Consider the following 72,089-nt stretch of genomic DNA (forward strand, 5'->3'; position numbering starts at 1 on the left):
GGTCAAGAGAGATGCAATAGATGAAAATCCTTCCACAAAACGATGGTAGTAACCCGCCAAACCAAGAAAGTTCCTAATCTCCGTGGTTGAGGACGGTCTGGGACAACTCTGCACCGCCTCTATCTTCTTCGGATCTACCTGAATACCCTCACTGGACACCACGTGCCCCAAGAATGCTACTGAACTGAGCCAAAACTCACATTTAGAGAACTTTGCATAAAGCTTCTCCTCCTTCAATCTCTGCAATACAACCCTCAAATGCTGAGAGTGCTCTTCCTGGCTACGAGAGTACACCAGGATGTCGTCAATGAATACAACAATGAATGAGTCCAAATAGGGCTGGAATACACTGTTCATCAGATGCATGAACGTTGCTGGGGCATTGGTCAGCCCAAAAGACATCACCATAAACTCATAATGGCCATATCGGGTTCTGAAAGCTGTCTTGAGAATATCTGAATCCTGAATCTTCAGCTGGTGATAACCGAACCTCAAATCAATCTTGGAGAACACCCTCGCTCCCTGAAGCTGGTCGAATAAATCATCAATACGAGGCAAGGGATACTTGTTCTTGACTGTGACCTTGTTCAACTGCATGTAATCAATACACATTCTCATGGAACCATCCTTCTTTTTCACAAATAGAACCGGTGCACCCCAAGGTGACACACTAGGCCGAATAAACCCGTTATCAAGGAGTTCCTGAAGCTGTTCTTTCAATTCCTTCAATCCGCTGGTGCCATACGATACGGTGGAATAGAAATGGGCGGAGTGCCCGGCACCAAATCAATACCAAAGTCAATATCCCTGTCAGGCGGCATGCCCGGTAGGTCTGCAGGAAACACATCCGAAAAGTCACGTACCACCGGAACAGAATAAATGACAGGAGTCTCTACACTAACATCCCTCACAAAAGCCAAATAAGATAGGCAACCCTTCTCAACCATGCGCTGAGCCTTCAAATATGAAATCACCCTACTTGGTACATAATCTATAGAACCGCTCCACTCAACCCTCGGAATTCACGGCATAGCAAACGTCACCGTCTTAGCGTGACAATCTAGAACAGCATGACATGGAGATAACCAATATATACCCAATATCACATCAAAGTCAACCATACTGAGCAACAATAGATCTACTCGGGTCTCTAGACCCCTAATAATCACCATACATGACCGATATACGTGGTCCACAATAATAGTACCTTCCACAGGAGTAGATACATGTACAGATGAAACTAAGGACTCACGGGGCATATCCAGAAAATGGGCGAAATACGAGGAAACATATGAATACGTGGAACCAGGGTCAAATAAAACTGAGGTATCTCTGTGGCATACTGAGACAATACATGTAATCACAGCATCTGAAGCAATAGCATCTGGTCTGGCAGGGAGAGCATAGAAACGGGCCTGACAACCCCCTGATTTGCCTCCCCCTCTAGGGCGGCCCCTAGCTGACTGACCTCCACCCCGAGCTGTCTGGGCGGATGGTGAGGTAGCTGGGGCTATAGTCGGAGGCTGACTCCTCTGCTGAGATAGACCTCCATGACGACGAGGACACTGCCTCCACATATGCCCAAGCTCCCAACACTCAAAACAACTCCCTGGTGCTGGCGGAGGAAACTGAAGGGAACTCCTAGCACCGGGATGACTCGTAGAAGAACCTAGCATGGAAGAGCCCTGAACAGGTGGAGCACGAGACGAACTCTAAACTGGAAGGGCACTAAGTGATGAGTGGCCCTGATGAGTACTATGAGAACCATGGCCAGATGATGAACCCTGATGAAATGGCCGAGCTGACTGAGCCTGTTTGAAATGATGACCTCTACCGTGCTGGAATTGACCCCCAAAAGGAGCACCGCTGAATCCACCCTGACCACGAGGCCTCTTGGCCTCCCGCTCAACCCTCTCCTGACTACAAACCATCTCAATCTGCCGAGCAATGTCGACAGCCTCATCAAAGGTAGCACCCGAAACTCGCTCCCTGGTCATGAGCAACTATAGCTGATAAGTGAGGCCATCAATAAATCTCATGATCCTCTCTCTGTCCGTGGGAACCAACCAGATAGCATGACGGGCCAACTCGGAGAACCGCATCTCATACTGCATCACAGACATATCACCCTGGCGTAGCCGCTCAAACTATCTACGCAGCTTCTCTCTGCGGGATCGAGGCACAAACTTCTCCAAAAAGACCACGGAGAACTGCTGCCAAGTAAGGGGTGTTGCGCCGACAGGCCTATACCTCTCGTAAGTCTCCCACCATCTGAGTACAACCCCAGAAAACTGAAAGGTAGTGAACGAGACCCCACAAGTCTCCAAAATACCAACAGTACGGAGTATCCTCTGACACCTGTCCAAAAAGTCCTGAGCATCCTCTCTCTCTGTGCAACTGAAAGGTGGTGGCTGAAGTCTCTCAAACCTCTCCAACCTACACTGATCATCCTCAGGCATAGCAGGAACCATATAATCCTGAGCAACAGCAACCGGCTGGGTTGGTGGTGCCTCTAGTGTCTGAAGTCCCTGAATAACCTGCTCGGGTGTGCGAGCGACGGGAGTCTGAGTGCCTCCCCTGGCCTGAGAAGTGGTTGTGGCCGTCGAAATAGAGACCGCCTGAGCAAGGCCAGTACACGCTGTCAGAATCTGAGCTAGGGCCTCTTGAAGGCCTGGAATCACAATAGGTACATGTGGTGCCTGATCTGGTGCATCAACAACTGGAACTTGGTCCTGATCTGGGACAACCGGTGGATCTGTAGGTACTGCCCCAACTGTTGTACGGGCTACACCTCTGCCCCTACCACGGCCTCTACCGCGGCCTCGGCCTCTCGCGGCCCTGGCTGGACTGGTGGCTGGCCCTCCTGACCGGTAGCACGAGTCCTCACCATCTGTGAGAGAATGAAACAACAGATGTTCAGTTACTAGAATCAACAGATTCGCACGACAAGAATTCAAGAATGTGGAGTTTCCTAAAGGTTCTGTAGCCTCCTGAAGATAAGTACAGACGTCTCCGTACCGATCCACAAGACTCTACTAAACCCGCTCATGACTCGTGAGACCTATGTAACCTAGTCTTTGATACCAATCTGTCATGACCCAAAACTAACCCCCTGTCGTGATGGCGCCTATCGTGGAACTAGGCAAGCCGACTCATTTCCAAAACAAAATGATATTTTCATTTCAAAGATAATTTCAAGGTTATTTAACATAAAAACCTCCATTTAAAGAGTTCAAATCAAAGAAAAACAGAAGTGCAGAAAAGAAAAGCCTGACATCGGGGTGTCACTAGTCATGAGCATCTACTATAATCTGTCTAACAATATCAAGGCTAACTCGGCCTGGAAAAATAGCTAAATACTACTAAAGGAAGATAAGAGGGAGAAGAGCAGGGGATGCGATCGCCAAGCAGCTACCTTGCTATCTCCAAGCAAATCTGCAACCAGAACACTCAATAACCGCTACCGTGTCCAGCCACACCTGGATCTGCACACAAGGTGCAGGGAGTAACGTGAGTACAGTAAGTAACAACAATAAATAAATACTGAGCAATAGTGACGAGCAATAAAGCATATAACGTTCATATCAGGAAATCTCAGTAAAATACCACATGCTCTTAAAAATCAGGATTTGAATCAAACATCTCGTTTAAACCCAGTTCCAATAAAATTCATTTTTATTTTTCCAATAGTTTTTCAAATAAAGGCCCAATGCAAAGGTGAGCAAAGATGATGAAATCATTAACAACCACTCGGGCAGACCTCGCAGTCACTCGTGTCACTCGGGCATACCTTACAATCACTCTTGCCACTCGGGCATACCTTACAATCACTCTTACCTCCCAGTCACTCAGCACTCGGCACTCGGCACTCGGCACTCATACTCAGTAGGTACCTGCGCTCACTGGGGGTGTGTACAGACTCCGGAGGGGCTCCTTCAGCCCAAGCGCTATAATCTGCACGGACAACTCACGTGCGATAATAATAAAGTATGTTGCAGGCGGGCAGCCCCGATCCACACTCATCCTCACCAATCAGGCCCTCGGCCTCACTCAGTCACAACTATGCTACAGGCGGGCAGCCCCGATCCACACTCATCCTCACAAATCAAGCCCTCGGGAATTCCAGTAAAACAGGGCATTCGGCCCAAAATATTTATATGTATCAAAATAGAGTCATAAAACTGAGTTATGCGGTAAACAAATATAAACATGACTGAGTATATATTTTCCATCGAAAACAGTGAGAGGATGATAAGAAACAGCCCCTGAGGGTCCAAACAGCATTGGCGCAAGGCCCAAACATGGCATTCAGCCCAATTTACTGAAATTCTTTCTAAAACATATAAGTATCAAATGGTTTCAACAAAGTATGCAACTTTACAGTTGCTACGGGACGGACCAAGTCACAAATCCCCAATAGTGCATGCCCACACGCCCGTCACCTAACATGTGTGTCACCTCAAAATAATAGAATGATATGAAATCCGGGGTTTCATACCCTCAGGACTAGATTTACAATCGTTACTTACCTCAAACTGGTCAAATCTTTACCCCGCAATGCTCTTGCCTCTGGACTCGGCCTCCAAATTCTCCAAATCTATTCACAATCAGTATAATACCATCAATATACGCTAATGGAATGAATTCCACAAGAAAAGCTTCAAATTTTGCCCGTGGGGCCCATGTCTCAGAACCCGACAAAAGTTACAAAATCTGAAAACCCATCCAACAACGAGTCTACCCATACCAATTTTACCAAAATCCGACCTCAACTCAACCCTCAAATCTACAAATCTTATTTCCAAATTTCTAAGTTTCAATCTCTGATTTACACCTCAAAATCATGAAATCTAGTCGGATTACTCGATAATAATTCAATATTATGGAGTAGAAATGATCACAAGGGACTTATCTCAAATTTTTCTTTAAAATATATCAAAAATCGCCTCTCCCCAAGCTCCAATTTGTCAAAAATTGCAAATGGGACGAAGTCCCTATTTTTATAATTCTGCCCAGACATCCTCGGTTCTGCCTCGATCTTGGCCCTCGATATTGTCCTTCGATCGAGGTCCTCGATCCTGGTCCTTGATCCTGCCCCTCGATCCTGGTTCTCGATCCGGAGCTTGATCATGCCTTCGATCGTGGCCCTCGACTCTGTGCTCGATCTGGGCTTCGATCGTGGCCCTCGACCCTGAGCTCGATCTGGGTTTCGATCGTGGCCCTCGACTCTGAGCTCGATCGTGCCTTTGATCATGGCTCTCGACTCTGAGCTCGATCTGGGCTCGATTTCTGGGCAGAAGAATTTCCAACAGAAGGAAATTGTAGCAGCTGTTCTAGTTCAATTTTTGATCCATTAACCATCCGAAACTCATCAGAGGCTCTCGGGACCTCAACCAAATATACCAACAAGTCCTAAAACATCATACGAACTTAGTAGAATCCTCAAATCACCTCAAACAACGCTAAAACCATGAATTACACCCCAATTCAAGCCTAATAAACTTTGAAATTTCTAATTTCTACAAACAATTCTGGAACCTATCAAATCACGTCCGATTGACCTCAAATTTTGCACACAAGTCCTAAATGACATAACAGAGGTATTCTAATTTTTAGAATCATATTTCGACCCCGATATCAAAAAGTCAACCCCCCGGTCAAACTTCTCAAAAATAAAACTTTCGGCATTTCAAGCCTAATTCCTCTACGGACTTCCAAATAATATTCCGGACATGCTCCTAAGACGGAAATCACCATACGGAGCTATTGGAATCATCAAAATTCAAATCCGAGGTCGTTTACATATAGGTCCGTATCCGGTCCACTTTTCTAACTTAAAATTTTCAATTATGAGACTAAGTGTCTCATTTCACCCCGAGTTCCTTCCGGACTCGAACCAACTAACCCGATATAACATAATATAGCTGAATAACACAAAAAGAAGTAGGAATGGGGAAAACAGGGTTATAACTCTCGAAACGACAGGCCGGGTCGTTACAGAGCAGCTGCAACTGCCTGGGCTGGTAGTGTCCCCGGTATCTGAAGTCCATGTACTACCTGGTCTGGAGTACGAGCAACGGGGGTATGAGTACCTCTCTCAGCCTGAGAAGTGGCAGGTGCAGCCTAAGCCTAAACCACCTGAGCAAGACCAGTGCAGGCTGCCAATATCTGGGCCAAAGTCTCCTGAATGCATGCAATCTCAATGGGCACAGCTGGTGCCTGAGCTGATCCTGTCAGCTCAACTATATCTGTAATCTGCTCCTGAGCTGGAATAACTGGTTGTACTACAGGTGTTGTTCCAACTGTGGTTCTAGCTACACCTCGACCTCTTCCTCGACCCCGACCTCTACCACGGCCCCGGCCTCTCGTGGCCCTAACTGGTGGCACTGGTGGCTGACCGTCCGATCCGGTAGTACGTGTCCTCATCATCTATCAGAGAATAGAATAGCAGAAATTTAGTTTCCAAAATCAACAAATTCGCACGACAGAATACAAGAAAGTGAAATTTTCCTAAGTGTTCTGCAGCCTCTCGAAGATAAGTACAGACGTCTCTGTACCGATCCGCAAGACTCTACTAAACCTGCTCATGACTCGTGAGACCTATGTAACCTAGGCTCTGATACCAAGTTGTCACGACCCAAAATCCCAACCTGTCGTGACGGTGCCTCTCTCGATACTAGGCAAGCCGATAATCTCAATAAACCAAAACTTCTCTTTAAGGTTGAAAATATAATATTTAAATACAATACAAACACTCCCCAAAACTTGGTGTCACTAAGTACATAAGCATCTAATATGAATACAAGTCTCGAAAATATAGTCTATAATAGTCTGAGACCAAATACAGTAAACAAAGAGATAGAGAAGGAGAGACAAGGTCTGCGGAACACGACAGCTACCTCAAAATCTCCTGAAAATCAACTGCACGAAAGGATCAACACTCGCTATGTCCGGGAATACCTAGATCTGCACACGAAGTGCAGGGTGTAGTATGAGTACAACCAACTCAGCAAGTAACTATAATAAATAAGGAACTGAAGATAGAAACGAACTGCACAGTTATGGTTCATTTCCGGTAATTCTAGCAAAGAATAGACATGCTATCAAATATGGCAGTTTAATGTCAAATCAATTTTTATACAGTTCCTGTTCATGTAATCCGTAAATAAAAATCTTTCAAAGATTTCACAGCAATGACAGATAGCAACTAAGTGCAACAACAAATGGAAATCAAGTACAACTTCTGAGGACAACAATTACTCACTGGGCTCCCAGCAATCATCACTCACTCTCAATGGGTACTCGCGCTCACTGGGCGTGTACAGACTCCGGAGGTGCTCCTACAGCCTAAGCACTATAATCTGGATTTTATATATATATATATATATATATATATATATATATATATATATATATATATATGGATTCGTACAGCCAACTCACGTGCCATAATATATATATATATCTGGATCTGTACGGCCAACTCACGTGATGTACGGCCAACTCACGTGCTATAGTTTAATATAAGGATCCGCACGGCCAACTCATATGATGCACGGACAACTCACGTGCTATAGTATAATATAAGGATCTACACGGCCAACTCACGTGATGCACAGCCAACTCACATGATGCACGGCCAACTCACGTGCAATAGTATAATATAAGGATCTGCACGGCCAACTCACGTGTTGCACAGACAACTCACGTGCTATGATATCAATATCTCACAATCAGGCCCTCGGCCTCTCTCAGTCATAAATCTCTCCAGTCTCTCGGGCTCTCATTAATCATGAAATTAGCCCAAAGAATAATGATATGATGTATCAATAATAATAATAGAGACTGAGATAAAATGTGCAAGTAAAAGCTGAGACTGAGTACATATAGCATTTAGCAGGTAATTCAACAAGTACGCGACCTCTGTGGGTCCCAACAGTACTATCACATAGCCTAAACATGATTTGTAACATGATTTACAGTCAAATTTTATCAACACATAGAGAGCATATAGCTAACAACAAATTATTCAACTTTACGGTTTCCCGGGACGGACAAAGTCACAATCCCTTCGGTGCACGCCAGTCACCTAGCATGTGCGTCACCTCAAAAATAATCACATGATACCAAAATCCAGGGTTTCATACCCTCAGGACCAGATTTAAAACTATTACTTACCTCAGAGCGTGAAATTCTTTACTCTGATATACCTTTGCCTCACAAATCGGCCTCCGAATGCCTCGAATCTAATCACAAATAATTCGTTTCAGTCAATAAAATTTATTGGAATTAACTCCATAACAAAATGCTAATTTTCCATAAAAATCAAAATTTTAGCTCAAAAATTACCTGTGGGGCCCACGTCTCAGAACTCGACAAAAGTTACAAAATCCGAAAGCACATTCAACCATGAGTCTAACCATACCAATTTTATCAAATTCCGACCCCAACTCGACCCTCAAATCTGCAATTTATACTAAGAGGGTTTTCAAACTTTTCCAACTTAATTCACCAATTAAATGATAAAAACAATCATGGATTCGGGTAATTTAACCAATATTGAGTTAAGAACACTCACCCCGTTGTTTTCCTTGAAAAACTCCCGAAAATCGCTTCTTCCCGAGCTCAAATCCGTCAAAAACTGAAAATGGGACGCAGTCCCATTTCAGAACTTAAACTCTCTGCCCAGACATTTTCTCTACGCGATCGCGAACATTCCCACGCGATCGCGAAGAACAATTTTCCATCACCCAGATTTTACCCTACGCGATCCCGGACTTTTCCACGCGATCGTGATGCACAACATCAAACACATACATGATCGCGGACTAGTCCACGTGATCACGAAACACAAAATGCGTGACTTCTACTGCGCTCCACTTAGAGTCACAAAATTCCAGAGCTACGCGATCGCATCCTGCTTCACGCGATCACGAAGCACAAAATGCCACTACCTCACATTAACCCTACGCGATCGCAGATATCCCCACGCGATCGCGTAGAACAAAAAAACCCCACTGACCAAACAAGCCTACGTGATCGCAGACGCATTCACGCGATCGCGTAGAAGGAAAACATCATCAGATATCAGAAAATTCCAGCAACTATTCAAGTCCAAATTTTTGATCCGTTAACCATCCAAAACTCACCACGAGCCCCTCGGTACCTCAACCAAATATACCAACAAGTCCTAAAAGATCATACGGACTTAGTCGAACCCTCAAATCACCTCAAACAATGCTAAAACCATGAATTACACCCCAATTCAAGCCTAATGAACTTTGAAATTTCTAATTTCTACAAACGACTCTGGAACCTATCAAATCACATCCGATTTACCTCAAATTTTGCGCAAAAGTCATAAATACATAATGGAGGTACTCAAATTTTCAGAATCGGATTTCGGCTCCGATATCAAAAAGTCAATCCCCCGGTCAAACTTTCCAAAAAATCAACTTTCGGCATTTCAAGCCTAATTCCACTATGGACCTCCAAATAATATTCCGGACACGCTTCTAAGCCCAAAATCACCATATGGAGCTATTGAAATCATCATAATTCAAATCCGAGGTCATTTACATATAGGTCCATATCCGGTCCACTTTTCTAACTTAAATTTTAAATTATGAGACTAAGTGTCTCATTTCACTCCGAGTTCCTTTCGGACCCGAACCAACTAACCTGATAAGTCATAAATCAATTGCAAGACATAAATTGACCAGTAAATGGGAGAACAGGGTCATAATATTCAAAACGACCGGCCGGGTCATTACAATTAACTGTTGCACAAAACATTGAAACAACATGAATATTTGAAATTATAAACAGCTGAATAAACACTGTGGATGTAGTGAATAAAGTGAAAAAATGAGTTTTTCTTAACAGAACACCATCTTTACCAAAACAATATTCAAAAAACTATATTTACATAAAACTATCTTCCAAAACTATATTCACTGAAAACTATTCTAAAACTATCTTCACAGAAGTATCTGAATCCGTGATTTGCCTAACAATCTTTGAGGGTGCTTCGTTATCGCTTATGGCATCATCGTCTATCTTCCACATAGCATAGTCCCAAAGGAGGGCACCATATCTTTGACGGAGTAAATTGACATCAAATATTGTTTTTGGAACCAAACCAAAAGTGCTCAGATACTCTGCGTATGCCGCGACATGCAACCCACAATCCCTGAAAATGTAGATTGAAACAATTAAAAACAATTCATATTACTAGATTTATAAATGATACAAGCAAGAGGATTGAATGCATACATGCTCCCAAATTTTGCTTGCGGAAGATTTGAAATGAAAACAACATCAAAGGGATCAGTTTGTGCCTTGTCACTGTATGCTGAGTCATGAGACCAATCTATGCCTTGCTTATCTCTGTAAAAACCATTGATCGATAGATACAGAGGTACAAGCTTAGCAAGCTTATCTATCTCAGAACCCACATAGGCATCATGCCCTGATGATCTGTATGAGTCATATACTTTGATACATCTCTCCTTGAATGAGACAACTGCCAATATCCAATGAAGTTTGTCTTTCAAGTTGACTGCTATCAAGACATTGTCAACAGTATGCCATGGTACATTAGCTAGTAATCTATAGCCTCTTATGTACTCACATACCACATACTCTTCTTTGGCTACATTTGCATTACTATCTGTATCAGCATACCTGTCGAAGATTTCAGCAATTCTTGTCTTGAATATACAATCAACAGTTGTATACTTGAAGTTGGTGGTTTGGTTGTACTTGCCCTTCTTTCTCAGGTAGTAAAATATGACATCAATATGCTATATATAAAATTAAATACATAGCGTCAGTACATTGAATGAAATCAAAGAAAACAAACTTCATTGAAGAAACTTTATATATACATGTATTGTATGTTGAAGAAACTGAATATAGAAGCCAGTACTACTGAAAACAAATTGAATATAGTGTGTAAAGTTAGATACATACTGTTGAATACATTTGAGTATTTAATATTGCATACAGTTAAATACATATTGATAACTAAAATATTGCTCTATATCAGTCGTACAGTTAAGAAACTAATGAAGAATACATACTGCTTTTAACAAATTGCTAGAGAAAACAGTGAAACAAATATAAATTTGAATACAGTTAAATACACTGAATACACAAAACTCATTGAATTAAACCAGCAACAGATAAAACTGTCCCAGGAACGGTGAATACAATATTTAACTGTATTTCTGTTAATATAGAATATATATGTCTACATACCACATCAACAATGTACATAAAAATGAATACAAAATTTGTATGTCACTAGAAAAATTGTGAAATATATAATTAGACAAATCAAACAGAAAAAAATGAATTAAACTGAAGTTAGAAGGGTTATATCTTACATCGTCATTCCATAGTTTACCGTCAAATGAGAGAAGGTAAAACCAATTTTTTGAAGTGACTTGATCAACTCCAAAATCCAACGGTTTAGGCAGTGTTGACTTGTTTTTCTTGTAATGGTTTTCCATATCATTTCTACAAGGAATTGAAAAATATATTATATCCACTTTCTAATTGATAAATACATATTATACATATCGGAAAAAAACTTACTTTTGATCATGTTTAGCAAGAAGACCATCACGAACCCATTTCTCGTATTCCTGAATGACTAATGTACGGTGTGGTCCCGATATTAAATCATCTTCAAAGGGGTATTTTTTGTCAAATATGGGAGTCAACTTTACTGAGGTACCTATTGTTCATTGAAGTCATTAATAGAGACATTTAATTATAGATATCATGGGGAAATAGATCATAACTTTATACTACATAGTTTTTGTTTAATAATTTACTAACCAGCGGAGTCGAAGTTTGACTCATAAGGCGAAGAATACCATCGACTTGGATGCCGATTCCTATGAGAGGGTAAAGGGGTTGAACCAATATTTTTTGTTGCATGATGTATCACAATTCTAGTTTCTGGAATTTGACTTGGAACAAACTTATCCTGCTAACTCAAATTGTGATACATGTACTTCTCTGGATACACTCTCGTCGGATATAGGTGGTATGGTTCACGGCACCTCAGATGTAGTTTTCCCCTCTATTCTTACTTCACCACAAACAGGATTAACCTCTGTAGATACATTTAACGTGTCTTCGGTTGAAATAGCATGTGGGTGTTGATCGGCATGAATGTCGGTGTTCAGCTTCCTTTGCATTGCCTAATAATATAACCAATAGAATATATTAATATAGCACATGTTTTTTAGACGTGAATTCTGTTAATGTATTCATATGTATATGAGTGTATTATGAACCATGTATGTTGATGCATACATGGTTCAATTAAAAGAATAGTAAAGGCTGTTATAGAAAATGTATTTAGAAAACCCTAAAAACAAATGTAAAACTGAATTCACATGTATATAAGTGTATTTTGTAATATGTATGTTACAGTATACATGAGTAAACTGAAGAATAATAAAAGATGTTTTAAAATCTATATTTAGATAATCATGAATACATATGTATAACTGAAGTCACGTGTATATACTTGTATTCTGTAATGTGTATGTTGTTGTATAGATGATTAAACTGAATAATAGCATAAACTAAATTACAATATATATTCTGAATATAGTTATATAAACATATACTAAAGAGGTTAAAAAATGTTAACCTCTGAATTCTCGCCAACAGCTATATCACTCTGTGTTTGGCATTTGGGATTATCTTGCAAGTTGGCATCAGATGGCATTTGAATACCATCATCATGTCTCCCGATATATTTCTTTCTCTGGTATACCCTTTATGTATTCTGATTGGCTTTAACCTGGTTAGAAAGCTTTTTGAAATTTTCATTGATCAATGTTCGAAGAGAAGTGAACTCGCACATCACCTAATCAATATACAAATAATTAGAGAGGTGTTGAAAAACTATATGAAAGTTAATACATAAACTGTAAAGTTGAATATGTTTTAACAATACTCAGATAATCCTTGAATGAATTTAGATCCTTCCTCAAAGAAGACAAATCATCTGATTTAGAATATGCTGGCTTCTTAACATGCAATACAGTTTCTTTGATTTCAAATATGCCAGCAGGAGGAATCTTGGATTGAGGTATTGACGACACATGTGGAATTGGACTCTCTGCATTTGAGGGATCTATAATCTGCTATTTGCATTTTTTGTGAGGTGGTGATGAAGATGGACCAACACTTGCATCATGTTTCTTCTTAGGCTGAAGAGGATGTGTAGGACTAAAGTCATCCGAATCATCTTCATTGTTGTCTGAATGAGTAGGATTGTTCTCTACATCAACGCCTTCTGGAGGAATCTGAATAACAGCAAGCTCTATATCGCTTGGTTGAATGTTATTGTAAACAATCTGAAAATAGAAATACACTCAAAGTGAACGACCTTTGCTATATGATTACAAAATTATGCTCATTGAATTAAATATGTATCTGTAAACTGTTTTATGTATTCTAATGTATTCCAGTTAATTTGAAAAACAGGGAAATAAGATGTAGTTTGTATGCAACTGTATTTAATATTTAATTCTAACACTGTATTATGTATTGTACAGTATTTGACCTAATTTTGAAGCAGGGACATTGATGTATGATGCATTGAACTATATTTTAATGAGAATTTCAACAAATGATTTCACTAACAGAAATATATTCTTAAAAAAAAAATTAGCCACTTAACGAATAGTAAATTACCATGTTTCCCTGGTCATTGAATATGCCGTTTATCAGATAAGCATAAGTTGGCTGGTTGACAGTGGATTTCCAATTGAGTATTCTAGGTATCCGGTTATCAACTCGCAGTGTAATTTTTGGGTCAACCTTTGAACAGCACTCGTAAAACCATACTTGCATAGCGAGAGGCATCTCAGTTATCCTATAGTACTTCTTCTGAGAATCCATCTTCTTGCTAATAGATTTAATAAGGTATTGGAATGTATCCTTACCCCATGGATAATCAGAATATCTCTCACTCTCGACCAAGTCAAAATGTAGTCTTGGGATTGTTGTGTTGTTCTTCTCGGAGGAAAATATGAAAGTGTGTGAATTACAACACAACTATATTGATGGTATCCCCATCGTTGTCATGACCCCAATTCTTATCATCAAAGCATTTCAACAAATCTTTCTTCTTGACATTCTTTGCATCGCCAAAGTATGTATCAACAATCCTGTTAGGCACCTTTGTGTTAAACTGAAAATCTTCAGGGTCACCAACACAATTAAGACCAGTGACAAGCGCAAACTCCCTGATTGAAAAGGATAATGTTGTACCATTGACGTATATTGAAAATGAATCATCATGACTTCCTTCCAGCTGCAGAACCATGAAGCACCTGAACAATTGATGTTGGATCTCACAACGCTTCATATCAAGGAAACTTCCAAAACAAGTAGTACCAAGTATTTTGTACTGCTCTAGAGTAAGTTTTTCTTTGAGGTCGGAATTCCCAAGCAACACTGCCAGGAGGTTGGTCAGTATAGCTCTCACTATTGCTCATCCTTTCATTTATCATTTCCTGACCATAGAATACACAATAAATCCAATTTGGAATTCATTTTTTTGCTTTTATGTTTTTTTCCTAACTATTTCACAATTTAGAAATAAATGAAAAACGAAATCTTACGATTGACTTGGCAGAATCATCATCCAGTGATCTACCATCCTTATGTTTTTTATGAGTTAATATTAAAATTTGTGCTCGTGTAGGCTTTATCCCAGATATGCGTGAAAAAAGGATTTTAAAATATTTTAGTTAGTAATTTTTATAAGTTTACCTGCTCATCCATCAAGGTAGCAATACTTTTGGATCCTCCTGTGTGAGGCATCTTTTCATTGGCCCTATTATTTCTATTTGCTTGGGTACGCCTATATCATTAAAATATTAAAAGAATATCTTATAAATTATAAATAAAAATTGTGCATAACTAAAATCAGAACACTAAAAATAATCAACTAGGGGTGTTTTAAAGATTTGTTGATACCTTAGATTTATCCGAAAGCTAATAAGAGACAAGACCACTCCATTGATCCCTCGGTGTGCGACTTGGTCTATTTTTCAACAAAGCGTCTTTAGTCTTATATTTTCGCATATATTCATCTTTTCAATCGCACTTGTAATCTTTCCATTTCTTTTCTTGTGACTTTAAAACATAAGCTTCTCCCCATTTTGGGATAGAGAACTTCTGAAAAAATAAAGCCAACATTTAGAAGAAAACATCATGTATAAAAGATTGAGCTTGCTCATATAACAATAATAATATATATAAAAAAAAAAAGAACTACTCCATACCCTCACAAAATCCACCAATTTCTTCTTTTCCTTCTTGTCAAAATTTCTCCAATCATTTGCGTGTAGAGGTGTTAGTTCTGGAATTCTCGCAATAATTCCTAGAAAGCTAGCAAGCTTTTGACCTTTTTTCCCAATAGCTTGGTTACGATTATTAAATGGCACATCAACTACATTTCCTGGAGGAAGTTTCCAAATATCATTTAGTAAAGTAGGCCCAAAAACCTTTCTTTGCTCCGAATTACCTAGAATGGAAGACTCGAAGGTCATCAAATGACAAAAACTTATATGGTTAAGCACCTGAGAGATGCTCTGAAATATGTTAAATAACAATATCATGATAAAACCTCAGTTTATGCACAGTAACAACAGCAAGAAGAGGAAACAATGAAACATCTAAGACCAGAATATACTCAGAGAACACAGACGATCACTTATTTCAGAACCTACTTCATAATAGAAATCATGCAATTTTACAGCATTCTTTTACATCATTTACTAAATAAGAATTCCTCAGGGGCATTCCTCAAAATAATGAACTGTACAGAATATCACATCATTGAAGAAAAATTGCCTCTGTTTGGCACTACAATTTACCTTTCAGCGTTTCATTACTGCAGAGAAGTCTTGGTCACTTAGAACATGAGATTTTGCAACTTTACGAAGTTCCTTAGCTGCTGCAATAATGCAGTGCATTGTGAAACAAATTGAGTCAAAATCAGAGCTAGATATAGGTCCTGAAACCAGAGTTTCAATTATTGTGTCCCTTATTCCATTCAAGAGACTGACTGCTGGATAAATATACATTATATGCGGATTTCTAGTTATTGGCATTTACTCTTTCACCTCATTATTCGAACAAGCTATGAATCTAAAGTGTCTTTTCAGTCAACTAGTATAAAAAGTTGTTTTATTTTTATTTTTCCCTGTGAGATTAACTTACCATTAATAGCACATGACCGGTGCAAATGAGTGATCCGACTTCTGTATTACAGCATCCTTTTTGCTAAAAGTTATTGCTCTGTGGTAAACTAAGATTAGAACCTAGGTGACATAACCTACAAATTTGCTATCATCCACCAGCATCTCCATAGTGACACACTTCCTTTTTGGTGGTTCTTCCACTTCCAAGAGAATAATGTACTAGACGATGGAGGAAGCAATATGGCTAAACGAACAAAGATGTAGCTAAACATATTGAACAAAACACCTCAAGAGTTTGAAATTTCACAGTAGACAAGTGATATTCCCATCATGCCCCCGTAATAAAACAATATTTATCAACGATCATAGTCGCCTAAACTCACGGTTGATCTGTCAAGTTGGTTCAAACTATAAAAAGCTATTAGAATTCAATATTGTATGAGGACTTACATATACCATAGGCCTATCTTCCTGTCTTCTAAGATAATCCTGCTAAAATCAGGGAAGGAGAAATCAAGCAACTCAACCTTCACTTTATGGCAGGCCATGTTTGCAAACAATCCTAAGATCTGCAGTAACAAGCTAGGCTCATTGAATCTCTACAGATTGTCCTGCACTATATAATTCCTTTTGATCCTATAAAACATCAGGAGGAAGTACCACGGAATCTCTTATACCTCCCACTAGCTAGAACTGATTCAAATTAAGCTTACGGTTTACAAGATACTAGAGAAGAATTTCTCCCACTAAATAAATTTCAACTATTAAAGGCTACCCACAAGCTCTATTGGATCTGTGTGGTGGTAAGTTAAGGAAACTAAAAGCTGCAACTAACTTTATTTTAACAACCTTTACACGTTAAGAACTTCTTTATTTGGTGATCACTATGGAAGCCTAACTGTTTATTCCTAGTCAATCCAACACTAGGATCAACTTCTTTATTTGGTGATCACTATGGGAATGACCTTACATCATGTAATTTTTGCTAACTTTACATCATATAACTCCACATGCTACAAGTACAAAAATCAAAACCAAAACCAAGTAACCAAACATATGCTACAAGTGTAACATCCAGCTATTACCCAACTTGGATCTGTGTGGTGATAAGTTAAAGGAAACTAAAAGATGCAACTAACTTTATTTTAACAACCTTTACACGTTAAGAACTTCTTTCCTACTGAATATAGTTTCAGTTTGATGATATCTGACTTGAACAGAACAAACTAAATGCAGAGAAAATCGTATAGCTCACTTCAACTAATTGTATTTTGCAGCGTAGTAAATTGATAGTAACAGGGAAAAACTTTAAGTTATCCAGATTGTTGCTCTATGCGTAAGATCCTATTTACACTGAAAGTAACAAATAATGGCAAACATAAGATATCCCATCATTGTCATTAGATTACTACTAGTAGTTTATTTAGCAATGAGAAGAGCTGCAACTAGTAACTCAGGAACTACATTGTTACCTACTGCATATGGATCAGATTTGCAAGTATACACTATGGTACAAAAACCTATTGGATAAAGGCAGTTGGAACTGCAGCCGTAATAGAAGTTTTAGATACTCTAACAACAGTGATAGGGGATATGCAATTTACCACCAGAAGTGAGGAAATAAGGTTTTCTTGTATGCAGCATTGATATAGAAAGTACAGATTATGAAATCATCATATATCTTGCATGTGTGAAACGACTTCAATCACAATACCATATATAAACTTGTTATATTAACAAAGTTTTCACACAATTAAGATTTGAAATAATCCAAGAGAAAAGTGTTACCTGATTCATCATTATTATGTTGAACCTCAGTGCCACCAGTTGAACTATTCAACTCATTAGATTAATCATCATGTGCTTGATCTTCAGAGTAATTCCGATTATCCATCAACTAATCAATATAAGGTTGGGTTGCAGAGTGGTTTTGACCATCCATCAAATGGTCAATATAAGGTCGCACATCTTCATCATCATCTTGTTCAATTATCAGTCGGTCGCGATCTCTAGTTTGCATAGTTCCTTCTCCAAAATTAAGCAATTATCTAGTTGTATTAGGTTATACTAGGACCAATTAACTCCAACAAATCGGCAAATCATATGCAAAACAGGAGGAAGCATCATTCTAATCTCAAGGTGTGAAAAAAATTAACGATTCGTTCATACAAACAAAGCCTTGCGACAAAGATTATTCAAGAGATAGGAGTTATTGATGCACTAGGAAAAACAATTATCCACTGATAATACCACATTAGAATATCACAATTAAATGGATACAATAAGAAAAATATAAGTAAAAAAGCACAACAAATCACTCAAACATCCAATATTCAAATTTCTGAAGTAAAAAAATAACAAAACCTTAAATATTCTATAAGTTCCACCTATCATATTCAGAATCACATTCATTTTCAATGTCATTTCCTCCCTCAACATTAGTTTCACCATCATTTAGAGAAGCTTGAGAGTGTACATTTGTATCAATTACTATCCCATTGGCACCACTTCTTACCCAATCATTGTACTCATCTTATGGAACACGAGCATTTTCTAAGAGAGCCAAGTCAGTGGCATCACTCTGCATTGATGACTCAAACTGCGCACTATGTTCCTCTCCCATATTGAAAATATCTCGAGGTTTAATTAACCTAGGGACAAACCATTCATGATCTTGAGGATCTTGTGCAAATATTACTTGTTGAGCTTGTTCTACAAAAATAAAGGGTTCATGACGATCTCGATTGCCAGAGTCTGTTAGGCGTGAGAAATTCACAAGTGTGAACCCCAAGTCATCTTCTTTAACTCCTCTACCTTTGGTTACATCAACCCAATCACACTTAAATAAGACAATTTTAAATTTTTCGTAGTAGTTTAACTCCACAATATCATTCAATCTGCTATAATATGTGATATTTGCCGACTTTACAGCATTATCACTTGTACTTTCATAACTTTCAGTCTTTGAAACGACCATAACACCACTATTTTGTGTCACCTTGAATTCTTCACTTTGTTTTATTCGAAAGCATTACCCGTAATTTACATCAAACACACTGAATCTTTTTTCAATGTAACTCGGCCCTTGTGCAAGGACTTTAACACCCTTTAAGATGTTAGATGTGGCTTCCAATTCCTTTACCTAACCAAATAAAAGATACAACTATAAATGTGGATATTTTTACAAGGACAATAATTTAACGTAACCAATGACTTATTCCTACTATGTACTTGCTCCTTGAACCACTCATGAAATGTATCAAAATGCACATGGTCAAGTTGATGTTGTGTCAAACGATGTTTTCGATATGATCTCTTGATTTCAGCTATATGTTCCCAATTCATGTAACTCGGATATATCAATTTTGTTATCAAATAATAGATATACATAAATTAAATAATAGATATACCACTTACTTTTTATAATTCTCAATCACTTCTAATTCGTAATTGAAAAGCACATGCCGATGTGCTTGCAACCATGTTTTCTCATCCAACTCAAATACATCTACTCCATTGTACGACTCCCCGACAGTTGGAAAAAGACATTCTTCTTTACTAGCCTCATGCTCAATCTCATCACCGCATTTTCTTCAACAGTAAGACTTTGAATATCCACCCTCCAAATATCGTGAACAAAATGCCATACACTCATTTGCTATGTATGCTTCTACTATTGAACATTCTGGACATGCACGATTATGAACAGATGATTTTAAAGTACCCAATTACCTATGGAATAAAATAATAGTATTAGTTTGATGTTATAATATTTAACAACTAAAGATATATAATAAAGATTCAGTGATATTCTACAAACCTCTCAATTGGGTACATCCAGCGATAATATACTGGCCCCGCATGTTTAGCCTCTATTGCCAAGTGAATAACCAAGTGCATCATAACAGTAAAGAATCCTGGGAGAAAAAGTTTTTCCATAGTAGACAATGTTTCTGAAATGTTTTCTTCAAGTAACTTTAACTCTTCTAGTTTTAGTTCTTTGCTACATAAAACACGAACGAATGTGCATAGTTCAATTAAAATGGAACTAACTATTTTATATACTGATCTCCGCAAGGCAAGAGGAAGAAGTCCTTGCATTATAACATGACAATCATGAGCTTTTATCCCAGAAATATTTCGTTTGCGAATGCAACGTGAGATATTAGACGTATAGCCATCTGGAAACTTGGCATTTTGTAGTACTTCATAAAATAACTCATTTTCCTTCTGAGATATTGTAATGACCCGACCGGTTGTTTTGTATAATTGTGCCCCATTTCCCCTTTTGATGCTTCACACATGTGTAATTTAGGTTTTATGAATTGCGGGATTGATTGGTTTCGTTCAGCGAGGATTTTCGCTTGATTTAGACTCTTTGGTTCTTGACTTAGAAGCTTAAGTTAGAAATATTGATCACATTTTGAATTTTGTAAAATTGACCTAGGAATGGTGTTTTGATGGCTCTGATAGCTTCGTATCATGGTTTTGGACTTGGGCGTATGCCCGGAATCGAATTAAGAGGTTCGTAGGTTGATTTGCCAAAAGTTGGCAATTTGAAGTTTACGAGTTTGACCGCAGGTTAACTTTTGGCTATCGGGTTCGAAATTTGGTTTTGGGACATGAAATATGTCGGTTATGCTATTTAGAGTGTCTGCAAAATTTGGTATCATTTGGAGTTGATTTGATAATATTCAGACGCGTGATTGCAATTCTAGAAGTTCTTGAACTCTACTTTGAAATTAATGTGTCTGGGTGTGTGATCCGTGGTTCTAGATGTTATTTTTATATTTTGATCACGCGGGTGAATTGGTATGATATTTTTAGGCTTGCGTGGATATTTGGTTTGGAGCCCTGAGGGCTCGAATGAGTTTTGGACGTGTCGCGAAATGGTTTGAACTGAAAATGAAATTGTTGGTGTGCTGGTGCTCTGTTGCTGCAATTGTGAGCACCAGCCTCGCAATTGTGATGGAGACAGGGGTGGTCTGATGTCGAAATTGCGACTTACCCCTTCGCATTAGGTCAACAGGCTTGGGCTTGGGTCGCATTTGCGACCACTTGGTCGATTTTGCGAAGGTATCCAGCTTCGCAATTGCAAACAGACTAGAGATTTTAAAGTTGAAAACTTCCAATTTTAGAATTCTTATTTTGAGGAAGAATTTATGAATATTTAATATCTCTGAGAAATCCATGTCCTCTCGCGTCGCAAATACTTCCGCGAGCGAGGTAAACTTCTTTATTCTCATGGGAGCGGGTCGTACGCCTCGGCAGTGTAATAGATGCATCTATGGTTCGTGTCGTTCGACTCTCAGCAGCGCACACAATATATTTTTTTTTGGATCGAGCCGTACGACCTCGGCATAAATCGTGCGTAATAATACTCGAAGCCTGATTACACTTGATATTACTTTATGGCTCGAGAGGTTATAAATTTATTAAATGACAGAAATTGATTCGGGGTTAAAGATGTTGGTTCGAGATTTTGAAATTTATTATCAGTTAATGGGTCATTTACTTACTGCTTGACATTTGTGTTATTGTTATTGTTTCCATGGCTTATACCTGTTTAGAATTCCTGTATTTTATTGTTGACTCATAGTAAGTGTCGATGTCGACCCCTCATCACTACTTCTTCGAGGTTAGACCGGATACTTACTAGGTACATGTTGTTTATGTACTCACGCTACATTTCTGCACTAATCGTGCAAGATCTGAGGCAGGTGCATCTGGCAGTTGTCCTGGGGCGCACCCCTAATACTTCGAGACCGAGTGGTGAGCTGCTTTCTGAGTTCGTTCTGCAGCACCCAGAGGCTTTTCTTTTGCATTTATTTTCTGTCTACTCTATTTCAAACAATAGTATAGTATTTTGTATATTCTACTAGTAGCTCATACATTTGTGACACCAGGTCTTGGAAAATATGCTAATAGACATTCAATGGTTTTGAGTATTTATTTCACCACACTTGTTTTTATATTTGTTTATGCTTTATTTTATTAAATCTTTCACCTCTCACTTGCTTAATAAATAAAAATCAACTATTTCAAAATTGTTAAAAAGAATAAACACATGGCTAGTTCAGCGTTGGCTTGCCTAGCAGCGACGTTGGGCGCCATCATGACCTATAGTAGAAATTGGGTCGTGACAACATGGTATTAGAGCTCTAGGTTCACGTAGGTCTATAAATTTATGAGCAGGCCTAATAGAGTCTTTCGGATCGGTGCGGAGACGTCCGTACCTATTTTTGAGAGGCTATAGGGTGTTAGGAAACTACTCTTTCTTCATCTCCTATCGTGCAATTGATGTTGTGCTAAGTGTCTTTCTCTTATTCTCTCACAGATGGTGAGAACACGCACGGCAGATGTACCCGATCATGGAGGAGCTACTCCCCTTATTGCTAGAGGCCGAGGCAAAGGCCGAGAAAGGGCTCCCGCTCGTGGTAGAGGACGAGGAAGTCCTAGAGTTGCTCCAGTTGTGCCACCAGTGGATCCGCTAGGGGACCCTATTATTGAGGAGCAGGACAAGGTTCCTGCAGCAGTGGATTTCATGTCTGCACCGGGATTCCAAGAGGTCATGAGTCGTATGTTGCGGTTCATGGATTCTATGACTCAGGCTGGTTTATTTTAGGCGGACCCAGCCACATCTCAGGCGGGAGGGGGAGCACAGACCCCTACCACTCAGGCTCCAGGGCATGCAATTGTCATATATCAGACCCCGGGCGCACTACCCGTGGGCGGATCTCAGCCAGTTGCAGAAGCTATACTTGAGCCCAGACTAACTGCGGTCGGCGAGCCGCAGAAGCTATTGGACAGATGGACCAAGCTACATCCTCCCGTCTATGGAGGTGAGCGACATGAGGAACCCCAGGACTTTATTGATCGGTGCAGGGATAGACTGCACAACATGAGGATATTAGAGTCCCACGGGGTGGACTTTACCACTTTTCAGATGGAGGGCATGGCTCGTAGATGGTGGCAGTCCTATTTTCTTGGCAGACCGGTAGGTTTTCCTCCCTTGACTTGGGACCAGTTCACACGTATCTTTCTGGATAAGTATATTCCACCCTCTCATAGGGAAGAGTTGCGGTTTCAGTTTGAGCAGCTTCAGCAGGGTCAAATGTCCGTGACCGATTATGAGGCGAGATTCTCTGAGTTGTCTCGCCATGAACTTATGATACTTTCTACCGATGCAGAGAGGGTGCGGAGGTTTGTTGCAGGATTGCACTCTGGTATCCAGGCCACCATGGCCCGGGAGGTTGAGATGGGGACTTCTTACGAGCTAGTTGTGGAGATAGCTCGGAGGATCGAGGGTGTTCGTCAGTGGAGCCGAGAGTAGATACCGCGGGATAAGCGGTTCCGTCATTCCGTAGGGTTCAGTGGTGCTCCATCTGGGGGCAGAGGTCAGTTTGGGAGAGGTCAACCTAGCAGACCCACATATCCAACATTGTCGCCTTCTCGGGGTGCTATAGTGCGGCCCTATTTCAGCGCCATGCCAAAGAGCTCCTACCGCCCACCAACTATTCAGGGCTCCTCCAGTGGGTATTCAGGCTATCAGGGTCAGACTTCAAGTCAGCAGTCCGCCGTTCCGAGGGGTTGTTACGAGTGAGGGATCCTGGCCACATGAAGAGGTTTTGTCCCAGACTTTGGGGCAAGGCAATACATCAGGTTCATCAGCCTATGAATACAGCACCAGCTGCCGCACCAGCCGTCCGGCCGCCCAGAGGCGGAGGGAAGGTGGGTCGGGGTCATCCTAGAGGTAGAGGCCAGTCAGGTGGTGCTCCAGCTAGGTTCTATGCTTTTTTGGCCAGACCAGATGTAGTGGCCTCAGATGCCGTGATCACAGGTATTATTTTTGTATGCGGTAAGGATGCTTCAGTACTATTTGATCCGGGGTCTACATATTCATATGTTTCATCTATGTTTACTCATTTCCTGGGTGGTCCTCGCGAGTCCTTGGGTACTCCTGTATATGTGTCCACGCCAGTGGGCGATTCTGTTGTGGTGGATCGGATCTACCGGTCATGTATTGTGACTTTCTGTGGTTATGAGACTAGAGTGGATCTTTTGTTGCTTGATATGACTGTCACGCCCCAACCTCGGGGAGTGCGACCTGCGCTCAACCGAGATACCCCGGCCGAGCAAGTCTGTACAATACCCTCTACCCAACTCACCCATGAATAAAGAAAAGATACATTTTATTAATAAAACCTTGAGTGGATTCCATAAACCATGCCAATTCCATTACCATTAGTCATTTCATTTTATAGCCTCAGAATACATACACAATTATAGTTAAAGTGCAACAAGTGATTCAAGTACAACAAGGCAAGTTTGACTTTCCCAACACCCATATACAACACACATTATGTCTACGGAGCCTCTAACAGAAACAAAAGAGTACTACGACAGTGCCGGCAACAAGGCTCCGGCTATACCTCAAAACATAATACACAAGAAACAAAAGATGCGCAACCCCAGAATGAAGTGGGGCTCACCAAGTCAGCTGGAAAAGAATGTACCGCTATCACTGGCCAATGCCTTCCGTTGCGGAACCACCTGCATCCATTAAAAATGCAGCGCCCCCGACAAAAGGGACGTTAGTACATGTCGAATAGTACTAGTATGAAAACCAAAACATCTATTCAGGGACTTGGAAATACAACATGAATATGATGAATCATGGTAACAATCATAGGGCTTATATAGCCATAAAAGTCAAAACAAATTTATTAAGACTCCCAATAACACTTATAAATTTCCAGTCGGGAATGCTCTACAAATACCTTTTCACATAGCGGCCTTGCCGCCTCACCCCAATGTATGCGGGTGGAGGTGCAATCACAATACCAGAAACTTTACACAAAGCGGCTCCGCCGCCTCACCCAATGTATGCGGGTGGAGGTGTATTCACAATACCACAACTATACACAAAGCGGACATACCGCCTCACCCCAACGTGTGCGGGTGGAGGTGAAATCACAATACCACAGCTCTACACAAAGCGGCCCCACCGCCTCACCCCAACGTATGTGAGTGGAGGTGTAACCACAATGCCACAGCTCGAGTTCCCAAAATGATAATAATATGTACAAAAGAGTTCCCTTCTAGTCAACTGTTTGGCACCTTTGGCCTTAGCAAGTGTAAATTCATAAAGTTTCATCATATGAGAAATAGGTATTTAATCACATTGATTTCATACAAGGTCTTCTTCCCAAAGGGGTATAATATGATTAAGTCAAAAATAAAGAATCATTAATACACGAATGTTCTAACACGTTATGCCAATTGGGCATCAATTCTACTAGTTTGAATACCCCACATCAATAGCGTTTCAAGTTCGACTACACATGATAGAATTTTACAAGGATTAGGGAGTTCCGATACTAGAACAATAGTTTAGCCTTCATACCTCGAAAGAGCTTTTTGTAGTGCCACAATAATGTCCCAACACTCCTAACGATGCCAATCTATAGAGAAGGGGAGAATTACAAGCATGATTAGAGAAATTCGTATGGCAAGGGCTGTCACAACTATGACCCAACCTTTCCCTCAACTAATTCAACAACAAAACCACCCAAGATTGTTCAACAACTTCCCCACAATCCCTATTAGCTCATGCATGTGATAAATCTACCCTTATCACTTATAATCAATCCCAAACCCGAATTTGAAGAATTGGGGAAAGAAATTCTTACCTCTTTGAAGCCCTAGCAAGTTCCTTTTGATGAAATCTCAATGTTCGATCAAGGTAGAGTAGTGAAATCCTTAACCCTCCATTTCCTCTCTATAGAATAGTTCTCTCCTATCTAAAATGACCAGTGATCCCCCAAAAATGAACCCTTAGGCTAGATAAACGAAATGGGGGTCGGGTCAAAAATTAGAAAAAATGAAGTTCGGACGCAGATCTGCGGTCCGCAAAATGGTCTGCATAATGGCCCTCCAAAATTGGGCATTTCTGCTTCACTCTGCGATAGGTCTGCGGTCGCATAATGAACCGCAGAACCTCCTTCCAAAATTTCTCATGTTGATTCTGTGATGGGATCTGCGGCCCGCAAAATGATTCTGCAGCCGCATAAGGGTCCTCAAAATTTAGCTCAATTTTCTACTTCACTCTGCGGCCCGCAGAGTGATTCTGCGGTCACATAGTGGACCGCAGAAATGCTATAGTCTGGAACACGATTCCTTCAACTCCCTGACGTACTGAACAACCCAAAAAGTCCGAACTCGTCAACACATAAGTTTACTTCGGCACCACAGAACCCCGGGTTTTAGGTAAAATTTTACGGGGGCTTACAATGATCGACTTTGAGATCATCTTGGTCCATATCACGTCATCCTTGATTTCCATGCCAAGATTGTTACCTTGGCGATGCCAGTGCTTCCTAGATTGGAGTGGAAGGGTTCATCTGTCAGTGCATCTAGTCGGGTTATCTCTTTTCTGAGGGTTCGACACATGGTCGAGAAGGGTTGTTTGACTTATCTAGCGTATGTTCGGGATACTACCGTAGAGATTCCGGTGATTGATTCAGTGCCCGTAGTTTGGGAGTTCTCCGATGTATTTCCTTTTGATCTTCCGTGCATGCCACCAGATTGTGATATCGATTTTTGTATTGATTTGACTCCAGGTACCCAGCATATCTCTATTCATCTGTATTGCATGGCTCCGAAAGGGTTGAAGGATTTGAAAGAACAGCTTGAGGAGTTGCTAGCAAAGGGGTTCGTCAGACCGAGTGTGTCGCCTTGGGGTGCACCGGTGTTATTCGTGAAGAAAAAAGATGGGACTATGCGGATGTGCATTTACTACCGCAAGTTGAATAAAGTTACCATTAAGAACAAGTACCCGTTGTCGTGTATTGATGATTTGTTTGACCAGTTGCAGGGTGCTAGGGTGTTCTCTAATATTGACTTGAGATCGGGGTACCATCAGCTGAAGATCCAGGATTCGGATGTTACGAAGACGGCTTTCCGGACTAGATATGGCCATTATGAGTTTCTGGTGATGTCCTTCGGTTTGACTAACGCCCCGACGGCGTTTATGGATTTGATGAACCGGGTGTTCAGGCTGTATATTGATTCGTTTATTATCGTCTTTATTGATGACATTTTGATCTACTCGCGTAGCATGGAGGAGCACGAGCAACATTTGAGAGTGGTGCTTCAGACCTTGTGGAACAGAAGCTATATGCTAAGTTCTCCAAGTGTGAGTTTTGGTTAGATTCTGTGGCATTCTTATGGCATGTTGTGTCAGGCGAGGGTATTAAGGTAGATTCCAAGAAGATCGAGGCAGTTTAGAGTTGGCCTCGTCCTACCATGGCGACTGAGATCAGGAGCTTCTTGGGGTTAGCAGGTTATTATCGTCAGTTCGTGGAGGGTTTCTCATCTATTGCAACACCTCTGACCAGATTGACCAAGAAGGGTGCTCTATTCCGATGGTCCGATGATTGCGAGGCGAGCTTTCAGAAGCTCAAGACTGCATTGACTTCAGCATCGGTCTTAAAGTTGCCTTCCGGTTCAGGGATGTATAATGTGTATTGTGATGCTTCACGAGTTTCTGGTGATGTCCTTCGGTTTGACTAATGCCCCGACGGCGTTTATGGATTTGATGAACCGGGTGTTCAGACTGTATATTGATTCGTTTATTATCGTCTTTATTGATGACATTTTGATCTACTCGCGTAGCATGGAGGAGCACGAGCAGCATTTGAGAGTGGTGCTTCAGACCTTGTGGAACAGAAGCTATATGCTAAGTTCTCCAAGTGTGAGTTTTGGTTAGATTCAGTGGCATTCTTATGGCATGTTGTGTCAGGCGAGGTATTAAGGTAGATCCCAAGAAGATCGAGGCAGTTTAGAGTTGGCCTCGTCCTACCATGGCGACTGAGATCAGGAGCTTCTTGGGGTTAGCAGGTTATTATCGTCAGTTCATGGAGGGCTTCTCATCTATTGCAACACCTCTGACCAGATTGACCAAGAAGGGTGCTCTATTCCGATGGTCCGATGATTGCGAGGCGAGCTTTCAGAAGCTCAAAACCGCATTGACTTCAGCATCGGTCTTAAAGTTGCCTTCTGGTTCAGGGATGTATAATGTGTATTGTGACGCTTCACGCGTTGGCCTGGGTTGTGTATTGATGCATGGGGGGCGAGTTATTGCATATGCTTCACGTCAGCTGAAGCCCCACGAGAAGCATTACCCGGTGCATGATTTGGAGTTGGCCGCGATAGTTCATGCTTTTAAGATTTGGAGGCATTATCTTTATGGGGTGTCATATGAGGTGTACACCGATCATCGCAGCTTGCAGCATTTTTTCAAGCAGAGGGATGTCAATTTGAGGCAGCGCAGGTGGCTTGAGTTACTAAATGATTATAATATTACCATCATTTATCATTCGGGCAAGGCGAATGTGGTTGTGGATGCCTGTTATATTTGTTAGGTACATTAATTATCTTGAGTATGGCTGAGACTAGAGATTTTAAAGTTTGAAAACTTCCAATTTTAGAATTCTTATTTTGAGGAAGAATTTATGAATATTTAATATCTCTGAGAAATCCATGTCTTCTCGCGTCGCAAGTACTTCCGCGAGCGAGGTAAACTTCTCTATTCTCATGGGAGCGGGTCGTTCGCCTCGGCACTGTAATATATGCATCTATGGTTCGTGTCGTTCGACCCTCGGCAGCACACAAAGTATATATATTTTAGGATCGGGTCGTACGACCTCGGCATAAATCGTGCGTAATAATACTCGAAGCATGATTACACTTGATATTACTTTATGGCTCGAGAGGTTATAAATTTATTAAATGACAGAAATTGATTCGGGGTTAAAGATGTTGGTTCGAGATTTTGAAATTTATTATCAGTTAATGGGTCATTTAATTACTGTTTGACATTTGTGTTATTGTTATTGTTTCCATGGCTTATACCTGTTTAGAATTCCTGTATTTTATTGTTGACTCATAGTAAGTGTAGATGTCGACCCCTCATCACTACTTCTTCGAGGTTAGACCGGATACTTACTAGGTACATGTTGTTTATGTACTCACGCTACACTTCTGCACTAATCGTGCAAGATCTGAGGCAGGTGCATCTGGCAGTTGTCTCGGCGCGCGCCCCTGATACTTCGAGACCGAGTGGTGAGCTGCTTTTTGAGTTCGTTCTGCAGCACCCAGAGGCTTTTCTTTTGCATTTATTTTCTGTCTACTGTATTTCAAACAATAGCATAGTATTTTGTATATTCTACTAGTAGCTCATACATTTGTGACACCAGGTCTTGGAAAATATGCTAATAGACACTCAATGGTTTTGAGTATTTATTTCACCACACTTGTTCTTATATTTGTTTATGCTTTATTTTATTAAATCTTTCACCTCTCACTTGCTTAATAAATAAAAATCATCTATTTCGAAATTGTTAAAAAGAATAAACACATGGCTAGTTCACCGTTGGCTTGCCTAGCGGCGACGTTGGGCGCCATCACGGCCTATAGGAGAAATTGGGTCGTGACAAAATTAATCAAAAATACAGTTCAAATAAAATAACCATCCTATTAGTAGGTAATTCCATAGCTCAAAGATATAATTTTAACAATTAAAACTAACAAACAGAAACCTATTATACCTATCATTTTAACAGTTAAAACAATCAAACAGTTAAACTATCTCTAGTTTCTTTTGTGGTTTTCACATATTGGTTCATAAACTTTTTAAGAATAGAATAATTAAACTTATAATTTATACTACATTTTTACCAATTTGTTTATAATTCTTTTTTTCATTGAGCGTCAGGTTAACTAGTTCTAAAGCTAAATGGAATATAAGTTAGTTTATATATTAAAAGTATAAAATTATAATCAAGTGGTAATGTCTCTGGAATTGAGCATGCAAAATACGTTTTTCTTCTAAAACAATGAAGAAATGCATTAAAAAAAGAGAAGAGAAAAAGTAGAACCTACAGTGAAGATGTCCATATACATTGTGGATCCATTGAATATCATTCATGTAGATGATGAGAACCAAACATCTATTTTTTGGCATGACAAAGCCTCCAAAATGAAGCTTCCATAGAATGAAGCAGCTATGGTAAAAGGAGATTAAGGCTTCAATACAATGCGCTAAAATATTTTTGGTCAAGTTATTCATGGAAATGGGGTTCTGGAGTAACTGCTCCCAAAAAAGAATTTAGTTTCCTAGTGAAAATGAATAAAATGATTGTTGTCCATCAAGAGAGGCTTATTCATAGAGGACAAAGTCATATCCAAAGCAACGAGTAAGGAAGAAAGTGAATAACATTAGATTTTCCTTCTGTTTTACTCTAACTATTCTTTATCTTTCACTCTTTTATTTACTCACTAAGTTGTATCTTTCCTACATGATAAGTAGCATGGCCTTGCAAATGAGCATTATCAATAGTGGTTTTTACCATCTAATGAAACAAGTAAGCCTTGCTGATGTTCATTATCAATGGTGAACTTTTGCATCTAATGAAACAAATAACTTACTTGTTTGCCTCTATTGATAGATTTTTTGAACAACTATATCTATTTATATTCAAATTGTAAATCACATATTTGCCTTTATTGATAGTTTTTTGGAGTCTTGAGTGGATGGTTCAATGGAGAATAAGTTTAGATAATATTGTTTGCTCGGTGTTGTTTTTAGAGTACCATTGTGTACCTAACAAAGTTACTCAAACTTGCTTATGCATATATACTTAAAAATATTATCTATTCTATCTCAACTAAATTTAATTCTAAATATACATTGTTGTGATTAATAACCGCGCGAGCGACAAATGTTTTAGTTCATAAAATAATAGAGGAACAGAAGAGGAATCAATTCAATCAATCGACTATCAATCTAACAGCGGCAAGATATCACAAACGATTTAGCAAACACAAAACAGCTATACTTTCACAAGTCCCAAAACACCATAGTTGGATATCAACAATCACAAATTGGTACTTGGTAAGCAAAGTTTTTTTGCCGATAAAGACAAGAAAGTGAAGGAGAATAATGATTTCTACAGCAATCTTGAAGCCTACACGAAAAGAGAAGTTGAAGATAGACGAGAGGGAGAAGATTGACAGGGATAATTGAGCAGTAAAGTTCGCAAAATCAATTGCAAATTGATTGATTGCAACCTGTTGGGTAAGAAAGGAATTTACCTAGGGAAGAAGAGAAAGTTACCTGGGATTTGGGAAGAAGATCGCCGGAGCTTTGGCAGGCCGGAGAGTGTCGCAGGCTGCAGTTATTTTGTTAACCAACAACGTTGTTCGCAAGGGAATAGGTTTTTTTTTTCTCTTTTGGCAGAAGGCGTATTGGGTTCTAATTGGAGGGAATACTTAATTCCTGTCCAAAAAAAATGGAGGGGAAGATTTTATTTTATTGTGTACGGAGGGAAAATTAAAATAATAAAAAATTAATTTCAGTTAGTGATTTTTAGTGGTAATTTTTTTTTATTGCCACTAAAGAATATCTTTTACTGGTATTATGGTCATATGCCGCTAATATTTCATCTTAAAGAATCTATTAGCGATAATTACTTTATTATCGTTAAATAATTACCGCCAAAGACATTTTTTGTAGTAGTTTAAGTACAAGAATCACATTATCAACTTCAAATCATAAGTATAATAGTCCTCCTCATACACATTTTATCGCCTAGAAGCATACAACTTAGCTCAATCCATGAGTCAACCACCATCATGCAACAATCTCTCCGAGCATATAGGCAACATTGACTTTAAAACCATAGTCAAAACCATCTCAAGCTTTTAGAAACTCACCTACACAATAATCAAGCCATTGAAATTGAGTCTCTCCAATTCAATTAAGTTACACATACAGCCAAACCCAAAAGTCCTACCATAAAAGTACCTGTAATGCCTTATCATACCAAAAAAGATCATTTTTATTACCATGTTGGTCCAAGTCATTGCTATACTAACCATGTAATGCCCCGCCATACTAAAAAAGTCGATCATGGACTGCTGCATTGTGAATTCCAAAGAAGGCAGAATGGATTGCAAAAATGGCTATCACTTGGACGTGTAACTCAATTCTGGACGGGGGCAGATGTAGTATGTTACCAACGGATTCAGTTGAACCTATCATTTTTTATGCGGAGTAAAAATTTATATTTAAAAATTCATTAAAATTGCATAATAGTAGATATGAACCTATCACTTTAAAAATATAATAGGTTTAATACTAAAACCCTTAAAAGCTGAATCCATAAAATTTAAATCTTGGATCTGGCTCTGATTATAGATATTATATATGTCACTTTTCGGGATCATTGATGAAGCCTGATACTTGTTGGAAATACACTGCTATGGACAAGATACACAAAGGACTGTTTGGACGTTTTGTTTGATCATCGTGTTATTACATTAGACTTTATTAGAGGCAAATACTACAGACACAGTGGAAGACAAGTTTCAACATGGGCTACATTGGACATATATCACGTTTCTTTACTATACAATCAGACCATTTTGTACAACCAAGTTGATGCACTACATCAATTTGGTTCTAGACTTTTTACTTGTTGCAAGCTCTTATTTCTTTCATTTGTAAAAGTTTTATTTTATTTCATTATTATTAATAAAATTTAGCTACTAAGCAATCAGTTTAGCAGTCTTTATCGACAAAAACAAAGTAGCAAAATATGTGAATCCATACATTTTAATTTATTTGATACACTTTTCTATTAGTTCTTTGTGAAAAAAACATATTTCTATCTTTAGAGATAATTTATTTCAAACTTTTTATTTTACTCATTTGCCATTAATAAGAAACTTTTATAGTCATATAAATATTATAACCCTATCAAGCTTTTACCCTTTAATTTTTTAAAACCATATGTTTAAAAAAAGGGGAAAACTACCGGCTATGTCCATTTATAAGTAGCTTATTACAAAAATGGCCAATTCATAAAATATTAACCAATTAGCTATTTGTAGCAAAAAAAAGGTTAATTTTTTGCTTTTTTTTGTGGGTGTTATTAGAATAGATTGAGTACATCTTAAGGAGCTTGAATCTCAGTTTTGGGGTGATTTGGCATAGTTTTGAGGTGGTTTGAATTAAAAATTCGAAATAGAAGATGAAACATGAAAAAAATGATGTGTATCACACTATGTATTATTTGTGTATCATATTTGTATCACATGTATATCCATTTACAGGTGTGTGTGTGTGTGTGTGTGTGATACATGAGTGATACATGTTTGATACATGTATCGCAGAAGAATTTTTTTAACTCAATTTTAATTATGAATTTTAATACCAAATCAGTCCAAATCACCTCCAATCTTCCTCAAAATTTGTATACTGACCCGTCTATATGTTTTCGATGAATTTCAACCATACCCATTGAAAAAGGTCTTTTTTTGTTTATATTTGTATTTCATCACCTTGTTTGCTATCTCATCCGTGAAATTTCTTTCCATCTTGCATCTAATATGGCTGATCACACTTAAAAATATGGAAGGAGATTTTTGCGTGTGAAAGAGAAAGAACCTTATTTATTTGGATTTTTAATTTTTATATGTGCTTGACTAGTTTTGGTAAGTCTATAATTAATGACTAGAGTTTGGTAATTTGGAACTTATTTGAAATATTTTTGCAAGATTCTCAATTCTTCAATTTATATCGAGTCAAGTAAAATTGAAACACATGGGGCATATTTAAGGGTGTTTTAATATACGGAAAAAGGGCTAAAGCTGCCCCTAACCTATTCGCTTAGGTTTAAAATACCATTCGTTCACCTATTTTGTAAAAATTTCCCCTAACGTCAACTCTTCGGTCCACTCATACCTTGAAACCTAACAAACCAATTCTGATTAAGAATTTTTTTATTACATATTATGTGTCAATTTTCTATTGGTTTAAATTAAAACCTCATCCTACATCCACTTATTAGCCCTCTCCATGACCCAAAATATCCATACCCGAGCCATGACCCGCTTTTAAAAATGCCTTAACTTCACCTCTTAACTTCTCATCTTCCATTCCTGCCCTCCCACTCTACATTTTCTCTAATTATCCTCCTTCATGGCCAAGTACAATAACTCAACATTGCCGACAAAGGACCATTGTCGGATTCAACTTCCAGATTTTAACCCTTCAACACCCACGGATCTCGCTCTCTCGCTCAGATTTTTCGGTCTTAACCTAATTTATAAATTAATATTTTTCTGTTAAATCAATTTTCTGAATGAAATCCGGAATTCCGTGGAATTAAATTAATGGTTCATTTTAAGATTTTATGGTTTAATAAATTATCTTTCTGCCAAAGTTATATCTGTTATGCCACCGTGTAACTTTCTAGAGTTAATTGAAACCATGTGAGTTAATTAGCTTCACAGTTCGTTGGCGATGATTTGGTTGGAAAACTATTGGTTGTGATTAAGTTGGGGAAGATGAACAGGGAAAGTAGGGTACCAAATAATAAATTAATAAAAAGAAAAATATAATTTTTTGACAAATGAAACCTAAATAATGATTGGATCATGAGTCGGGTATGGAATTGGATGTTTGGGGGGTTAAAAAGGGTTTAACGGGTTGGAACGACTAAGATGGATCATGGGTAAATTATTTACGAATCAGATACGGGTTAGAATGGGATTTTAATTTTGATCAATGAGCAATTACCACGTCATATATAATAAAATATTTTTTTATTCAGCAAAGGTCCGTCAGAAATAAGGGCATGAATGGGCCATATTTTTAATGGCGAGGGCTGTTTTTATAAGATAGGTGGACGAAAGTAAGTGAATATGTTAGGGGCAATTTTGGGTAAAAATGGTGTGTGGTAACCACTAAATAAGGTGGTGTTTATTTTTTATCCACCAATTCTAATGTTGAGCAAAAATAACCACTACTCTATTAAAATTAATATGAAAAGATATTTTTACCCTTTCTTCTATTTCTTTTATTCTCAAACCCTTCCTTTATACGCTTCTCTCATTTAAGTTCAGAGCCAAAATTTTATAGGCAAAATTTCGCTCCCTCAATATCGTTTCTGCATGCAACTCCCTTCTCTCGATTGAAGTTCAAAGCCAAAATTTCATAAGCAAAATTTTGCTCCCTCAATATCGTTCATGCCCAACCCACAACAATTCTCTGTGTATACTTTGTCCAACTTAATCTATTCTCCTTTGTCATCTTCTCTGCAGCGAACCATCGTACTGGTATGTTTTCGATTTTGCTTTTATGCATTTTTCTTTTTGTATATCTCTAATCGTGATCAATGTTGTGTTTGTCATCAAGTATGTATGAAATGTCCAAAATAATGATTATAACTTGATTCGCTGAGGAATAAGGTGCAGATTTTTGTGAGAAAGTTATTGAGAACCTTTTGGTATTGAAATGTGTTTGTGGTTCAATCAATATATTGATTATGTAAGGACAATTCAGAAAAATAGTCCTAAGAATTTGTAAGCTAACTGTGTTTAGAAATTTGAGTTAACTGTGCTTCTATTAAAGATGCATCTAATTAGGTCCTGAATTTTAGTTTTTTAGTTTAAATATTAAGGATATTTTAGAAAAATAGTCCTAGGAATTTGTAAGCTAATTTTAGTTAATTGTACTACTATTAAAAATGCATCTAATTAGGGCCTGGATTTTAGTTTTTTAGTTTAAATATTAAGGACATTTCAGAAAAATAGTCCTAAGAATTTGTAAGCTAATTTTAGTTTATTGTTCTTCTATTAAAGATGCATCTACTTAGGTCCTGGATTTTAGTTTTGTAGTTTAATTATTAAGGACATTTCAGAAAAATAGTCCTAAGAATTTGTAAGCTAATTTTAGTTTATTGTTCTTTTATTAAAGATGCATCTACTTAGGTCCTGGATTTTAGTTTTGTAGTTTAAATATTAAGGACATTTCAGAAAAATAGTCATAATGTTTATGTTCTATTTCCTTGTAGTTTAAATATTAAGGGCATTTCGAGTTTGATGATTGGCGTAATTCGATGAGCTATTGGAAAGGAGATTTTCAGTATAAGAAAACAATAAAAAGTTTCTAGTCGAACACGCAATGGAAGAAGTTGAGGGATGGTGTTTTCGGAAACTTTTTTCGATTACAAGGTGTGAAGTTCTGTGGTAGACTTATTCATTGTGTGTTGCTTTCAGAAATTGTAAGCAATGACTCGCATTCAATGACATTCAAGGTTTTTGATCATGAAGTGAAGTTTACACGTGAATCATTCCAGATAATTACTGGGTTGAAATGTTCATCTTCAGTGGACTTCAAAGTTTTACGTGAAAGAGAGAATAGGATTTCGAAAGTCTACTTCTCTGGAAAAGATAGAATCGAGTTAGGCGATTTGTGGCATTTTATTACTAGTCACCGATATGGTACAACTGCATCATTTGTAGGCAGCCATGACGATGTGGTGAAGTTGGCAACAATTTATTTTGTTGAATCTGTGTTGATGGGGAAGCGCAAGAATCGGAATGTGTATGAGCGGGTAATGAAAATCGTAGATGACGATAAACTCTGCTCTTCTTTCAATTGGGGCTCTCTTTGTTATGAAAAGTTACTAAAATCATTGAAGAGCTGCTTGAAGCCCAAAAACTTCAGACAATGAGAATGAGAATGAGAAAGAGAAAGAGAAAGATAAAGAGAAGGACAATTATATTATACTTGGCTTCCCTTTCGCCTTCTGTGTTTGGATTATGGAAGTATTCCCAATTTTTCAGGAAAAACAATTTGTGAACTTCAGAGAATGTGGGTTCCCTCGGATGCTATGTTATTTAGATATGAAATCTCCACATTATGACACCCTATGTAAAAAGTACTTCCATAATGAAAAAGTAAGTTAACAGGATTACTAGCTATTTTTTTGTTTATGTGTTTTAGTTCTGAATACTTACGTTTTTTTTTCCTTATATAATAGTTGTATCAGTTGCTAGATATGGTACCATTTCTTTCTTCTGAAGTAGATGCGGAGCCCGCTAGTGTGCATGTGCCATTGTCTCAAGATCAAAGTTCAATGCCTTCAATACAATTTGATGAAGTCTTGCTTAAGGAAATTGTTAACGTAGGTTTTCTGTCTTTGAATACCATTAGTTTTTTATTTGCTTATTTTTGCTTAAGAGACTTTTTTATTTTTATGGTTTTTTATTCAGAAATTATCGGAAAAGTTCAAAAAGGATATGGAGGTAGAATGTACTAGAATACATCAAAAAATAGCTTTATCGAAAAAAAGGATTCAAAATGACATCAAGGTAATATTCTTAATTTTTGTGCTTGTAACTCTAAGTTAAGGACACCATGTCCTTAATTTTTGAGCTTGTAACTCTCAGTTTAGGACTTCCTATCCTTAACTTTTGAATTTGTAACTCTAAGTTCAGGACTACATGTCCTTAACTTTTTAACTTGTAACTCTAAGTTCAGGACTACATGTCCTTATTTTTTGAACTTGGAACTCTAAGTTAAGGACTACATGTCCTTAATTTCTGTGCTTGTAACTCTAAGTTAAGGACCAAGTGTCATTAATTTGCGAGATTGTAACTTGAAGTTTAGGACTACTTGTCCTTAACTTTTTAACTTGTAACTCTAAGTTCAGGACTACATGTCCTTAACTTTTTAACTTGTAACTCTAAGTTCAGGACTATATGTCCTTATTTTTTTAACTTGGAACTTTAAGTTCAGGACTACCTGTCCTTAATTTCTGTACTTGTAACTCTAAGTTAAAGACCAAGTGTTCTTAATTTGTGAGCTTGTAACTTGAAGTTTAGGACTACTTGTCCTTAACTTTTTAACTTGTAACTCTAAGTTCAGGACTACATGTCCTTAACTTTTTAACTTGTAACTCTAAGTTCAGGACTACATGTCCTTAATCTCTGTGCTTGTAACTCTAAGTTAAGGACCAGATGTCCTTAATTTGTGAGCTTGTAACTTGAAGTTTAGGACTACCTATCCTTAACTTTTTAACTTGTAACTCTAAGTTCAGGATTACATGTCCTTAACTTTTTAACTTGTAGCTCTAAGTTCAGGACTACATGTCCTTAACTTTTTAACTTGTAACTCTAAGTTCAGGACTACCTGTCCTTAACTTTTTAACTTGTAACTCTAAGTTCAGGACTACATGTCCTTAACTTTTTAACTTGTAACTCTAAGTTTAGGACTACATGTCCTTAACTTTATAACTTGTAACTCTAAGTTCAGGACTACATGCTCTTATTTTTTTAACTTGGAACTCTAAGTTCAGGACTACCTGTCCTTAATTTATGTGCTTGTAACTTGAAGTTTAGGACTAATTGTCCTTAACTTTTTAACTTGTAACTCTAAGTACATGACTACATGTCCTTAATTTTTTAACTTGTAACTCTAAGTTCGGGACTACATGTCCTTATTTTTTGAACTTGGAACTCTAAGTTGAGGACTACCTGTCCTTAATTTCTGTGCTTGTAACTCTAATTTAAAGACCAAGTGTCCTTAATTTGTGAGCTTGTAACTTGAAGTTTAGGACTACCTGTCCTTAACTTTTTAACTTGTAACTCTAAGTTCAAGACTACATGTCCTTAAGTTCCGTTCTTGTAACTCTAAGTTAAGGAACATTTGTCCTTAATTTGTGAGCTTGTACCTCTATGTTAAGGACCAATGTCCGTAACTTATAAGCAGCTAACATTCTGATTCTTATTTTAAATACTATCTCACATGCTTTAAAGAAAAACCTAGGATCAAAGTTTGATACTTTATTGAAGCTTCTTGACAAACCTCATGAAAGGACTATAGAGAGAGAACATAGTGTTCCAATTAGCAAAGATGCAGTTGATGATCAATGTGATGATATAGATGTGCATGTAGAAGATCATTATGAAAGCGATTATAGAGATGCACATCTAGAAGATGAAACTGATATTGGCATCGAAATTGGGAAATGTTAGATACAGTTTTTGAATTTGTTATCATTGAAATTTATATTCAATAGCGTAATACATATAAACTTTTTTGTGATTATAAATGTGTGTAGAATCTTTTTATGGAATGCAAGTTCAAGATGGAATGGAATGTCAAGACCAGGAAAATCCAAAAGAGATAAGCGTAACAGAAATAATTTATAAATCTAGAGTGCAATCTCAGGATTTAGAAAATCCATTGGGAACAAGTATAAGTGAGATTGTATGCAAATGTGTTGAAGAAATATATGATCTATCTACACCTATCTTACTTAAAGAGAAATTTGGAAATTAAAATGATGCCAATCAAGGTTAGATGGAATTTTCATGATATGTTGAATGTTAGTTTTAGTAAACTATTAGTAACAAGTTTTAATTGTAAATGTTACAGAATCTTTTGAAGCTGCAAGAAAAGAAGATGGAGTGGACTATCAAGATGGTGAAATTTCAAAAGAGAGAAGTGGAGGACAATCTCAAGACATAGAAAATACCCAAGAAACAAGCATAAGTGAGATTGTTTGCAAATGTATAGAAGGAACATATGATATCTCTACACCTCTCTCTCTTACAGACAATATTGGAAGCCAAACAAATGCTAGTCAAGATAATGATATAACTGGCATGATCTTGACAGTTGCAAAAGGTTAGACAGAGTTTTTTTTCATCTTATACATGTTTGTTTTAATCAAAGATTAGTAACAAGTACTAATTATGTTAGCTCTTGTAAATATTTTGCAGAATCTTGTGAACTTGCAATCGAAGAACATGGAGAACGGTTGCAAGATAAAGAAAATGCAATCAATATGCCAGCTCCATTGTCTGTTAAAGAGATACAAGAAGGCAGCGTGGACAACACAGGTATTGATTGTGTCCTTAATATTGTATTCATAATTCAAATTGTCAGGACATTTCAAAAATTATGTCCTTAGTTTTTGTCTCTTCATTTGACAATTTGTCATAGAATTGACGACTTGCAGCAAACTAATGTATATGTAGTGTCGCTTGCATAGCAAAACAAAAATGAAGCCGTTAACCAATATACTAGGAAAAGGAAGAAAGATAGTATTGGTTTTGATGGTCCATCATTTGTTATTCTTACTCCTACTCCTCCGACTACACACGATGGAGTGGACTATCAAGATGATGAAATTTCAAAAGAGAGAAGTGGAGGACAATCTCAAGACATAGAAAATACCCAAGGAACAAGCATAAATGAGATTGTTTGCAAATGTATAGAAGGAATGTATAATATCTCTACACCTCTCTCTCTTACAGACAATATTGGAAGACAAAAAAATACTAGTCAAGATAATGATTTAATTGGCATGATCTTGACAGTTGCAAAGGGTTAGACGGAGTTTTTTTTAATCTTATACATGTTTATTTTAATCAAAGATTAGTAACAAGTACTAATTGTGTTAGCTCCTGTAAATAGTTTGCAGAATCTTGTGAACTTGCAATCGAAGAACATGGAGAACAGTTACAAGATAAAGAAAATGCAAGCAATATGTCAGCACCATTGTCTGTTAAAGAAATACAAGAAGGCAGCGTGGCCAACACATGTATTGATTGTGTCCTTAATATTGTATTCATAATTCAAATTGTCAAGACATTTCAAAAATTATGTCCTTAGTTTTTGTCTCTTCATTTGACAATTCATAGAATTGACGACTTGAAGCAAACTAATGTATATGTATTGTTGCTTGCAGATAAAAAAAAAAATGAAGCCGTTAACCGATATACTAGAAAAAGGAAGAGAGATAGTATTGATTTTGATGGTCCACCATTTGCTATTCTTACTCCTACTCCTCCGACTACACAAATGAGCATTGATGAGGGTTTGTCTATGGAGGTTGAAGGAAATGTTGAAGAAGAGCTTGGTCGAGGGAAAAGGAATAAGAAGTTTAGTTGGTAATTGAAATCTCCTTTTGAACAGAAAAGAAAAAGAGGAACATCGATGGCGCACAATGAAAATACTCCCAAGTATACAGGCTGGATAAAATCAAAATATACTCGTACATGTATTTTTCATTATGCCAAAGACGATGAAAACTTATTGAAGAAATTCATTGGGTGGCTAGGCAAGGAGAAAAGGAAAGGTCGCAAAAAAGTGTAAGTCCCTAAATGTATTCATTATTTCTTAATTGCTTACATTTGTGTCTTGAACTTGTAATTTTAAATTCAAGACTAAGTGTATTGAGCTTCCAACTCTAACTTCATGACTAAATGTCCTAAATTTTTGAGCTTGTAACTCTAAGTTAAGGATTAAGTGTCCTTAACTTTTGAGATTGTAAGTCTAAGTTCAGGACTAAGTGTCCTTAACTTTTTAACTTGTAACTGTAAGTTAAGGACTACCTGTCCTTAATTTTTGAATTTGCAACTCTAACTTCAGGACCAAGTGTGCTTAATTTTTGAACTTCCACTCTAAGTTCAGGACCAATTGTCCTTAACTTATGAGCTTGTTACTCTAAGTTCATGACTTTAATTTATGAGCTTGTAAGTCTAAGTTCAGGACCAAGTGTCCTTAACTTTTGAACTTGTAACTGTAAGTTAAGGACTACCTGTCCTTAATTTTTGAAATTGCAACTCTAACTTCAGGACCAAGTGTCCTTAATTTTTGAACTTCCACTCTAAGTTTAGGACTAATTGTCCTTAACTTATGAGTTTGTTACTCTAAGTTCAGGACTAATTATCCCTTAATTTATGAGCTAGTAAGTCTAAGTTCAGGACCAAGTGTCCTTAACTTTTGAACTTGTAACTGTAAGTTAAGGACATCCTGTCCTTAATTTTTGAATTTGTAACTCTAACTTGAGGACCAAGTGTCCTTAATTTTTGCACTTCCACTCTAAGTTCAGGATCAATTGTCCTTAACTTATGAGCTTGTTACTCTAAGTTCAGGACTTTAATTTATGAGCTTGTAAGTCTAAGTTCAGGACCAAGTATCCTTAACTTTTGAACTTGTAACTGTAAGTTAAGGACTACCTGTCTTTAAATTTTGAATTTCCAACTCTAACTTCAGGACTAAGTGTCCTAAACTTATGACCTTGTTACTATAAGTTCAGGACCAAGTGTCCTTAATTAGGAATTGAGGACTAACTTATAAACTTTCTAACTTTGATATTTTCAAGATTTCCAGGGGACAAACTGATATATATGCTGAGGATAATGGTATGAGAAAGAATCCATATAAATTATACCATCAAAAAATCAGTAGCAAAATATTCTTCCTTGAGCTTGCAGATAGTAGCTTTGTACTTGATGATAAGGTTTGATAATTCACAAGGCATTTGTTTTCTTTCTTCTTAATTTATTGTTTTTTAATTATTTATGATTGATGGATTTTTTTTCTTTTTTTGCCTTTTTATGAAGCATATTGACATTGCCCTGTATTAGTTGAGAAAGAAAGAATGCTACCACTCTTGCGCCCATCCTTTTCATTGCACAACTACAGATATACTTTTTGATAACTATATGCTAATTGTGTATAAGGATTTTAATGAAGATGCTTCAGATTTATTTTGGTGTGATGATAATCAGTTGGTTCTCACATCATATATGTGGGATGACAATAGTAGATGTGGAATTGCTTGGACAGAAGTTGACAAAATCTTTTTCCATGTCGGCTTCCTTCAGAAGATAAAGATGTTGTGACATATTTTCTTTTGGGGGTATTGGACTTGAATGAGAGAAAGATTGATGTGTACGATTCCATATATAGTGAGCCATATGAGCAAGAAATGAAACACATTGAAATGTATGCACGCATTATCCCCCACTTGCTAAAGTTCTCACAGTTTGAGAAAAATCACAAGTCTTTTGGAAATGCATTCAACAAATTTGATATTCAGTGGCAAAGATCACCACACCAAACTGGATCGTATGTGTTGTCATTTGCTATATAATTTATATGTACTTTAGATTTATTTTATTAAAGATATTGTTTAATAGACTCCATATTTTTCTTAGGACTGATTGTGGTGTATTCTTAATCAAGTATGTGGAGTTGTTGATCATGGGAAATGATGTAGAGAAATTCCAACATGAGGACATATCAAACTTCAGAAAAGAACTTGCAGCAAATCTTTGGGCACATGGAGAGTGAAAAAGAAATTCTGGTTATGATACACCACCATAAAATGTCGGCGACGACTATGATAGTGAAAATAAAACTTCTTGCCCAAAGGAGCTGTAGTGTAGTTGTAAAGAAAGTCAGCTGTAGTGGAATTGGTATAAAATTATTGTAAAGAATCCATATGAATTCTGAAATATCCTGTAAATTGTCACAAGGCACTTTATTTTTTTTGCATAGCATAATGTTTTGGTCACAGCTATGCTAAATTACAGTTTCAGCAGTAATATGAAGGCATCGTGTTATTAATTTCTTTCTTTCTGTTAACTATTGATTTGTCCATTTTTTCACAGTTTTAAAGGGCCAATATTTGATTAAATTGTCTTGAAGTTTTTAGAAATTCAAAGCAACACACATTGATTGTTGTAGAACTTCAGAATTTGTTAACTACATCCTTATTTGTTGAAGGATGAAAATAATATTCAAGACATATTTTTTTAAATGTGCTAAACTTCTGGAACATAGACAATAAACTGAGATTTCCAAAAGTTAAGGATATTTTAGAAATTTATGTCCTATATATTAGATTCATACTTCAAATATTCAGGACGTTTCAAAAAATTATGTCATGAAGTCTACTTGTACCAATCTCATTTTAAAAATAAGATGTAGCAAGCTCTGTTTAGCAAGCTGCAGATGTCAAGTTTTATAACTACTCATTTGTCCATTTTAAATTGCCAGTTTTTTATTAAATATGTAGAGATATAGCAAAAGATACATTGATTATTGTAGAACTTCAGGACATTATGTTCATAAACGTCCTGATTTGTTGAAGGATGAAAAAAATATTCAAGACATATTTTTCTGAAATGTCCTGAACTTCTGGAAATCTAGATAATAATCTGAGATTTTCAGAAGTTAAGGACATTTTAGAAATTTATGTCCTTAATATTAGATTCATACTTGAAATTTCCAGGACTTGTAAAAGATTATGTCCTTAAATTTTACTTGTACCAATCTGATTTTAAAAATAAAGATGTAGCAAGCTGCAGGCGTCAAATTATATAAAGAAAAGGACTTTCTTATTTACTTACGGCAAGAATAAAATCCCATAAATAATAAATGGTCCGACAAAGGTAAATTGAACTCCCAGAAAAAGAAAAAGAAACAAAGAGCACGTAAGCGCAAAGAAACTTTGAAAATTCAGGACATTTTTTATATAACCATCTGCTAATGTTTACTTGCTCAAATAAAAACAATCTAAATGAATCCAATTTATAGCAAAAACTTAAAAGAGTAGATAAACATAAGTGGATATATCTATTATTCTTTATGCTTCCTTGAAAATGGATGGACTGTCGGAGAATATATATACAAGATGTTCTATTATGACCAATTCTTCTGCAACGACCACATTTGAATGTTATTTTTGATGATTCGGTAGCTGGAATATGCCTTTTCTTCTGCCTTCTACCTGGCGGGACTTTGAAATCTGGAGGTTTAATAATTTGTGACTTAACACTCTCTGGTACAATCCAAGAATCCGTATGTCTTACAGGATGTATTTGTCTTTCATATGTTTTCAGTTAAGATTCCTTTAAGTACCAGTCCGAGAAAAAATTAGACTTCTTGATGTTTCTCTTCTTGATAGATGCAATTGCATGTATACATGGTAATTCATCAAATTAAAACTGAAAACAATCACATGTTCTTTTGTTTAAGTCCACCAAGAAAGTAATTCCTTCTTCCTCAACTCTAGAATGCCATGAATAAACAGGGAAGACCTTCAAAGTTGAAAAACTATAAGTTAGTATATTATGTTAAATTATCATTAAAATAATAAGCTAAAGTAAGAACATAATACTTACATTTAAAGTAAAAGCTAAATCTATCTTTTTCTTCAATTCCTCTTCTACCCAACAAGAAACGTCATAAAAAGTTCCTTCTGCTTCATTTTTTCTTTCATAAAACCAACGTTGTAGCTTCACTTGGATGAAATCCATCATTCTTAATATAGGCAACTCCCTTGCTTCTAATAGCACAGAATTCATTTACTCAACTATGTTTGTTGTGAGCATGTCATATCTTCGTCGTGGACTACAAGAACGTTCCCACCTTTTTGGTGGTTCTTCCATCAAGTAGTCAAAAGTCTTCTTATCAACTTTTGTTATATCTAACATGTATAGATCAAATTCTTTGCGCTTGTATAATCTTGCAGCACTTTGAAAAAGTTTTATGACCCCACTTTTCACTTTCCTTCGCTTTAGGTTCTACTCCAAATGATAGATACAAATCCCATGGTGGCTTTCAGGATATACCTTTTCAATGCCATGTGCAATAGATTGATGCTTGTCCGATAAAAAAATTAAATTGTCACGGCTCCCAATTGCATTGCGAAGCTCACCAAAGTACCACTCATAGGAATTGTTATTTTCAGATTCTGCAATTCCAAAGGCTAGTGGGAATATTTGGTTATTTGCATCCTTTGAAACTGAAATCATTAAAGCACCACGATATTTTGACTTCAGAAAAGTTGCATCAACATCAATCACTGGTCTATAATGATTCCAACCAGCTATTGATGATCCATATGTATAAAACATATAAAGAAACCTGAAAATAGAGTTTAACAGAAGGTTAAAAATACAGGACACCAAATCCTTAACATTTACACTGCACACATCAAAGTTAAGGACATCTTGTCCTTAATATTTTCACTGCACACATCAAAGTTAAGGACAACTTGTCCTTAACTTTTACAATGCACACATCAAAGTTAAGGACACCATGTCCTTAACATTTTCACTGCACATATCAAAGTTAAGGACACAATATCCATAACATTTTCAGTGCACACATCAAAGTTAAGGACAACTTGTCCTTAACTTTTAGAATGCACACATCAAAGTTAAGAACACCATGTCCTTAACTTTTACAATACACACATCAAAGTTAAGGACACTATGTCCTTATCATTTTCACTGCACACATCAAAGTTAAGGACATTATGTCCTTAATATTTTTACTGCATATATCAAAGTTAAGGACATCGTGTCCTTAATATTTTTACTGGACACATCAAAGTTAAGGACACCATCTCGTTAACTTTTTCACTGCACACATCAAAGTTAAGGACACCATGTCCTTAACATTTTCACTGCACACATCAAAGTTAAGGACACAATGTCTTTAACTTTTTTACTGCACACATCAAAGTTAAGGACACCATGTCTTTAATTTTTACAATGCACACATCAAAGTTAAGGACACCATGTCCTTAAGTTTTTCACTACACACATCCAAGTTAAGGACACCATGTCCTTAACATTTTCACTGCACGCATCAAAGTTAAGGACAACTTGTCCTTAACCTTTACAATGCACACATCAAAGTTAAGGACACCATGTCCTTAACTTTTACAATGCACACATCCAAGTTAAGGACAACTTGTCCTTAACTTTTACAATGCACACATCAAAGTTAAGGACACCATGTTCTTAACCTTTTCACTGCACACATTAAAGTTAAGGACACCATGTCCTTAACTTTTACAATGTACACATCAAAGTTAAGGACACCATGTCCTTAACTTTTATAATACACACATCAAAGTTAAGGACACCATGTCCTTAACTTTTTCATTGCACACATCCAAGTTAAGGACACCATGTCCTTAACATTTTCACTACACACATCAAAGTTAAGGATATCATGTCCTTAACATTTGCAGTGCACACATCAAAGTTAAAGGACACCATGTCCTTAACTTTTTCAGTGCACACATCCAAGTTAAGGACACCATGTCCTTAACATTTTCATTGCACATATCCAAGTTAAGGACAACATGTCCTAAAGTTTATAAAACAGACTAATAAACTCTTTTTGATTATTTACATGTTGTTGTCATCTATCTTTATGTTAGTGTATGTTCCCGGATTTTTACTTTTCATCATATACAAGTATGAAGACAATAATTCATAATTCTCTTCAGGACTTCCTCTTATTAAAGCTGAAGCACGTTGAATAGCACACCACGCCTTGTGATAACCAATGTCTAGTCCATGCAGTTTTTGCATTTCTGCCATGACAAAGGCTGGTGTAACTTCAAACCTTGGGTCTCGAAGATTGTCGATAATGTAACCACTAATCAACTTTGAAGTTGCATGCCTTTGATCATCTTTCATAGTGTTAACTAAGCAGTCATGATTTTTCTCAATCTTTACTATCTTGAATAGTGTTGAATCTTTAATTCTGAAAGCACGCACACACCACCCACACCTATCATCATTGCATTTCAACGAATATCTTGTTGAGCTTGATCTAACAACCTTGAATTCAAAATGTCCTTTAATTTCTATATTGGAAAAACAGTTAATTATACTCTTTTTTTTTGTCAAATATTGATCCCACTTTTATTTCATCCAACGAAGCATTTTCTTTTAATATCGTAGTTGGGGATTCTTTTTGTTTCGAATTTGAGCTTCGTCTAGTTAGTTGAGTAAAGGTTTTTTTAGCAACTTCTTCTATTGCCGGTGCACTCTCTAAGACTTGAATACCCCAAGATTGTTCGTTGTCAATCTCTATAATGCTTTGTCCTTCCACTTGAATAGAATCAAATATTTGAAGCACCTCTTCAGTTATTGGTTGAGCTTCAACCACATCTATTTCCATTATCCGTTGGCATTTGTCTTGATTGTCTTGTTGAGTTTCTGTATTGACATGTTCAAAGGTGCTTGTAGAACCAAAAACTCTTTCTGAAATATCAACAATGAAACGACAGCCCTTGAAGAGTGAATGACTTTTTAGTAACTCTATACATGTGTGAAGATCTAAATCTTTGGATACAAGCATTCCCTTGCTTGTTCCCAGATTGATATCAAACCATATCATTGCTTCAAAGTTGTCTCTATCCAATTCAATAACTTCAAAGACCTAGTTAATTAAATTTTCAAATCGAATTGCCTCAAGTACTAGAACAAGCTTTGTTTGATGATCAAGATACTTATAGTTTGCAGTCCATCTATCATTAAAATCAACTATAATACATATTGTATCCATCCTGCAAGTCAAGAAAATGGGAAATTCAGGACATATTTATACAACAATAGTGAAGTTAAGGACAAGATGTCCTAAACTTTATCAATACAGGTTGCAAAACACAGGACACTATGTCCTTAATATTTAGAACAACAGTCATGAAGTTAAGGATATCATGTCCTAAACTTTATCAATACAAGTTGCAAATACATGACACTATGTCCTTAATATTTACACAGTAGTCATGAAGTTAATGACATCAAGTCCTAAACTTTATTAGTACAAGTTGCAAAAACAAGACACTATGTCCTTAATTTTTACACAGTAGTCATGAAGTTAAGGGCATCGTGTCCTAAACATTATCAGTACAAGTTGCAAAAACAGGACACTATGTCCTTAACTTTGATGTGTGCAGTCAAAATATTAAGGACATGGTGTCCTTAACTTGGATGTGTGCATTGTAAAAGTTAAGGACAAGCTGTCCTTAACTTTGATGTGTGCAGTGAAATTTTTAAGGACAAGTTGTCCTTCACTTTGATGTGTACAGTGAAAATGTTAAGGACATGGTGTCCTTAACATTTAGAACAACAGTCATGAAGTTAAGGACACCGTGTTCTTAACTTTATTAATACAATTTGCAAATACAAGACACTATATCCTTAATATTTAGAACAACAGTCATGAAGTTAAGGACATCGTGTCCTTAACTTTATTAATACAAGTTGCAAAATAGATGACACCTTGTCCTTAATATTTTTTAGAACAACAGTCATGTTAAGGACACAAATCCTTAACATTATGTCCTCAATATTTACAGAACAATCACAGAGTTAAGGACGCGATGTCCTTAACGTTATCAATACATAAAAGAAAAAAATCAAATTCCTAGCATCTTATTCTTCATTAACGAAATAAAAATTCACACAAACACACAAACGCATATAGAGGTATCTGAAACTTTAGAACTTACTGTAATTTTATGGTGAATTTTGGACGAGAAAGTTGAATTATGAACTTAGACTGGAAGTTTGAAATCGGAAGAGAAGTTTGTGCAATTTTGGACGATCACAATAATTCTCTGCACGTAAGTTTGCACGTAAGTTTAAGCTGCTGCTGATCATAAATAAGGAGCGTATGTATCAACAAAATCCTATATAGCATAAGGCTATTTTAGTTCGAGCAGGTAAAAGCTTAAGACAGTAGTTAAAGACTAAATATATTTAAAAACAATGATTTAAAAGTAAATACATGTGTTATTAGTGGCTATCTATACACATAACTTTTCGTTTTAGTATATTTTCCTTTTAAGTAAAAGCTCTCCCGCAGTCTCTCCTGTTCACGGGTTACCTTCCCTCCCTAATTTCTCTGTTACTTTTTGTATCAATTGAGCCTTAATGGCTTCTCTCAGAATTCAATTTTCTCAATTGGGTTTTCTACAAAAACTACACTTTTCAAGAACCCAACTCAATCTTTCAATGAGGAAGCAGAAAACTTCGTGTAGTTTGAGAAATGGACCGAGAAAACCTATGTGGAGGTCAAGGGTGTTGTCCACAGAGGCAATACAAGCTGTCCAGTCTCTGAAATTAGCCAAATCACCTGAAAAAATGGAGGAGGTTTTGAAAATCAAGCTTAGTAGGCTATTGAAGGCTGACGTGTTGGACACCTTAACTGAGCTGCAAAGGCAAAATGAGGTTCACTTGGCTCTGCAGGTATTTTCAACATAACTTCTTTCATCTCTTTCTGATATAGGAGCCCTAGCTGATATGAAGCTACTTTTTTCTCTTCGTTGAAAGTAGAGTGACTCTTTTTTGCTCCCTGTTGTCTTACAAGTATGTTCTTAGGTTTGAGACATATTAGAGGGACGTATTTAGCCAAAAACTCAATTGCATTCGCTGAATTACAAGTTTTGGTTAATGATTACAGTTTTTGACTGTTAGAAAGCAAAAAGGAAAGGTGGAGTAAATAGTTTTGATGTAGACAAAAAGTTTTTGATATAGCTAGTTAAGCTATGCCTTGATGCAAATGGATGCTTTTTCTCTTTTCTTTTTGAGCAAGTCCTATACTCTATACTCTATACCTTCGAAGATCATTTGAGATCTATAGGAGACCGGTGGCACTGAGGATCATGATCATTATTTAAAAAGGTATAGAGTATAGGTTAAGAATCAAACTGTATTAGTAGGAAGCATGAGGAATATTTGAAAGCAGTTAAGATAGTAATTATGTCCATAGACAAAATTGAACATGTAAAAAGATTTTCAAGGAAGCTTATTAGTTGTATTAGCTTTGCTTTGGCTTCAATCTTTTTGAATTGGGTCTTTTAAGGTGATTAGTGTGACCTTGTTTTACGAATTTGGATTCTTTTTGGAAAAGGATTAGTGCTTGTGCTGCGGTATGCTATGCACATTCTGCAATGAGCCTGAAATTGCATGTCTGCTCTTGCTCTTCTTCAGCTTGTAATGTTTTAGAGAAGTTTGGTAGCTTCCAATGTGTATCTTATTTTAATCTATGGGGTTCAAACTTTGGAAGACCAAAATAAATTCCATAGAAACATGTCCAAAGCCGATCTTTTTCTGAAACTTTCTTTAACCACCCATTGATTCTGTTGTTAGGGATGAATACTACCAATTTTTATTTGTATATGATGTCGATTCATTAGTTTACTTTGTATTCAGCTCATCCCTTCTAGTACTATAATTCAAAAGGTTATACGGCTTTGGAATTCCTTTTTATCTTTTCTTTTGTTTGAAACACATACTGTCTGAGACTACAGTTCTATGTGATGGCTTAAAATGCAATTTGATTGCATAAATTAATAACCTCAGGCAGGTCAGTTTCCTATAAATGATCAAATAGAGGATTTGAGCTTTGGGTGGGTGGCTTTTTTTTTGGGTGGGGTGGGGGTGGGGGGAGAAGAAATGCAATGCTCTACAAAAATAGAAGACTTTTAACCTACACTTTCAGGGAAAATGACAAAAATGGTCTGTTAAGATTGAGGGTAGGTTCAAAGTAGACCATTAAGTATGCACTGCACAGATTTGGTCCTTTAAGTTTACCAAAAGTTAAAATTTTTAGTTTCCGTCAAATATTTAGCGAACTCTATCTGTTAGATTGACGGGAACTACGAAAAGGGGAAATTAGCAGGAACTCACATTTAGAGGTACGATTTTTGTAGTTTCTGCTATTTTCGATTTAGTTTAGAGTCTGGTGCAGCTTTTTAGTGTGTAATTTTGGCTAATTTTTTTTATCTTTTTGGTCTCTAGTGCAGTTTTTGTGTTGCAATTTTTAGGATTTGATGGGACTTTCCTGGTATTTAAGGTTTATTTTTTTCCCCCACAGTTTCCATCAAATCTAACTAACATAAATTTTTAAATAGATTTAGTTTAGAGTCTGGTGCAGCTTTTTAGTGTGTAATTTTGGCTAATTTTTTATATCTTTTTGGTCTCTAGTGCAGTTTTTGTGTTGCAATTTTTAGGATTTGATGGGACTTTCCTGGTATTTAAGGTTTATTTTTTTTCCCCACAGTTTCCATCAAATCTAACTAACATAAATTTTTAAATATTTGATGGAGACTAGAAGTGTTAACTTTCGACAAACTTAAAGGACCAAAACTGCGTAGTGCATATTTAAGGGACTATTTTGAACCTACCCTCAAACATAAGGGACCATTTTTGTCATTTTCTCTACAATTTGACGATGAAATGTTATTTTTCCATTTAATTTAATAGGCAGAGGAATATCTTTCATGACATGGTTACGAAGATGTTGACTATATGTCTCTTGTAATGCAAGACTAGTTAGTTTTTTATAAATGAGAAACACGTATTCTTGTTATAGAACCATTCAGTGTTACTTATCTGTGTTTCTATTAACCTTTCTTTTGGGGGTTGGGGGGTTGGTGGGGCTGCCTGGGAGGGTGCTGGACGTAATGTCTGAACTTAGCTCTTCTACATTTTGACGTTTGCTTCTCATTTGACGTTTTTGACTGTTTGAGCACGGTCATGCATAGATGTGGCAGCTTAAGATTTGCTTCTCACTTTGTTGCGTCTTAGCATTCAGACTTTAACACCCCCCAACTTAAAATGTGATCATGATCAACTTGATCTAGTAAAACCTTTGATTCTGATTTTGAAGATGCAGGCTAGACTGATTAAAATCCCATACTTTGTGGAGGAAAGCATATTAGATATGGATAAAAAGACCAATATATAGCTCTTTCTTTCTACTTCTGTTTTCTCTTCTTGCCTATCATGAAAATATCTGCTCATGGCTTCCTCCCATCTTAATACTTCTCCTTATTTTTCTTAAATGTGCATTTATCTGAAAACTATCAGGGTTCAGGTGTTCAACTTTGTCAGGAATGAGGAGTGGTATGTACCAGATTTATCTGTGTTCAATAGTATGATAATGATGCTGGGCAAAAACAAATTGATTGGAATGGCTGAACAACTCTTTGTGGACATGACGAAGGAGGGCTTACAACTAGACAGCAGAACCTATACAGAGTTTATCGGGGCATACTTTAGAGTAGATCTCGTAGAGAAGGCAATGGAAATGTATGAACTGATGAAGAAATCAGGATTCCTCCCAGATAAATTGACTATGAGTATTTTGATAAGGAGCCTTCAAAAGGCCCAAGAGAAAGAGCTTGTGGCTAGAGTAAAGAAAGAATGCGCCGACTATATTGACTATCCAGAGAAATTTCTAAAAGAAATTGAAAGTACCAATGTAAGTAGATCAACTCCCTCTAACGAATATCAATTTTTCATACATGGAGTTATAGTTTACTGCTATATGTGTTCTCTCCAATACCCTGTCATTCTGGTATGCTCTTCGACCTCTGCACTGTGGCTTAAAGTTTTTCTTCATTCCTCTTCATAAAATCTTTTTATTTATTCCTATGTCATGCTAAAGTCCACGTTCATTTGTAGCCATGCCATCACCACTTGAAGGAGGTAGCATTAAGTGGCCAATGCTATTTTTATACATGATTTTTCTGGTAGACGAAGCTTAGGATAAGGTCCAAACTAAAATTGGGTTAGTGCCCATGCTTGTCCTAAAACTTTGGGTTTTTGGGATAATCCAAATAGGAATTGGGTGGGAATCATTGTAAAACCATAACTTAAGGATAAAGTTGTAGAACTAAAATGAATTGGTGATAACATTTCTTGTTAAGACTAGCGTGGGGAAAGGTAACAATCAACATAGTTAGTGCCTTACTAAGTAAAGATTAGATGAGGAATCTAAAACAAAATTTGGAAAAGATGTGGATATTTTGATCTAGGGTTCAAGTGGCTAGCAAATCTTAGTCGAGAGAGATTTGAATGGAAATTTGGAAAAGATGTGGATATTTTGATCTAGGGGTCAAGTGGCTAGCAAATCTTAGTCGAGAGAGATTTGAATGGATGTGTGGATAGAAATAGTGACAGATTTGGCCGAGACGTTACCAGGACTAAAAGGTAGGATAATTTAAAGTTTGCTCTAAGTTATGATTTTTAGCCAACACCTAAATGGAGAGAACACAACTTGATAACACTTAACTATTTACGATGTCTCCCGCGGGGACGGAAATCAAAATCGGGCAGGATTCGCTCAATCAAAGACAGTTCTAGAGATAACCATAGTCAAATAGACTTCTTCCTTATTGAAAGAAGTGACATGATCACATGTACGAACTGTAAGGTTATACCAAGAAAAGCTCTAGAACAATTGGAGGAGATTCAGTTACCTAGAACTATAGGCTTACATCGGAAATCTGTGTTGAGCTAATTCTTCTTTACACAAGTCAGAAGTGGACTAGCAAATAGTGATAAGATGAGGTCCTAATCCTATGATGTATGTTATTGTGCTAATTGACGCAAATTAGCAAGGATTCAACAAAAACTAGAACTATGGAGAATCACCCTAGAAAGTAAAGGTTTTAAGATGAGTAGAAGTAAGAATATATGCACTACAAGTTCATCCTTCACAAGATTAATGAAGTTGAGTTGGGATTAAATCAATTGTTGTGCCTACATGCAGTAAATTGAAGCATCTAGGCTCAAATGGCAGGATAAGTTAAGATGTAACCTCGATCTGGATTCCTATGGCGCCCACGAAGGTGTGCTTTTTTGCATGGCTAGCGGCAAGGGGAGTGATTTTGACTGCTGAAAATCTCCGAAAGAGGGGAATTACACTTGTTAGTTGGTGCTACATGTGTAAAAGCTCAGGAGAAGAAGTTGATCACCTTATGTTGCATTGCCCTGTGTCCTCAGCTTTGTGGAGGGCAATCCTGAATCTCTTTGGTGTTCAATGGGTGATGCCAAGCACTGTAAAGGAAATGTTATATAGCTGGGGCGGTTTCCGTAGAAGAAGAAAGCAAAAGGCGTGGAAATTCGCTCCGTTAGCTCTCATGTGGGTAGTATGGGGGGAGAGAAATCGGAAAGCTTTTGAGGAGATTGAGTCTCCTTTTTCACATCTTAAGAATAGCCTTTTATCTTTGATCGCTTTTTGGTGCACTCACTTAGCTCCTACTTGTATAGAAGATTGGGCGTCTTTTGTAGAGAATCATGTTCTGATGTAAATTCTCTACGTCTTTGGTATACTTTGTGTACACGGGAGTTCTCTCCCTTTTGATTAATACAATTTACCTTATCAAAAAAAAGGTTAAGATGTAATACATAATTAAAATAGGATGGTTGACGAAGGAATGTTACGAGAGTGCTACGTCATAGGAAAATATCTACCAAAGTGAAAGACAAGTTCTTTTTTTTAATGTAGTTATCTACAACAACAACAAACCCAGTATAATCCCACGAGTGGGATATGAGGAGGGTAGTGTGTACGCAGACCTTACCCCTACCTTAAGGGTAGATAGGTTGTTTCCGATAGACCCCCAGCTCAAGGAAAGAAAAAGCAATCAATATAGCAAGACAATAAGAAAATAAGCAGTAACCATAACGGGATAATAAGAGAACAAGCGTTATCGACAACAATATAATAAGAAAACATGTAGTAGTCAAGGCTGTCAATAACCGAAATACAAGGCAACGATTAGTTAAGGTGAGACTAGATGGGATTGCGGTGCCAAGATGCAAAAACTTTAGATATCTAGGTTCATTGTTTCAATAGAATGGAATGATAGATGAAGATGTTACCTATAGGATTATAATCGGATGGTTGAAGTGGAGAAATGCTGATACGAATTTAAAATGCGGAAGACAAGAAATTAAAGACAAGGGATAGAATTTGAGAATAGACCCAACAAAGTAATAATTGAAAAACAATTGATATAATCAATCACCCAATAATTACATAACAAAGTGAACCTAAACTATAGGAATATCTTCAAGTGGAAGTGTGATTCCACTTGAAGAACACACCTTGAATAAAGTTGTCATCAACAATGGCAAATTAACATTACATCTCTCAAAAGAGTATTCATCATTCATCAAAATAGTCTACCCTAAAATGAAAGTCGTAAGGCTATTTATACTAGAGTGGGTATTTGGCTACAAATGACCCAAATACCCCTAAGCTAATTATAAGGAGCTAAGTGTAGTCACTTATTACAAGTATAGCCTCCAATTGCGTGTAGTCTTCAATTGATGGTAAATGACACTCATAACCACCCAATTGTGGAAGTAGCCATCAATTGACATTCAAAGCGCGTGTTGGCTATCTTGGGCCGTATCATACTCCATTCTTGAAAAGAATTCGTCCTCGAATTCAAACCTTGCAAAACATGAAAAGGAATAAGTACAAGTATAAACTCATCAAGAAGCATATATATGCATGGTAAAGATAAGTCAAGAAAGTGCCCATGCATTGTTTTGACCCAATTCTTCCTAATAGGTACAAAGACTCCTCTAAAAACGATATACAAAACATCATCACATGGAATCATAAAATTTTCCAAGTAAGCACAAAGTATGACTCCTATGAACTTAACAAACAAGGGAAATGAATTAGGTAGTCCAAACATAGAAGCATACCACATGTACAAAGCAAATCTACCAACTCTCTTATCATTCAAAGTCACTTCATGACAACAGTCAAAATAATCACGCTCAAATTTCCATAAAGACTTCTTAGCACCAAGAAACAAAACATCAAGCATTTCATGCTTACAAAGAATTGTGCATGCTAAAGACACTTCACAATAAGACTCATGCACCATTTTAATCCAAAGATCTCTACCACATGCATCAAAGGGAACACTCTTGAAGTATAATTAAGCATCCTTAAGATCAACAAAGAACACTTTTCCCAACAAAACAATAGGCACTTGGCTCAAATGCAAACCACAATCATAGAGTGAATTACCAAGATCAAAAACAAATATTATTCCCAAATTCTTTTCTAAGTTGGCCACTTGGCAACTCACGACATGAATATAATAGCAACATCAACAAGTCATAGTCTAGAAATACAAAGTTGCTACTATGAAAGTCAAGGGTATAGCCAATTCCCTCTATGGCTTTAGAAAGCCAAAAATAAGCACTAACCAATCAAACATACCATTCTTGCCTTGGATAAGCATTGAAGTGGATTGACTGCAATTGACTTCTAATTCCAGGAGCATTGGATCTAGGTCTTTTAAAATAGCTGCTGACTCTTGGGCTCTGTTTAAAATCAAAGGATCTATTGGCCCATTGCAGTTAATGTGCCTATAACCCAAATCCTTATATATAACAACTATTGGGACCAAGGCAGCCTGTTTGTCCCTAGCACGTGCCTCCTCAGGTGGCAACAGATTTGAATTGATTACTCCTTTCGATGTACCATCGTGCTCAAGCGTATTCTGCGGAAGAAAAGTCCCATGACCTTCCTCACAGGACCTATTCTCCTCGGTTAGGTCAAAAGAAACACTGCCAGAAAGATTTACGGCCTCCACCCTCGCCGGAATTTCACACCATATAGGGAATGGTGTAAATAAAACCATCACTTTCAACTTCCGCTTCTTTCGGTATATTAGTACCATTTCCCTTCACTTTAATTCTGGCCCAGCGCAAGTGATTCTTCAGACTAGTTTCTTCTCCTGATTCAATCCACCCCCGCAAAAATTACCGATTTCGCTAAAGACCTTTTGGGACCATAAATTCAGAGGAAGCCCTAAATGTTGGATCCAAACCCAGTTCCTTTCTGCATTTTTTGGCCAGCAGCCAACCGTGGGAGACCACCAATCAAGTATCAGCTTTACCTTTTTCCATCTCCATTCCCCTGTAAGCACATGTTCAGCAGCTTTTCTTATCGGCAGTTCAAACAAGAAGAATGAGTCATTCATCTCATAAACATTTACTCCATGAGATTTCCAAACTGAAGTGACCCATCTCCGGACATCATTGAGTGTTGGTACTTCCTGCAAAGAATCGGGAAATTTTCCAACAATACATCTTCCTAGAAGATCATTATCTGAAGCTTTATGGCTACCAGACAATAATTCTGGAATTTTGAGTCTTGATCGGCGAAGTTTTGGTCTCTGTTGTCGTCCATTTATTGTCCCTGAGTTGTTCAACATAAGAGGAGTCGATGACTGGGTTGAGGGCTTTTTCTTCCGCTATGATTGCAGCATTAATGAATCTATCCATCTTTAATGCTATCTTCCCCATCCTTCTTTAAATGTACCTTCTGGAATTATTGCAACTGATCTGCTATCCCCTTGTATAGCAATAATGCTGATATATCTGCCGTATTTATTATACTTCAATGTGCCATAAAACTGAGAGAAGAACTCAACTGTTTTCCAACGTTTGACGGACATAGTCTGAACCTTTGATGCCATTTTAGACAATCCATTTCATGATTTTATGACTGAAAGTCAATCTCCGAAACATGTTCCTGCTGTATTCCCCCAGTCATACCAGATTTCAGATCTTGAATAAGTTCTTGTGATTTCATAAGATTTGAAACCTGAGTTAACATAAATCTTTTCTTCCCCCCATGTTGAATTTACACCGTGTTTCTGAGCAATCACCGCTGAATGATTAAGGAGAAACTAAGTATCAACCCCAGAACTCTGGACTAGACCTTAACAAGATTAAACCACATCCATTTGATTTCGAGCTAAAATTTACAAATTGAAATTCAACCAGCTTCTTCAAGAGTTAAAAATTGTAGGTTTCAGTGGTGACATTCGAAGTTCACCCAAATTAATCCAATGAATTTCAAGTGATATCAAACGAAATTCAGCAGATACAAGATTTTCGGAATAAAAAATCGATAGAGAGAGAATGAACACTTCGATTTCTATTTTCTATTTTTGGAAACAAACAGTGAGGAACAATAGAACAAACGCAAAAATCTTCTATTTTTGAAACGATCTTTTGACCTTTTTTTTTGTGATTTTCTGATAAAATCAAATACCTAGATAGTTTTTGTAGAAACGAACACTAATCCGGGCTCTGATACCAAATGATACGAATCTAAAATGCGGAAGACAAGAAATTAAAGACAAGGGATATAATTTGAGAGTAGACGAAACAAAGTAGTAATTGAAAAACAGTTGATATAATTAATCACCCAATAATTACATTACAAAGTGTCCTTCCAGGGTAGGGGTAAGGCGACGTACATATTACCCTCCCCAGACTCCACTTGTGGGAAATTACTGGGCTTCTTGTTGTTGTTGTTGTTGTTAATTACATAACAAAGTGAACCTAAACTATATGGATGCCTTCAAGTGGAAGTGTGATTCCACTTGAAGAATACACCTTGAATAAAATTATCAACAAAGGCAAACCACCATTACACCTCTCAAAAGAGTATTCATCATTTATCGAAAAAGTCTACCCTAAAATGAAAGCGTTAGGGGCTATTTATACTAGAGTAGGTATTTGGCTATAAATGACCCAAATACCCCTAAGTTTATTCTAAGGAGCAAAGTGCATTCACTTATTACAAGTATAGCCTCCAACTACGTGTAGTCTTTAATTGATGGCAAATTACACCTATAGCCTCCCAATTGCGAAAGTAGCCATCAATTGACATCCAAAGCGCATGGTTGCTATCTTGGGCCGTATCAAGTGCAATTGGGGTGTTATCAAGTGAAGAGTAAGTTCTATAGAATAACTATAAAACCAACAATATTATATGGTAGTGAATGTTGGACTGTTAAAGTTCAACATATCCACAAGAATAGTCTTGCAGAAATGCGGATGCTAAAATGGGTATGTGGTCATAAAAGATTAGATAAGATTAAAAATGACCACATTCACCAGAAGGTGCAAGTAGCACGCATTAAGGATAAAATGAAAGGTCGCTTGAGATAGTTTGGTCATGTCTTGCGTTGCCCTACAAAGACACTGGTTCGTAGGTGTGAAACTATAATGTGTTAAGGTGTTAAAAGGGACGACGTAGACCTAAAATCACATCGAAATTGTCTTGAAAGACCTACAAATCCTTGGAATCAATGAAGATTTAGCTAAAGATAGGGGACAATGGAAGAAAAAGATTTATATAAGTGATACTGACCAGTGTTTTAAAAGGCGCGGGCGTAAGGCGAGGCGTTTAACATATGCCTCAGCGAGGCGTAAGCCCCATAGGTATTTAATTTTTAATATTTTATAAAATAATATAATTACAGTAAATATTTATAAACAGGTAAAATTGCATAAAAATTGAAGAAAACTATAAATATGTAAAATATATATGTATATATACATATATATATATATATATATATATATATATATATATATATATATATATATATATATATGCTCCATCCCCACAAAAAACTATTCAAAACAATCTATTATACGCTACTTACAAGCATAGGTAACTTGAGTCTAAAAGAATAATATTTTCTACATCGAGGAACAAAATGGATGACTAACCTGCAATTTGAACTTTGAACTTGTTGCTATGAAGGAGAATAGAATTCTCTTTGTATTTGTAAAAAAAAAGTGAATATTCATTGCTTTTGGGAGATATTAACAGACTAGCGGGCAAGATAAAGAATTGGGAAAGACCATGAATTAGGGCTTCAATCAATAATAAAGGTCTTGACTTCTAAATTTAATACATTTCAGTTCCTTTTTAAAACTTTTGAGTAATTACCAAGCCGACTTTTGAGAATTTGGGTATTATATGGACTTATTCAACAAATTTTATTTCAATTTGAAAAGTCTATGGGGCTTACGCCTCACTAAAAAAACGCGCCTCAAATGCCCGTCCGTATGCCTCTTGAGACTTTCGCCCCACGCCATCGCCTCGGGGCGTTTTTGGTGCACCTCGCCCTGAAAACGCCATTTAAAACACTGATACTGACTAGCTAGGAATATGCTTTAAATTTGTTAGAGAACTTTTATTGTTATTATTATTATTATTATTTTAGTTATTATTATTATTATATATTTAACTTATTTTCATTACTATTTTTTTTATTTTGGCATGATGATGATATGAGTTGAGCTTAAAGAAAGATGTGAGGATTCATTTCGTCGATCCCAACCTTGTTTGGGACGCGGCGTAGTTATTGTTAGTTAGTTGTTATGTAAATAAGCGTAGTTCTACATGGAATAGGAGTAGTGTAGGTATTGTATATTGTTATAAATAGGGGTACTTGTATTATAGTTAATGTACATCAATAATATTCTTTCTCGTGTTATTTTCCACATGGTATCAGAGCACTAGTGGAATAATAATCGTTGTGCAATTTACCAGCAATATTCAGAAAAAAAAAAAAAAGTTCACTGTGCAACTTTTCCGGTGGCTGTTGCGTCAAAGTCACTATTTATCCGTGTTGTGCACAAACTAACACCACCACAAGGTTCGCCGTAGTCCCGCGACCAAACCCCATCAAACCTTATCGGAATGCCCCACGCGCCCTCACGCGCCGGACAGACCGAAACTTTTCCGGCGAGATCTGTGCACACGCCATGCGCGCGAGCCCTCTTCTAGCCAGATTTTGACTGAGCTTCTTCAAGACAGCTTACTCGCACAGTAATTCCGAGCCTACCCATCCAATTTAAACCAAATTTCGACCATTTTTCTATTTTTTCGGCGATTGTTTTTCCAAATTCCGGTGATTTTCAGATTCTGGCATTTTCTCTTCACTTCTCTAGTGAGATTATTGCTGTTCATACTTGTCTTTGCTATTTGGTACAACCATGTCTCTTGGATTTGATGTATTTGGTTCTAAAAACACGGGTTCTGGAAATTTAAGCTTCATGATTACTTTAGAGCCCTTAATCGGAAGTTCAAACTATTTATCTTGGGCTTCCGCTGTTGAATTGTGGTGCAAGGGTCAAGGTGTTCAAGATCACTTAACCAAAAAGGCTAGTGATGGAGATGAAAAGACCAAAGCAATTTGAGAAAAGATCGATGTTCAATTGTGTAGTATCTTGTGGCGATCTATTGATTCCAAGTTGATGCCCTTGTTTCGTCCATTCCAGACATGCCAATTAGCTTGGGAAAAGGCTCGCACTTTATACACTACTGACATATCTCGATTCTATGATGTGATATCGCGAATGACAAACTTGAAGAAACAGGAATTGAATATGTCTACTTATTTGGGACAAGTACCGACAGTTATGGAGGAATTTGAGAAGTTAATGCCAGTTTCTGCTAGTATTGAAAAGACATAAGAGCAACGACATAAGATGTTTCTAGTTCTTACAGTCGCTGGACTTCCTAATGACCTTGATTCAGTACGTGACCCGATTTTGGCTAGTCTGACTGTCCCTACAGTTGGTGAATTATTCTTTCGATTACTTCGCCTTGCTACAACACCAAGTCACCCAGTGATCTCATCATAGACACTTGACTCCTCTATTCTCGCATCTCAGACAATAGAAAATCGGGCATCTCAAACTATGGAGAATAGACGAGGAGGAGGTCGTTTTGGAAGATCTAGATCCAAGTGTTCTTATTATAATAAACTTGGACACACTCGTGAAGTGTGCTATTCTTTACATGGTCCACCACCCAAAAACGCTTATGTTGCTCAGATCGAGACTACTAGTAATCAGGGATTTTCTTTATGTGAAGAGGAATATAATGAGTTCCTTTAGTATCGAGCAAGTAAGCAGATATCTCCACAAGTAGCCTCGGTTAATCAGACTAATACTTCTATTGCTGGTAATTCTTTTGCTTGTGTTTCCCAATCTAGTACTCTTGCACCATGGGTCATGGACTCGGGTGCTTCTGATCATATCTCTGGTAATAAATCACTTTTGTCGAATATTATGTATTCACAGTCTCTTCCCACTGTTACTTTAGCCAATGAGTTTCAAACTAAAGCAAAAAGAGTTGGACAAGTTAATCCCCTATCTTCTGTTTCTCTAGATTCCGTTCTTTATGTTCCTGTCTGTCCTTTTAGTTTTGCATATGCTAGTCGTTTGACTCGTGCCCTCCATTGTGGTATATATTTATTGATGATTCTTTTATTATGCAGGACCGCTGTACGGGACTGAAGATTGGCACCGGGCGTGAATCAGAAAGTCTTTACTACCTTAACTCACTCAATCCCTCCACATCATGTCTAGTTACCGATCATGCAGACCTAATTCACAGACGTTTAGGACATCTTAGTTTATCCAAGCTTCAAAAGATGGTGCCTAGTTTGTCTACATTAGAATGTGAGTCGTGTCAGCTTGGGAAACATATCCGAGCCTCCTTTCCGTGTAGTGTTGAGAATAATGTAGAGTATGTTTTTTCTTTAGTTCATTTTGATATATGGGGTCCTAGTAAAGTCAGTTCAACCTTGAGATTTTGTTATTTTGTTAGTTTCATTGATGATTATTCAAGATGTACTTGGCTTTTCTTAATTAAAGATCGTTTGGAGTTGTTTTTTATATTCCAGAATTTTTGTGCTAAAATCAAAAATCAATTTGGTGTTTCTCTATCCGCACTTTTCGCAATGATAATGCCTTAGAATATTTATCCTCTTAGTTTCAGCAGTTTACGACTTCTCAAGAAATTATTTATCAGAAAAATAAAGTTGAGAGAGAAAGAATAAGCACCACATGGCTGGCTTTTGCCTTGTAAAGCCTGCTTAATTCCTGGCTTTTGCCTTGCAAAGCCAGCCTAAAGCCAGCTCATGCCTGGCTTTTGCCTTGTAAAGCCTGGCTAAAGCCAGCTCATGCCTGACTTTTGCCTTGTAAAGCCTGCCTAAAGCCAGTTCTAGCCTGGCTTTTGCCCTGCAAAGCCTGCCTAAAGCCAGCTCAAGCCTGGCTTTTGCCTTGCAAAGCCTGCCTAAAGCCAGCTCATGCCTGGCCTTTGCCTTGCAAAGCCTGCCTAAAGCCAGCTCAAGCCTGGCTTTTGCCTTGCAAAGCCTGCCTAAAGCCAGGCTCCTCTTCTACACATTAATTTTGATGAGTGAGCACATGATTAATACTTGAACAAAATCAGTCCACTGCATATGGAGATCATATAGTAGCTACACTTGGAAGACTATGCTGGCTTTAACTCTGTGGTGGAGATGTATGGAATTCATTTTAGCCTATGGACAATATATCCTGGCGCCTGGTGAGAGCTTGATAGGTGCTGCTTAGTATTTGCCAATGACAATTGGATTCACATACACTAATAGGAGAAGGAAGCATTCAACTTATCATGTTGTAATAGCTAGTTCATTAGATTTTAGCTTTTCTATCTTTTTAATAGCTAGTAGCTTCATGCAACTTCTATTTTGCTTTTGGGCATCTTGTAAGCTTTGGACCCATTTTGGGATTTTATTTATATATTAGCCACTAGGCAAGTGCTGCCGAGTGGTATAGTTGCTTAAATAAAAAGCACCACATTGAGACTGCTCGCACACTTCTCATTGAGTCTCGTGTTCCGTTGCGTGTTTGGGGCGATGCAGTTCTCACATCTTGTTATTTGATTAATCAGATGCCTTCATCTCCCATCCAAAATTAGATTCCTTACTCAGTATTGTTTCCCAGTGACCCTTTTACTCTCTTTCCCCTCGTGTTTTTGGGAGCACATGTTTCGTTCATTACTTAGCCCTTGGGAAAGATAAGTTAGCTCCTCGTGTTGTCAAGTGTGTCTTCCTTGGTTATTCTCGTGTTCAGAAGGGATATCGTTGTTACTCACTTGATCTTCGTAGGTACCTTATGTCAGCTGACGTCACATTTTTGAGTCTAAACCTTTCTTTACCTCTTTTGACCACCTTGATATATTTGAGGTGTTACCTATACCGACCTTTGAGGAGTTTACTATAGCTCCTCCTCTACCTTCGGCCACAAAAGTCTTACCCATACCAACCGTTGAGGAGTCTAGTATTGCTCCTCCTAGATCCCCAGCCACAGGAACACCACTCTTGACTTATCATCGTCGTCCGCGCCCAGCATCAGGCCCAGCTGATTCACGTCCTGCACCTGACCATGTTCCTACTGCAGACTTGTCTCTTCTTAGTACACCAATTGCACTTCGGAAAGGTATACGGACCACACTTAATCCTAATCCCCATTATGTCAGTTTAAGTTATCGTCTGTCATCACCCCATTATGCTCTTATATCTTCTTTGTCCTCTGTTTCCATCCCTAAGTCTACAGGTGAAGCATTGTCTCATCCAGGATGGCGACATGCTATGAATGACGAGATGTCTGCTTTACATACGAGTGGTATTTGGGAGCTTGTTCCTCTTCCTTCAGGTAAATCTACTGTTGATTGTCGTTGGATTTATGCAGTCAAAGTTCGTCCGGATGGCCAAATTGATCGACTTAAGGCTCGTCTTGTTGCCAAAGGATATACTCAGATATTTGGGCTCGATTACAGTGATACTTTATCTCCCGTGGCTAAAATAACATCGGTCCGCCTTTTTCTATCGATGGCTGCTGTTCGCCATTGGCCTCTCTATCAGCTGGACATTAAGAATGCTTTTCTTCACGGTGACCTTGAGGATGAAGTTTATATGGAGCAACCACATGGTTTTGTTGCTCAGGGGGAGTCTCGTGACCTTGTATGTTGCTTGCGCCGGTCACTTTATGGTCTAAAGTAGTCTCCTCGAGCCTGGTTTGGTAAATTCAACACAGTTATTCAGGTGTTTGGCATGACTCGTAGTGAAGCTGATCACTCTGTGTTTTATCGGCATTCTCCTTCAAGTCTCTGTGTTTATCTGGTGGTCTATGTTGAAAATATTGTTATTACCGGCAATGATCAGGATGGTTTTATTAAATTGAAGCAACATTTCTTTCAACACTTTCAGACTAAGGATCTGGGCAGATTAAAAATATTTTTTTGGGTATTGAGGTCACTCAGTCTTGCTCAGGTATTGTGATCTCACAACGGAAATATGCTTTAGACATTCTTGAGGACATGTATGACAGACTGTAGACCTGTTGACACTCCGATGGATCCGAATCCTAAACTTCTGCCAGGACAAAGGGAGCCGTTTAGCGATCTTGCAAGATATATGCAGCTGATTGGTAAATTAAATTATCTCACAGTGACTAGACCTGACATTTCCTTTCCTGTGAGTGTTGTAAGTCAGTTTATGGATTCTTTCCTGTGATAGTCATTGGGATGCAGTTGTCCTCATTCTTATGTATATAAAATCGGCTCCAGGCAAATGGTTATTGTTTGAGGATCGAGGCCATAAGTAGATTGTTGGATACTCAGATGATGATTGGACAGGATCACCTTCTGATAGACGTTCTACGTCTGGATATTGTATTTTAGTAGGAGGCAATTTGGTGTCTTCGAAGTGCAAGAAACAGAATGTAGTTGCTCGGTCTAGTGCAAAAGCAGAATATTGAGCAATGGCTATGACAACATGTGAGCTAGTTTGTATCAAACAATTGCTCAAGGAGTTGAAATTTGGTGAAATCAGTCAAATGGAACTTGTGCGCTCTAATCAAGCTGCCCTTCATATTGCATCAAATCCGGTGTTCCATGAAAGAACTAAACACATTGATATTGACTGTCACTTCGTCAGAAAAAAGATACTCTCGCTCTAATCAAGCTGCCCTTCATATTGCATCAAATCCGATGTTCCATGAAAGAACTAAACACATTGATTGATTGTCACTTCGTCAGAAAAAAGATACTCTCAGGAGATATTGCTACAAAGTTTGTGATGTCGAATGATCAGTTTGTAGATATTTTCACCAAATCCCTCACTGGTCCCCGTATTAGTTATATATGTAACAAGCTCGGTACATATGATTTGTATGCACCAGCTTGAGGGGCAGTGTTAGTTAGTTATGTAAATAATCGTTGTTCTACATGAAATAGGAGTAGTGTAGGTATTGTATATTATTATAAATAGGGGTACTTGTATTATAGTTAATGTACATCAATAATATTCTTTCTCATGTTATTTTCCAGTTATTATTATCTATAGAACGATTATCAGACTAACAATATTATATGGGATGAATGCGATGCACAATTGGCACCAGTTGGTGAGTGAACCAGTTCATTTGGCTATTCATGGTTGTGGAGGTTTCAAAGTCAATTTTATCTGGACAAATTTAAAATGCAATGTTAAGGCACTTCTCTAGTAGAAATTGAAATTGCCTTGGGAAATCTGCACCATTTCCGGCAACAGTAGAAACATGAAGAATTTGAATATCTGATGGTCAGCATGAAGAATCTGAATATCTAATGGTCATACTTAGAAACAGCATTGTTGTTGATGGTGATTTCTCAAAGAATCCACCTGTTTGAATTGAGGATAACTTTTAATGTGTCTTCAAGGTCATTTTTGGCAGAATTACTACGGCCTCAGTTCTAGTTTAACAACAATGAGTCTTTTTATTTGAAAAATATTGGAGCTTCTTAGTTCAGTAGGTCTTTAGAGGGACCTCCCGTGCAATTCCTTTTTCTAGTACAGTTAAATCACATTATGTCAACGAAGTGCCTGTTTATTTCCACTTTATCCCTCACTTTATGTCTCTTGAGAAGTAATTTTGTAGCTTGAGCCCAAAACAACGTCCCTGTCTGCTTCCATGGCCGCATGTTGCCTACTCTGCTCGCCCCTGTTGGATTGAATAATCAGAAAGAGAGGAGTTATGAAAATGATAAGAGAGGAGGTCTGGGAATTTCAGAAACTAAAAGAGAGTTGTTTTGTTAAACTAGATTGAAGTTGCTTATTTTCTCGTGTCATTTGCCTTTACCTGCAGTTTTGAGTAGTCTGAAATAATGGTCAGCGAAATGTAAATAAGAAAAGATGAGAACTTGCCCTACAAATGTGAAATTGTTACATTTCTGTACTTTGTTTGACTCAAGCTGACGTTACTTTCTTTTTCCTGTTCCCAGTCCAAGCGAAGGTCGCTAGATCTCATCTGAATTGTTGAAATTTATCTACGACAACCTACGAGTTGTGCGTGGAGCTCTTGTAACTATTGGAAAGCAAAAACATACTAGTAGAATATTGTTGTTTATCCACATGTATTAACTATTACTTGTTTTCTTGGTACATGGAGGCGTTTATTATCTCAATGAGGAGTGTTTTGTGAGTAAGGTGGAGATGTTCACCCACTGGGTGCTTATTGGGTGCTCATCTTTGTAGGTGATAGATAGTAGCATTTCCGACTTCTATACATAAAGGATCTTTCGCAAGTTGCTTGGTATGGTGATGAGCAAATGCTTTGCTACAATACGTAGAATTAATAATATATAGCTTTTGATGATTATAACTTGGAGTGTTTGATTGCTCCTACTAAAATTATGAGTTATATGGCTGCTACACGATAATGTTTCAGTTTGCAACTCTTTTATCTTCTTTTCAACTCTTTTATATCTTTTATATTTGTACCTTTTTTAACAATTTCCATATTAACAATCACTCAACCACTATTGAATAATACATAATATGATGGTACTATTAGTTCTAGTTTTCTTATTTAGATCTTTGGATATCAATCACCCTTACATAATTACCAAACAACCCCTTAGAGGCAAACACTAGGAGCAAAACCACTGCAACATCGGGCTTCATCTGATCAACATTTTACTACTAGCTTTTTTCGTAATTTTTTAAAGGGAAAATAGCAATTTTAGTTCCTCTGTTATTGAAAAGTGTGGTTTTGATCCTTAAAGTTGATGGAACTTGAATATTTATCGGAATTATTATTTGAAAATTTCAAAAATAAAGTTTAGGGGATTCGAAACCATTGATAGACCTACGGAGGTTGTCTACCATCTACTTATCACTTCCAAATGTGAATGTATTTGACCTTAATAAGTTGATAATTAGTAATCACTGGAAAAGAGAGGGAGAAGCCAATGAGCCAAGATCAGAGTAAACGGAGGAGCAAATGGGCTCAATTTATATTGAGATTTTTACGTTCCTGTACACTATTTGAAACCTTATTATCCTCCATACTCAAGTTTCAATTTAATTACATGGTCATATACAATTTACCAATTATATACAAGGAAATTTTACCTCCTATAGCAAAGTTAACACCTTATTTATTTTAAATAAATACCCTTTAAAAAAATTATATTCTATAGCTACCTTTTAATTTTTATTGCAAAATATCTATTTATGGTTACCTCCTACCCTTAAGCCATTAAATACGCAATGTATTATTTTTTTCTCTCCTTTCAGATTTTTCTCTCACATAATTACCGTATTTGATGTAAATTTCTCTCTCCACGTTCTCTCTCTCCAATTTCATACACACATCGCCATTCTCTTCCCCATTCTCAGAAATCACGATTCTTCACTTCCAATTTCTCTCACTCACATTGCCATTCTCTTCCCCATTCTCAGTCACCACAATTCTTCACTTCTTCATCTGCATTGTCTCTCTCAATTTTCTATATTTTTTGCTCCAAATAGTTGTGGTAAGTATTTAAGTTGTTAGATTTTCGCTTGTATTGTGTTTCTTCTGTTTATCTCTACTAATTTTTTATAAATAATAACCATTGTTATGCTTTTAATAGAAAACTTGAGATTTTCCTCTCCAATGGCTGATTCAACATCCCAGAAGAGGGTTACCAGAGGTATACCCACCAAAGTACTCAATTTCGATGGGCCCTCTTTCTCTTTGCAAATCACTCAAGCGGAATTGGAATTTGCAGATTCATCAGCAAATACAGTTGCAGAGAGGAGAACAAAAATGCGCAATGACACATTGAAAGAAGCCTAAGTTAAGAAATCTTCGAAAGAATCAACACTTCCCGATGCGGAAAAGAGAAGAAAACCTATGGATGATGCTTCAGGTGTTAAGGGAAAGGAGGTCGATGCAAGAACTATCTCAGATACACGGGACGAAAAGGTAATTGTTGATGTATCTATATGTATTTGAGTCCTCATACATTGAGTGTTACCTTCTCCAATGGGTTTTCTTATTGTATGTTATTGTATTTATATGTGTGCAATAGTGGATACACCGCTTTCTCTTCTTATATGTTGATTTGATTTATATGTATGTTGATGTATTCATAAGTATTCAAAAGTGCCTTCACTGTATTTGTACTTATTACAGTGACTTTTGCATATTGTATGTAGATGTATTCATAAGTATTCAAAAGTGCCTTCACTGTTTTGTACTTATTACAATGACTTTTGCATGTTGTATGTAGATGTATTTATATGTATTCAAAATTTTCATCACTGATTTGTGCTTATTCCAGTGTCTTTTGCATATTGTATTTAGATGTGTTTAGATGTATTCAAAAGTTCATTCACTGTATTTGTACTTATTACAATTACTTTTGCATATTGTATGTAGATGTATTCATAAGTATTCAAAAGTGCCTTCACTGTTTTGTACTTATTACAATGACTTTTGCATGTTGTATGTAGATGTATTTATATGTATTCAAAATTTCCATCACTGATTTGTGCTTACTCAGTGTCTTTTGCATATTGTATTTAGATGTGTTTAGATGTATTCAAAAGTTCATTCACTGATTTGTACTTATTGCAGTGCCTTTTACATATTTAGTGAATTCAAAAGTTCATTCACTGATTTGTATTCAACATGTATTTAGATGGTTTTAGTTATGTATTTCGACTAAGTATTTTCATGTGTATTCTCAAGCCAACTGTATTTTGCTGTATTTACAACAACAGTCATTGCCATAACTCCCAGTTTTTTGTGGTAATTATCAATACATTATGTTTGCAAAACATGAATGAGTTATGTATTGCAAAAGATTTATAAAATCTTTTGTAATTCTTGTTGTATCCAGGAAATAAAACTATTTGTGAAACACCCGCCTATTTCATCACCGCATTTTGGTTCATATACTAACACAAATACAGTCTCCGACCTCAAAGAAAAACTTACTCCAAAGCAGTACAAAATATTTAGTACTACTTGTTTTGGAAGTTTCCTTGATATGAAGCGTTGTGAGGTCCAACATCAATTGTTCAGGTGCTTCATGGTTCTGCAGCTGGAAGGAAATCATGATGATTCATTTTCAATATACGTCAATGGTACAACATTATCCTTTTCAATCAGGGAGTTTGCGCTTGTCACAGGTCTCAATTGTGTTGGTGACCCTGAAGATTTTCAGTTTAACACAAAAGTGCCTAACATGATTGTTGATACATACTTTGGCGGTGCAAAGAATGTCAAGAAGAAAGATTTGTTGAAATGCTTTGATGACAAGAATTGGGGTCATGATAACGATGGGGATTCCATCAATATAGTTGTGTTGTATTTCATACACATTTTCATATTTTCCTCTGAGAAGAACAACACAACAATCCCAAGACTACATTTTGACTTGGTCGAGAGTGAGAGATATTATGATTATTCATGGGGTAAGGATACATTCCAATACCTTATTAAATCTATTAGCAAGAAGATGGATTCTCAGAAGAAGTACTATAGGATTACTGGGATGCCTCTGGCTATGCAAGTGTGGTTTTACGAGTGCTGTTCAAAGGTTGACCCAAAAATAACACTGCGAGTTGATAACCGAATACCCAGAATACTCAATTGGAAATCCACTGTCATCCAGCCAACTTATGCTTATCTGATGAACGACATGTTCAATGACCAGGGAAACATGGTAATTTACTATTCGTTAAGTGGCTGATATTTTTTTTAAGAATATATTTCTGTTAGTGAAATCATTTGTTGAAATTTTCATTGAAATATAGTTCAATGCATCATACATCAATGTCCCTGTTTCAAAATTAGGTCAAATACTGTACAATACATAATACAGTGTTAGAATTAAATATTAAATACAATTGCATACAACCTACATCTTATTTCCCTGTTTTTCAAATTAACTGGAATACAATAGAATACAGAAAACAGTTTACAAATACATATTTAATTCAATGAGCATAATTTTGTAAACAGCAAAGGTCGTTCCCTTTGAGTGTATTTCTATTTTCAGATTGTTTACAATAACATTCAACCAAGCGATATAGAGCTTGCTGTTATTCAGATTCCTCCAAAAGGCGTTGATGTAGAGAACAATCCTACTCATTCAGACAACAATGAAGATGATTCAGATGACTTTAGTCCTACACCGCCTCTTCAGCCTAAGAAGAAACATGATGCAATTGTTGGTCCATCTTCATCACCGCCTCACAAAAAGTGCAAATAGCAGATTATAGATCCCTCAAATGCAGAGAGCCCAATTCTACATGTGTCGTCAATACCTCAATCCAAGATTCCTCCTGCTGGCATAGCTGAAATTAAAGAAACTGCATTGCATGTTAAGAAACCAACAGATTCTAAATCAGATGATTTGTCTTCTTTGGGGAAGGATCTAAATTCATTCAAGGATTATGTGAGTATTGTTAAAACATATTCAACTTTACAGTTTATGTATTAACTTTCATATAGTTTTCCAACACCTCTCTAATTATTTGTGTATTGATTAGGTGATGGGCGAGTTCACTTCTCTACGAACATTGATCAATGAAAATTTCAAAAAGCTTTCTGACCAGGTTAAAGCCAATCAGAATACAGAAAGGGTATACC

The 72,089-nt window shown here is 37.1% G+C and overlaps 2 protein-coding genes and 1 long non-coding RNA gene across 5 annotated transcripts; 1 reads left to right on the top strand and 2 right to left on the bottom strand.

Moving 5' to 3' along the window:
- Positions 1 to 12,681: 12,681 nt before the first annotated feature.
- On the bottom strand, positions 12,682 to 31,564 carry LOC104120637 (uncharacterized). 3 transcript variants are annotated; one of them, XR_011410909.1, is made up of 10 exons: positions 31,423 to 31,564; positions 30,189 to 30,310; positions 20,065 to 24,797; positions 19,662 to 19,976; positions 18,033 to 18,269; positions 15,324 to 15,499; positions 15,016 to 15,216; positions 14,809 to 14,899; positions 13,726 to 14,549; positions 12,682 to 13,385 (listed from the first exon to the last, which is right to left on the bottom strand). XR_011410909.1 is itself a non-coding variant. In XM_070185615.1 (9 exons), the coding sequence occupies exons 8-9, from the start codon at positions 13,930 to 13,932 to the stop codon at positions 13,173 to 13,175; spliced, it is 420 nt and encodes a 139-aa protein (XP_070041716.1). In that variant the 5' UTR covers positions 13,933 to 14,549; positions 14,809 to 14,899; positions 15,016 to 15,216; positions 15,324 to 15,499; positions 18,033 to 18,269; positions 19,662 to 19,976; positions 20,065 to 24,797; positions 31,423 to 31,564; the 3' UTR covers positions 12,682 to 13,172. The 3 variants fall into 3 exon arrangements, 2 of the variants coding, with proteins under 2 accessions (XP_070041716.1, XP_070041717.1); XM_070185615.1 differs by lacking the exon at positions 30,189 to 30,310; XM_070185616.1 differs by lacking the exons at positions 18,033 to 18,269; positions 19,662 to 19,976; positions 20,065 to 24,797; positions 30,189 to 30,310; positions 31,423 to 31,564 and having other exon boundaries at positions 15,324 to 18,012.
- A 10,960-nt stretch (positions 31,565 to 42,524) lies between these two features.
- LOC117277119 (uncharacterized) lies at positions 42,525 to 43,524 on the top strand. Its single transcript, XR_004507402.2, has 2 exons — positions 42,525 to 43,023; positions 43,113 to 43,524. It is a non-coding gene; the product is annotated as an uncharacterized lncRNA (long non-coding RNA).
- Positions 43,525 to 45,266: 1,742 nt separating this feature from the next.
- On the bottom strand, positions 45,267 to 48,105 carry LOC104121184 (uncharacterized). Its single transcript, XM_070185067.1, has 4 exons — positions 47,626 to 48,105; positions 47,110 to 47,543; positions 45,534 to 45,828; positions 45,267 to 45,485 (listed from the first exon to the last, which is right to left on the bottom strand). Exons 1-4 carry the CDS (start codon positions 48,103 to 48,105, stop codon positions 45,267 to 45,269), a joined length of 1,428 nt encoding a protein of 475 aa, XP_070041168.1.
- Positions 48,106 to 72,089: the final 23,984 nt, after the last annotated feature.

This window comes from Nicotiana tomentosiformis, chromosome 9, assembly GCF_000390325.3.
Source record: "Nicotiana tomentosiformis chromosome 9, ASM39032v3, whole genome shotgun sequence".
Lineage (NCBI taxonomy): Eukaryota > Viridiplantae > Streptophyta > Magnoliopsida > Solanales > Solanaceae > Nicotiana > Nicotiana tomentosiformis.

What these genes read in the sequence shown, in the direction of transcription:
- LOC104120637 (XM_070185615.1), bottom strand. Translation starts at nt 13,932, where the DNA reads ATGGATTCTCAGAAGAAGTACTATAGGATAACTGAGATGCCTCTCGCT. An exon ending in TCAATGACCAGGGAAACATG is followed by an intron (nt 13,386 to 13,725) that starts GTAATTTACTAT and finishes TTCTATTTTCAG; the next exon opens with ATTGTTTACAATAACATTCA.
- LOC104121184 (XM_070185067.1), bottom strand. Translation starts at nt 48,105, where the DNA reads ATGATATGGTTTGATATCAATCTGGGAACAAGCAAGGGAATGCTTGTA. An exon ending in AAGATAGATGACAACAACAT is followed by an intron (nt 45,829 to 47,109) that starts GTAAATAATCAA and finishes CTCTATTTTCAG; the next exon opens with GTTTCTTTATATGTTTTATA. An exon ending in TTGCACATGGCATTGAAAAG is followed by an intron (nt 45,486 to 45,533) that starts GTATATCCTGAA and finishes CATTTGGAGTAG; the next exon opens with AACCTAAAGCGAAGGAAAGT.